Source organism: Lissotriton helveticus, chromosome 3_1 (assembly GCF_964261635.1).
Source record: "Lissotriton helveticus chromosome 3_1, aLisHel1.1, whole genome shotgun sequence".
Taxonomy (NCBI): Eukaryota; Metazoa; Chordata; class Amphibia; order Caudata; family Salamandridae; genus Lissotriton; species Lissotriton helveticus.
This window is the reverse complement of record NC_136061.1, coordinates 485,945,809-486,017,897: the sequence shown is the minus strand read 5'-3', so window position 1 is coordinate 486,017,897 and position 72,089 is coordinate 485,945,809.

Here is a 72,089-nt window from a genome sequence, read left to right as displayed (position 1 = left end):
AAACGGTGACATACCAATGCTGGATGTTGGTGTGCATCTCATCCAGCCGGGACTTGCTCTACCTCTGACCCATGTAGTCTGTGTAGGTGCGGACCTGTGTGCTGATGTAGTACTCCAATGTCTGAGGAGCAATCAGTTGTGTTGAATCCAAGCTCAGTAGTCTCAGATTTTTACACAATTAATGGTGAAGCCTCTCTGCTCGATTAGCAGATGTGTCAATCCAGTTCCCCTATGGACCCCATGCCCGCAAAGCAATACAATATCCTTGCTAAGATTCCCAAACACCATTTGTATCCTGTACCTCATATTGGCCACTAAACCGGATGCTGCAGACACCTGTTACTCCTGCCCATCTTGAGTAAAGGCTAGAACAGCCCATCGGGTTAAATGTGCGCACAATTAATGACTATTAATATGATACTAGATGGCTTAGCAGATGTGTGGGTGTAGGCTTGAAGAGCTGTTGATGATAGTTACACTGAGGGTGGGCCCGGTGTTGGTGTGAAAGGTGAAGTGCAGAAGTTTGACAATGTGGAGTGTGTCCTTGGTGTTGTATGTGACTCAGAGGGTGTACCTCGTAGAGTCTGGCAAATCATACTCCTGGAATCTTGTTCTGGTCCCTGCGGGTGTACCACTATCTGGCTGTGATGGCAATGTTGAAGTAGTGTGTTGAGGTTGTGGACAAACAGGTCACATGAATGAAGGCGATGTGTGGGGCTGTTGTGTTGATGAGTTGACATATAACAATGGGCTGGTGTTGGAATTAGCGTGTGTGCAGTATGAGGCACATGACCTCGTTGTACGGACATGCACTGTTACGTGGTGCAGCGTGGTGTTGGCAGTATGAGTCGCACACACAGCCTGCAAAGGTGTCATGTGTGCACCTAGGGGTTGCCTGATCACAGGTGGATGACTGTCTGGCCTACACTGTGGAGGGTGGCTGAAGCATGAGTCTGTTGTGTTACCTGCGTCATGGATGGCCCTGATGGTCCTGCATTGTGCACGTTGCATGCGCTGATGGTCCTGCCTTTTGCACGTAGTTGGTGCAACAATGGCATAGACAAGTTGTGGAATGCCTTAAGAATGGATGGCTGGAGGGACATCTTGGAGGCGTGTGTGTTACAGAATCAGGGCACTCGGTGTTGTGGTGTTGCTGGTGAGGCAGCAGCATGAATGACTGAACACATGACGGCAGAAGGGTTGACACAACATGAAAAACTAGTACACAAAGAGAAGGATTATTGCAAGGCACCCTGTAACATGTGTATGCAAAGGAAGGAGTGTGTGCTAACTCATGGGTCACTGCACAAAACTTGTTGGACACTCACAAATTATGATGGACACAGGATCAGGCACCAAAACGACAAGGGGGGCACAGGACACACAGCGTCATCTGGTGTTGTACGTCATGCACTATATAGACCATTAGCCATTTAAAAAACAGCATGCACATTGCCACATTACACATACGCACATATGTACAAACACTGTAAATAAAAACATAGATGACGCATGGAAACTGGCTGAAGATCTGCGGTGACACTAATGATGCACAACATACTGTGGGTAACACATTCACTACACAAAATCATCACGTTTGCTATGAGGCCATGCTGCTTTGCACAATGTACATGGTCCGTGGCATTGCTCTGATGAAGATAACAGACATGCAATGATGTTACCTGTAATGCTGTTCAACCAATAGCCACACGACTGCCAGGGACTGTCGGTACCTTTGGGCCTCAGAGTTGTGTGATGCTGAAATTGGTCCATCCCCCAATAGCCCCTTGGTCTGAGTATAAATTCAGACACAAAAGGGTGATCAGGTGAGGGAAGAGGAGGATGGGAACAGCAGGGAGTGAGATCAGAAACAAAGGTAAAGAAGCATAAGCATTCCACACTTCTTGTCACAGATTAACAGAATACCTCTGGACCTATACTGTAACATTTACACATGTGAAGTATGATCACAGCCACTGTATCCTAATTGTGAACACATATTTGGAAATAATACAAGATCAGAACATTGAACACGGACACATAAAAGGTAGCAGAGTTTGTGACCTAAATGAAGGGGGTGTAACAGGACAGCATCAATGCAATGAGATCCATGCGCTCATCTATAGATTCACAGTGTATGAATGAGGCTCAAACTTACAGTGAATATAATTTGTGGCAGTGCTACTCACACAAAGCCCACAATCTGTAGTCATCCCGGGGAATCAGTGACGGTCATGAAGGCAAATGACACATCACCCGCAAGAGCCCTAAGAAGCTCAACCAACAAGGAAGGGAATTATCTAAACACAAGGTAGCCCCGCAAGAGCCTGTCATTGGCTTGTCCAACTGTGCCTTACGATGCCTAACATGACAAGCAGGTCGCAACAAACTACAAAGAGAGAAATCATTTACAAATCTAATAAACCACCCCTACCGTGACCAGGATATGCAGCACAGCAGAAAAGGATCCTGGGATTGACGTCACCCGACTGGTGCCACAGAACCGTAAACATTATCCACAGCACAACGTTGTGATGTCATCAGTGCTACATACCTGCCATCATCGGAATAGAAAGTTAACATCAGTTTACAGAGAAGGCTTGCAAAGCAATGTTCTCCACCGGCACAGGGGTAGCGACATGACTGTGACATGACACACGGGCACAAGGGGCAATGCATCCCTACGAAAAGACTCACAGGACAGGTGACAGACCATGTGGGACATACACTGTCCCACAACTTCACAACATGGTTGTTTGCAGATCAAACTGTACTGGCACACAGGATAAGGAGTATGAGCCAGACACATCTTGCTGCACACAGTGAGGCTGCAATTCCACACAGAGCCTGTTGTTGAGATGTCCCACGCTATGTCAACCGGTGTCAGCCGCAATGTGTCTGGGGCTAGTATACACACATTGATGCATTCACCAGAGTCAAAATTTCACAACAGATGACTGTCAAGAAGGGTGACTGTTCTGTCATTGGAGTGGTGCAACATGCAATTTGATCAATGGGAATGGGAATGGGACATCTAGGTATGGTACAACAACATGCACAGAAACAGTTCACACACATTCGAAAACCATACCAACCCAATACAGCCTGTTTGGATTTCTTACCAGAACTGACATTTGCACATGTCTGTGCATGGCACACTGATTTGGCACACGTTGCAATCATCATGGGGAATAGCAGGAGGACTAAGATGACACGAACAGACAACAGGCTGAGCAACCTGTAAATAACATGCACACAAGGCTTTACATTGAGAATCAATATCCTACAGGCATGGTCATGTAAAATACACCAACAATGTAGTACACATGTACATTTCAGGATCACTCATTGTGCATATGTGTGTGGCCGAACATCAGCACTTGTGTGACACATCACAACATACATCAAAGTGACTTTCCATACAGTCAGCTGGACACACAGTTTGCAACGCATGCCACTCTATGCTACAAGCTTGCACAATAATTCACAGTGACTCACCATTACGAGAAGAACTTGCGTATGAGCTGACTCCGAATATCATCCTCCTCCTCCTCATCACTTTCATCATGGCCAAGGCTGGCATCCTCAACGGGGGGGATGTTCCAGCTTGTTACACTTACTGCCCCATCACACATGACAGGTGTCAACAGGTTGTCACACTGATTGAGGAAAGGGTCAGATGCCCTGTGCTATGTCACAGCCTGCTACACTTAGGCACTGCTCATGTAAGTATGCAATGACAAAAACCTGTTATACATCCTGGTTTCAACCAGACACAAACATTCGTGCCATGTGTGCGCCTCGTAACACTCTTGTAATGTTGCAATAGGTGAGCGTGTGCAACGCATCGTACCCCAGCCTTCACCACAGCGGGTGTAACGCACCGTACCCCGACCTGACGTGCGTGTGTGCGCCTCGTTTCACTACTACAATCGTGCCATATACGAGCAAACCGTACCCCAACCTGACGTGTGTGTGTGCGCCTCGTTTCACTACGTGCCATACCCGAGCGAACTGTACCCCGACCTGATGTGCGTGTGTGCGCCTCGATTCACTACTACAATCGTGCCATACGCGAGAGAACCGGACTCCGACCTGACGTGTGTGCGCCTCGTTTCACTACTACAATGGTGCCATACGTGAGCCTGAAGCGACCTCAGGGTAGATCCAGTTGAGTGAATCTCAGGGGCCCTGTCTGTGGGCCTCTGGTGAGTGGCCGGGAGCTGCTGTTTGAAAGCCGGGCGGGGGATTTTAAGTAAAGTCCCAGCTCAAGGGAGCAGCGGGGGGGCACACGTGATTGGTTCAATTATTTGTTTGGCTCACCTCTGGTGAAACTGTGGTGAGCCTCAGGTTTCCCATGATGATCCTGGGATCACACAGCTGTCCCCGCTCCAGCGTCAGCTTCCTCAGATCCACCGGGCCTTCCTCTCATACGAGGAGCGTCATCTGGCCATTTTAGAGTGGATTAATCAGGCAAGGGTTCCGGTGTGCTCGCTAGATGATCCCGCGGCTGTGCAGGAGGGGGTTAATTGGCCAGTCACAGGGGGCCACTGCGCACCGTTTGACATGCAGGGGGGGCCACAGAAAAGTCCGTTTATCTTTTGTGTTTTTTTGCCTGCTCCAGGCGATTAGCAGGGAGCCACCGCACGGCTCCACCAGGCTCTGTTTGTGCCGATTACAGGCCACTCAGCAGATTGTCAGTCGGGGTGTCAGGCTCTGCTTCTGGCCTCTTCGGGGCTGTGTTGAAATGCCTATAACCTCCCCTATGAACGACCTCAGAGTCTGAAGTTTAAAACACAGACTGCTAAGTGAGTCCAACCGAGGAGGGAAAGGAAGGGGACAGCAGGGAGGGAGATCTGAAATGACAAAGAACAAGTGTTTTAGAAAACCCTCCTGAGTGTGCGATCCTAACCCACCCACTTCTCTATGTCCCCTTAAATCAAAATGCCTCACAAAGGCCACACTCGTACCTGTAAAGAAAAATACAACTGATTGTTTCTTTTAGAAGACACGAAGTGAGGCGGTACCAGAAACTCTACCCAGCTGTAGAAAAAACAAACAGAGAGGCATCTCATGAAAGCCCTAACCTAATGAGGGCTATGCTATGCTTAAGGAGGACTACACACCTACCTAAATCATTGAATAAATACACTTCAATGGGTGAGAACAATCCCTCTGAAACGGTACCCCATCTGTGTCTCCTGAGTTGGGTAAATGATAAACAATGTTGTGGAAGGAAAATCAAAGGATATAACAACAGAAAGGGTTAAAGATTCTTAGCTCCATCGCTAAGTACTGACGGGTCTTTGTTATGGGTGTTAAGCACACACCCCTGACCTTTAACACCGTTAAAGCGTATCCAGGCTATTCACCGTGGTCTGCTACAAGGAAAGAGCAAACACGACGGTTTCCTGGAAAACTCCAAAGTTGATTGCACTCTAAATGAAAACTTGCTCCCTCTCATCCGAGAGGAAAACAACAGCTGAACAAGACGCCACGCCGAAGACGTGGCTCGTACCGGTCCAAAAGTTAATACAGAAAGTATATGGGCTCCGCGGGTAAGATCCGCTTTCTGACCGCATAACCATGAAAACCAACCGTCACCAAGGCACTGGAAGGAATTATCGGCGCCGCCTGATTCCACCGGTGTCCCTTTGTTTCCGCGATGCGCACGCACCGTGCGTCACTTACATGACGTCCCCTCAGCCTGATGGGATTTGTAGTTCTTTGTCCTACCGATGATTCAGGAGCGCGTTGGCCGGATCCCCGCACTCTTTGCCCTGCAGATCTTGACACGGGGTTATTTTGAGGCATCGGACTCAGGGGGAGCTCATATAAATTGGGAATAAGGGGGCCACAGGAGGTCCGTTTTCGTTGCCTGTTCCAGGTGAGCAGCAGGGAGCCACCGCACGGCTCATCCAGGCTCCGTTGTGCCGACTACAGACACCTCAGTGGTTTGTCCGTCGTGGCTCCTTTAAGGCATCGGCCTCAGGGGGGGCTCGTGCAAATTGGGACAAGAGGGCCACAGAAGATCCGTTTTTGATTGCCTACTCCATGTGAGTAGCAGGGAGCCACCGGATGACTTCACCGGGCCTAGTCGTGCCGACTACAGGCCCCTCAGTGGTTCATCCGTCGGGCCTCTTCCAGGCGACGGCAGACCACACACCACACCGTGGGACAGACTACGCACCACAGTGGGCCCATCCACCGGCAGCGGTCTCAGCAAGACCCCGGGGCATTCCAGTGGGTGTTATGTGCTAGCAACTGTATGATCTGGTGATAGATGCCCCTGTGTGGACTGACACATTAGAAGTTGTCTCACATTGAGGTATGTACCTTGGCACTCCCAACACTTGTTAAGAGTTGTTCATGTTTTGAATGTGTTCATATGACAAATTGTGTAGGTAACACTTATGTGTCTACATTATAGTTTTTCACAAGGTAGTGCACACCAAAAACATTAGCAATCTTTTGGATTAGCAGGCAGCTTTTGGAGGAGGCCAGTGTTCGTGATTGATGGTGTGCCTTGATCTACATAGACATTTCCACACAGTGTTCTGGAGTGCTTGAGAGTCCTTTGTTGTCAATTGCACAGACTAATGCGTGTCAAGCCATCAAACTACAAAGAGAGAAATCATTTACAAATCCAATAAACCACCCCTACCGTGACCAGGATATGCAGCACAGCAGAAAAGACTCCTGGGATTGACGTCACCCGACTGGTGCCACAGAAGTGTAAACATTATCCACAGCACAACGTTGTGACGTGATCAGTGCTACATACCTGCCATCATGGGAATAGAAAGTTAACATCAGTTTACAGAGAAGGCTTGCAAAGCAATGTTCTCCACCGGCACAGGGGTAGCGACATGACTGTGACATGACACACGGGCACAAGGGGCATGCATCCCTACCAACAGACTCACAGGACAGTTGACAGACCATGTGGGACATACACTGTCCCACAACTTCACAACATGGTTGTTTGCAGATCAAACTGTACTGGCACACAGAATAAGGAGGATGAGCCAGACACATCTTGCTGCACACAGTGAGGCTGCAATTCCACACAGAGCCTGTTGTTGAGATGTCCCACGCTATGTCAACCGGTGTCAGCCGCATTGTGTCTGGGGCTAGTATACACACATTAATGCATTCACCAGAGTCAAAAGTCCACAACAGATGACTGTCTAAAAAGGGTGACTGTTCTGTCATTGGAGTGGTGCAACATGCAATTTGATCAATGGGAATGGGACATGTAGGTATGGTTCAACAACATGCACAGAAACAGTTCACACACATTCGAAAACCATACCAACCCAATACAGCCTGTTTGGATTTCTTACCAGAACTGACATTTCCACATGTCTGTGCATGGCACGCTGATTTGGCACACGTTGCAATCATCATGGGGAATAGCAGGAGGACTAAGATGACACGAACAGACAAAAGCTAAGCAACCTGCAAATAACAGGCACACAAGGCTTTACATTGAGAATCAATATCCTACAGGCATGGTCATGGAAAATACACCAACAATGTAGTACACATGTACATTTCAGGATCACTCATTGTGCATATGTGTGTGGTTGAACATCAGCACTTGTGTGACACATCACAACATACATCAAAGTGACTTTCCATACAGTCAGCTGGACACACAGTTTGCAACACATGCCACTCTATGCTACAAGCTTGCACAATAATTCACAGTGACTCACCATTAAGAGAAGAACTAGCATATGAGCTGACTCCGGATATCATCCTCCTCCTCATCATCACTTTCATCGTGGCCAAGGCCGGCATCCTCAACGGGGGGATGTTCCAGCTCATCAGGAACCAGGATGAGTGGAACTGCCTCCTCAACTGCCATGTTGTGCAGCATGCAGCACACGATGAAGATGTTACACACCTTTTGTGGGGCGTATGGGAGAGATACACCGGTCTTATCAAGGCACCGGAATTGACTCTTCAGGAGTCCAAAAGTCCGCTCTATCATTCGCCTGGTCTGCCCGTGTGCATTGTTGTACCGCTGGTATGCAGCTGTTATGGGATTGCGGAGCGGTGTCATGAGCCACGGCATGTTGGGATATTCCGCGTCTCCTACAAGTAAACATCATGCAAAAAAGTGTGTAATGAGATGCCGTCATACATCAAACACAAATGAGACATACAGGACAAACAGAGTTTACCCACCAACAAGACATGCCCGCTCGTTGTGCAGCTGCAGCATCATCAGTGGTACCCTGCTACGCCTCATGATGAATGCATCATGGCACGATCCTGTAAAACGTGCACAAACATGGGAAATCAGCATGTTAGCAAGACACACAACCGGGGCATTTATTGACTGGTAATGTTTCCTGTCACGGAAGGCCTGCTCCTGAGCCTGTGGTGGCACCAAAGCCACATGTGTACCATCCATGGACCCAATGACATGTGGCATCCCTCCCAGGGCATAGAAGTCAACCTTGACATCTGTCAACTCTTGTGCAGTTGGAAATTTTATGAACTCATCAATGTGCTGCAACATAGCAGCTAACACATCACGTAGAACACGGCTGAACATGGTTTGGGACATCCCCCCAACACCAGCTATGGTAAACTGAAACGTACCTGTAGCAAAGAAATGTAGTGCTGCCATCACCTTTAGATTGGGTGTCAGCGCAGTCAGATACCTGTGTCGTGGTTGGAGATGTGATTCCAGCCTGACCGTCAAGTTCTGAATCAACTCTCAAGTGAATCGGTAACATCAGATGGATGCAGGAAAAGGCCTTGGTAGAGGCGGTGCCCTGCAGGACATATTTGGGAAGAATTGAGAACAACCGTCAGCCAACAACGATACCAATGTACATAGCACATGCAACACTGCAACTACACATCAAGTCACTATGGGGTCTGGCGTATGCAAAACATCCAGGACACGTATTGCATCTTGCTGGCACTCCAACATTTCATATCAGACAAATTGTAAATGAGGTGTGCATGTGTTAAAGCAACACCACAGCCATTGTCACGATGCAGTCATGTATGCCTGGGGATAAATGATGTATGATGTATGATACCATCAGACACAAAATCCTTTGAAAAGCACATGTGGCATGGTGTGCGTACATGGACAACCATGTTAATCACAACACAGACGCAGGAGAGATGCACCAACAGCATATGCAGTTAATGCAACACAAACAGCTATTGCAACTCTTACCATGACGCACACATGACATTGTCAGATAGTGTCATGCTAAGCGTCAAAATGTCAAGTGAGAAGGGGCCCCGGTCACTGGCATAATGAGACAGCTGCCCATAGTGATGACTGTGCCATCCCAGTGTTGATGTGCATGAGTGAATGCACATATTGATACCTAGGGGACAAGTGTTAAGGTGATATGTTACACTTACTGCCCCATCACAGATGACAGGTGTCAACAGGTCGTCACACTGATTGAGGAAAGGGTCAGATGCCCTGTGCTATGTCACAGCCTGCTACACCTCGGCACTGCTCATGTAAGTATGCAATGACAAAAACCTGTTATACATCCTGGTTTAAACCTTACACAAACATTGGTGCCATGTGTGTGCCTCGTAACACTATTGTAATGTTGCAGTAGGTGAGCGTGTGCAACGCACCGTACCCCAGCCTTCACCACAGCGGGTATAATGCACCGTACCCCGACCTGACGTGCGTGTGTGCACCTCGTTTCACTACTACAATCGTGCCATATGCGAGCAAACCGTACCCCGACCTGACGTGCGTGTGTGCGCCTCGTTTCACTACTACAATTGTGCCATACCCGAGCGAACCGTACCCCGACCTGATGTGCGTGTGTGCGCCTCGATTCAGTACTACAATTGTGCCATACGCGAGCGAACCGTACTCCGACCTGACGTGTGTGCGCCTCGTTTCACTACTACAATGGTGCCATACGTGAGCCTGAAGCGACCTCAGGGTAGATCCAGTTGAGTGGATCTCAGGGGCCCTGTCTGTGGGCCTCTGGTGAGTGGCCGGGAGCTGCTGTTTGAAAGCCGGGCGGGGGATTTTAAGTAAAGTCCCAGCTCAAGGGAGCAGCGGGGGGGCACACGTGATTGGTTCAATTATTTGTTTGGCTCACCTCTGGTGAAACTGTGGTGAGCCTCAGGTTTCCCATGACGATCCTGGGATCACACAGCTGTCCCCGCTCCAGCGTCAGCTTCCTCAGATCCACCGGGCCTTCCTCTCATACGAGGAGCGTCATCTGGCCATTTTAGAGTGGATTTATCAGGCAAGGGTTCCGGTGTGGGTTCCGGTGTGCTCGCTAGATGATCCCGCGGCTGTGCAGGAGGGGGTTAATTAGCCGGTCACAGGGGGCCACTGCGCACTGTTTGACATGCAGGGGGGGCCACAGAAAGGTCAGTTTATCTTTTGTGTTTTTTGCCTTCTCCAGGCGATTAGCAGGGAGCCACCGCACGGCTCCACCAGCCTCTGTTTGTGCCGATTACAGGCCAATATGCAGATTGTCAGTTGGGGTTCTTTTGAGGCGTCGGACTCAGGGGGAGCTCATACAAATTGGGAATAAGGGGGCCACAGGAGGTCCATTTTCGTTGCCTGTTCCAGGTGAGCAGCAGGGAGCCACCGCACGGCTCATCCAGGCTCCGTTGTGCCGACCACAGACACCTCGGTGGTTTGTCCATCGTGGCTCCTTTAAGGCATCGGCCTCAGGAGGGGCTCATGCAAATTAGGACAAGAGGGCCACAGAAGATCCATTTTTGATTGCCTACTCCAGGCGAGCAGCAGGGAGCCACTGGATGACTTCACCGGGCCTAGTCGTGCCGACTACAGGCCCCTCAGTGGTTCATCCGTCGGGGCTCTTCCAGGCGACGGCAGACCACACACCACACCGTGGGACAGACTACGCACCACAGTGGGCCCATCCACCGGCAGCGGTCTCAGCAAGATCCCGGGGCAGTCCAGTGGGTGTTATGTGCTAGCAACTGTATGATCTGGTGATAGATGCCCCTGTGTGGACTGACACATTAGAAGTCTCTCATTGAGGTATGTACCTTGGCACTCCCAACACTTGTTAAGAGTTGTTCATGTTTTGAATGTGTTCATATGACAAATTTTGTAGGTAACACTTATGTGTCTACATTATAGTTGTTTCACAAGGTAGTGCACACCAAAAAACATTTGCAATGTTTTGGATTAGCAGGCAGCTTTTGGAGGAGGCCAGTATTCGTGATTGATGGTGTGCCTTGATCTACATAGACATGTCCACACAGTGTTCTGGAGTGCTTGAGAGTCCTTTGTTGTCAATTGCACAGACTAATGCGTGTCAAGCCATCAATACCTCTGTTTGAGCATGTATATGGTACATGATCCATGCCATTTGTTTGTGACAGTGTTTCATTGAAAAGTGTGTCAGCTGTTTCAATGAATGTGTCTATGTTTTTGGTGTGCATTTCCTTGTGAGAGATCTTTCATGCAGGCACCTACGTGTTATGTTCACAAGATGGCAAATTTACACATGCAATGCATGTTGAATGTGTGAAGTATGGTGAGTCCCAAGATGCCAACAATTTGTGACATTAGTTTTCACCAAAATGTACTTACAGGGCTCAGAGTGTGGTGTCACCTTGGTGAGTGAGGTATGTTAGTTTGCCCTGAAGGGCAACACAACTTTTTATTGCTTTGTGAACTTGAGGTGGCATCACTTCATTGTATAGATCTGCTCTCCTGTAAACAAGCAGAAGCTACTCAGTGTGTCTCTCATTCAAGTTGTGGCCTGGTCTGTTCTTTGGATCCTTGTGTCCAAGTAGAATTGCGTCTATACCAAATGGGCAGTACTAGTGTCAATTCTGTGCTGAGCTATCTGGCTATTACTCATGATGTCTGCCATGATTTGCAGTGTGACCAAATTATTTTGTGCTCATATGTCAGATGTGTACAGGGACTGATGCACTCTTGTTTCTTCTCCTTGCCCACAGCATCATCAACCGACACAGGAGGAGACATCAGCACGGACCAGGAGGAGGGACCCAGCTGCAGTGCCACCAGCGCAGAGGAGTTGGAGGGAACTAGTGGCACGGAGGATGAGGGGAGTCAGACGACCGGACCTTTGGAATGGGACACCTCTTACCATGCGGACGACTCTGCTTCTGACTCCCAGGAGAAGGGGGAGTATGCGGCAACAGCAGCTACCATCACTATGTCCATCCCCACCTCCTCCAGACCCATCTCCACCCTCCCAGTTGCTCCGGTCCCTTCTGTCCATGCTGCCCCCCATGTCTCCCTCGTCCCTGGCACCGCAGCCTCTGCCCCTGTCTCCCCTGTTGTCCTCAGTGCCGAGTCTGTGGACCTACTCCAGCGGATTCATGTTGGTCAGACATCAATGCTGACTGTCCTCCACGCCCACACTACTATTCTGACACAGTTGTTGTCATTCATGGAGGGCATGTCAGCTGCGATGTCTGACCAACATCGGATACTAGCGTCCATGGACTGCTCACTGACGCCAGCAGTTTCACTCCTGCAGCGGTCAGTCCCCCCTCCTTCTGACCCATCACACCCCCTCTCCCATACCTGTACCAAGCACACGCCGATGCACAAGATCACGCACGCCAACACCCACAACCAGCACACCACCACCACCTAAGTGTAAGCGCAGATCTCCTGGCACACAATCTCAGAGGGATGCAGGCACACCCACAGGGCCAGGGGTTAGACGGCAGACACGCAGCAACAGAGACAGTACACCTGACTCACAGCCCTCTACCTCCACTCCCATTGTGTCCTCGGTTGCAGGTGGTGGTCTGGCGGAACTGGCAGCAGTGTGCAGCGCTGAATATATTTCCACCTTTGGCGCTGAACAAGCCACTGAGGAGGATTCCTCCCCCCCTGCACCCACAACACCTACCCTTCCCTCAACTGTCCCTGCGGTGCCAGACACTGACCCTGATGATGCCCCCCACCGGTCAACCCACCTTTAGCTCCAGAATTTGCAGGCAAGTTGGTGGTCGAAAACGTCCACAACGTCCCCCAAACAGACTTGAAAATGGACTGGCCATTGGCCTTGTTGGAGACAGGACTCTTTTTTAAATTACTTTTATTTTGGAGCTGAATAAAGCATTTTCTTTTTCAATCTAAACTATTGCATTTCAGGTACTTGCTTTAGGTGCTCTGTGCCTAGGAGTTGATGTCATGTTCATGTTTTGAGATTGTGAAATATGTATATTTTATGATGTTAATGAGGATGGACCATGGTACCTTTGTGCCATCACAAAGTAACAGCAATTAATCTTTGGTTGTGGGTGTTCAGTTTGCCAACAGCCATTGTCCCAAGGAGTGTCCATTCCTCAGTTATACGATGATAAGTTCACTACAGACAGTTGCATAACGGTTGTGCTGACATGTGTGCATATTCACTTTGTTGTTGAACGTTCACTCAACAATGGTCATGCCTGCTCACAGATGACTACTGATCATGACTGTATGCCATCCATGTGACTCACTGTACTTGTATTTAGAGTATGTAGAGATGCCTTCATGGACACATTCACCCTTTTCCCCAATATGCATATGTATAATCACAGCCTTACCCTTATGTTTGTAATGGTTCTGCAGGGTATTTGTGCACATGAATCACACTGTTGTGCATTGTATCTAAGGTCTTTCAACCATATTCCTTCCATGAGCAAGTACACATTGGGGGTCTGACCAGCACCTGGACATCCATATCAGCCCAGGGATGTACATGACAGTGTGTGTCCCTTTTGCTGTCTTTGTTTGTTGGGCTGTTACATGGCTATACACTATTGTGTCATGATGGTAGGGTGTGTAGGTTGCCTTCAACCTCCAGGGGTGGATATGCATGTGGAATGTGACATCACACCCACATGTGGTGTGTCACGCTGTGTGTGACAGATATCCATCATCCGTGTAGTGTGACACTGCTGTAAGTGATGTGTTGCTATGGCACTATCAGGCCTCTCACAGGTTAGGGTTGTAAACATAGCCCCATGTAGTTGTGGTATGATGATGACAATGCCCTCCCTATAACTGTGCCCTGCTGGGAGTCCTCTGCACCCACCCCTCTTATGTCTGGGTAATGTTGGGAGTCATATCCACCCACCCCTCCTATGTCTGGGCACTGCTGGGAGTCATATCCAGCCACCCCTCTTATGTCTGGGCACTGCTGTGAGTCATATACACCCACCCCTCCTATGTCTGGGCACTGCTGGGAGTCCTCTGCACCCACCCCTCCTATGTCTGGGCACTGCTGGGAGTCATATCCAGCCACCCCTCCCATGTCTGGGCACTGCTGGGAGTCATATCCACCCACCCCTCCTATGTCTGGGCACTGGTGTGAGTCGTCTTCACCCACCCCTCTTATGTCTGGGCAATGCTGGGAGTCATATCCACCCACCCCTCTTATGTCTGAGCAATGCTGGGAGTCATATCCAGCCGCCCCTCTCATGTCTGGGCACTGCTGGGAGTCCTCTACACCAGTGGTTCCCAAACTTTTGACTCCTGAGGACTCCCACTGAGTCACCACTGAAAGCCGGGGACCCCCAAGCAATTTGTATGATTTAAAGTTCAAACATTAAAACAGTAATTCAGAAAAAATAAACACGCGTGCACACAAAACAAATACTCAAATTACTAAGGATTTTAGGGGCATTTTTAGAAGCCCCTATCTCCATGGGAACATGACTTTTTTGCAACGTTCCCGTGGCGATAGAGGCTTTTCCTTATTTACAAGGCAGCGCTAAGCCACTTAACATGGCTTAACGCTGCCTTGTAAATAAGGTCCCCTGTCACACAATGCCTAGCGTGAAAGGGGTGGGCAGTGGGTGTTGCGGTGGGCGTTCCATTGATTTTGACGCTGTCCCCTATTTACAAGGGCAGCATAAATAGGAGGTAGTACAAAAATTAAGCCAAGGAAAACCAGGTCTTAACTTGGCAAAACAAGGAGAAATCCTTTATTTCTCCTCGTTTTGCTTTTTCAATATGTGCTGCTTTGGGCAGCATACATGGAAAAAGCAAAACGCCTTGAATGGTTTATGTTCAGGAAGGTGACCCTTCCTGCACATAAACAATCTTTTAAAAAAATGCAATTTTGTAACTTCCATGTGGGCTGCATTAAGCAGCACACATAGAAGTGACAAAACGGAATTCCAAGATTGAAGCGGGACCTTCCTGCACATAAACAATCTTCCACTGCATACACACACCCTTGCACTATGGTGCAAGGGTTTCCCGTTGTCGCTACACTGCTAAGTGTAGCGCCAGCACAGGGGGAAACGCAGGGCTGCACCATATTCTTGTAAATATGGTGCAGCCCCATGTTTCCGAAGTGGCGGAGCGTGTCGTTAAGCCAAGGAGGCTAACGGCACGCTCTTCCACTTCTGTTGTAAATATCCCCCTTAGTATTTTATATTCAAAGAATTTGCAAAAAACAAAACATTTTAATGGGAAAGTTGGTGCTGCATCTCCGTGACTAACTTTTAAATGGTTGGTGTTATTTCGCAGTACAAGGCGCCTGCTCCTGCTAGGGCCAGACTGGAAACCCAAAGCAGCCCTGGCAAATGTTTTCAGATCAGTCGCCATACGGTTCACACCAAGTGCAGTGAGAGAGCCTGACCACTACAAAGGGTGCTTTGGGAGGCTCTCCCTCCAAGAAATTTAGGAAACAATGGCGCAGTCTAAAACACATATATCATTATATATTAAATTGTATTGGCTTTTAACGTATAGTAAATGAAGACCCTACTATACACCAGGATACAACATTCTTTGTTGGGGTGCTTCAATGATTCCCTTATTATCATCCTTCAGCAGTGCCTCTCATCTCTCCATAGCACATCTGTCACATGTATTTCATTTTTTTTATAGTATCTCTCATACCATTGTAGGATGTCGGAGCACTTTACATTCCAAACATACAGAGACAATGAATCATACGTGTAAATCAGTGTATAGAAAATGTTACATAAGGCAAAGGGTACTACAATGTGTAGGATTCACGTCATTCATACTAGTAGGCATTTTTAAAGAGTGCTTGATCCGGAGAAGCGCAAACTTGGGATTCAGAACATCAGCCAGTGGTTAGCATTGACTTTAAAAAATAAAAATGTATTTCCGCCCATATAAACTTTTTATAGCAGCATCAGGATAATGAAAGACTGGAAAAAACATAAGTTACTAACTTGTACCATGCAGTTTGCAAGCAGCTCTTTGATGACAGTTTATAGGTCAGTGTGCTAGATTACGATTGTCACTTATGAACTGCAGAGTAACAAAAAAATCTGTGACAAAAGCAGCAACCCACTGACCAATGCACATAAAACACTGTTTTTTTCAAATGCATGGTACACGTTCTTTGCACCCTCTGTTCTGTGCTATGTTAGATAACTCAAAGCTACAACTGGACAAAACTCTCATCTCTCCAGCAGGTGCATTAATCACTGGCTTTATTTTGACACTTTTATTGTTGCTCTAAAACTGCTAATTAGCCAAGGAACTTTGGAGTGCTTTTAAAACTGCCTCTTGCGGACCCCCTGGGAATGTGTCACGGACCCCTGGGGGTCCGCGGCCCACAGTTTGGGAAACACTGCTCTACACCCACCCCTCCTATGTCTGGGCACTGCTGGGAGTCCTCTGCACCCACCCCTCCTATGTCTGGGCACTGCTGGAAGTCCTCTGCACCCACCCCTGTTATGTCTGGGCAGTGCTGGGAGTCATATCCACCCATCCCTCCTATGTCTGGGCACTGCTGGGAGTCATATCCAGCCACCCCTCTTATGTGTGGGCACTGCTGGAAGTCATATACACCCACCCCTCCTATGTCTGGCCTCTGCTGGGAGTCATATCCACCCACCCCTCTTATGTCTGGGCACTGAGGGAGTCCTCTGCACCCACCCCTCTTATGTCTGGCCTCTGCTGGGAGTCCTCTGCACCCACCCTTCCTATGTCTGGGCACTTCTGGGAGTCCTCTGCACCCACCCCTTCTATGTCTGGGCACTGCTGTGAGGCCTCTGCACCCACCCCTTCTATTTATGGGCACTGCTGTGAGTCATATCCAGCTACCCCTCTCATGTCTGGGCACTGCTGGGAGTCATATCCACCCACCCCTCCTATGTCTGGCCTCTGCTGGAGTCATATCCACCCACCCCTCTTATGTCTGGCCTCTGCTGGGAGTCATATCCACCCACCCCTCCTATGTCTGGGCACTGCTGGGAGTCCTCTGCACCCTTCAATAACAAAAGAGAGAGTGAGGGAAATTTTACATTTATCTATGTGAGTTGGGAACTCCTGGTCCCCGGAATTAGTTACAAAAACAATGGAGGAGTATCCACTCAGAAACAGAGAGAACAAAAGGGTTTCTCTGGATATGGGCTTATGTGCTCAATTCAGCACCATGTGCCTCAACCTGTTTTAGGATAATGCATATCCTTATAGAAGACCCCTCACTCACCAACCTGGTTGGTGACATGCTTCATCATCGGGGTCCCACCCCATAGGCCGAGTGCCTATAGGGTGTGCTGCGACACCTGATTACAGTGGAGCTGGTTAGTTTTTCTTTTATGTATTCAGGGCGATCAAACAAGTGAGTTTAAAAAGGGCCAACACTACTCAATACAAGTATTTATTCTTGAGTGCTTGAACCCTAGTTAAAAATATGTTACACCTATGCCTAATTAAGTAGACTTCGGTGTTAAGATTAGTGTTTGATAAAAATAGCTAAGTGTGCTATGTGAGGTGTGATAAATGCTATAGGTTAAAAAGGTCTACATGTTTCAACCATTGTATTTATTCATTGGTTTTCGTCAGGACCATGATATTGACCTGGGTGGTCCACACACGCTAAGGTGCGTCCTGCCCTAGTCCAAGTTGGAGTGCACAAATTGTGGACTCGTGTAAAATTAGTGCGTTTTCTTTGTTCAAAGAAAAAACCTGTAAAGAAACAGGAAAACAAAAAACAAAAAACAGGAAGGGGTCACATACAGGGGTTGACAATACATATGTACCACATTTAACATATATAGCCATATTGAGTCAATAGATGATGTTAAACCTAAGTTGTAAAACCGAGGGATCCATCTAGTTGTGCTACAGTGCTACAGTGCTTTTACTGGACTGTGACTGATAGCTACTCGAATGGTGCCAAAGAAGTGGTGTCGACCTAGTTTTGGCATCTGGGAATAGCTAGTGACAAGTAAGGGCGGCGTATTATGAGTGAGTGATCTTTATTGGTGTTCACGAAGTGAACGGCTGCCGAGATTCGTGAGCAGTCGTGACGTCGCTGTTGTGAATTGCGACTTATACAATGTTTTTTGCTTACGCTTCCTTGCGGTGTTGCCGCTTTCCAAGACGGCAAGAGTCCGTCTCCTGAAAGTCGATAGATAGCAAAAGAGAAAGAGAGAAAAGTGCCCGGTTTTAGTTTCCTGGCTGTAATTTGAGTATTAGCGTCGCCAGCGGGCTTTCGTTCGGAAATGAGAGGAAAAGATTGTTTCCTTATTCGTATCGGCCACACATTACTTACTTGCAGCTTCTGATCATCAGGCGGTAAACCTACTTGGTTCCGGCTGGCGGTGCCCCGAGAAGTAACCGGTGATGTCTGTGTCTACCGGTAAAGTAACGCTTGGAGCGCTTCCTGGTTGGGCGTGGCCTCGTCACGTGGTTTGATCACGTGGGTCGCTATTGACCAATCGGGGTATCACAGGAGGAGGAGCCCCCGAGTGATGTCACCGGTCTCAGAAAACCGAGGAAAAAATGTTTTGTTTACGTTACTATGGAGAACAATCGCGTTCACACTGGAAGCAGATTTTAAAGCATTTCGAAGGGAGTTGAAAATTTTAAAAGTTAGGACTTTATTTACATCAGAACAGGGGGCAGAATCAGAATTCGTAATCAGCCATGTTGGTTGTGTAGTTTTATAGTTTTTGCTGAGTCTTACAATGTTCATGAAAACATCATGATGTTACTTGTAATTTTAGGACAGGTTTTTACGTTATTACACTGTTCCATGGGATATTATCGTTCAAGCCTGACTTATGGGAGGACAATCTGTAGACCCATCTTTGCTCTTTTTCAAAAAGGCGTTGGGTCAGGTTCACTCCTGGCTTAACTTGCTCGATAATTGTCCATTCCAGATCATCTGGTGTATGGCCTTTTGAGAGAAAATGTTCAGTGAGTCTGGTGTTAGTCTTTTTACACCTAATAGTGCTTCTATGCTCGCCTATCCGTAGTTTAATCTTCCGGCTCGTCATGCCCACGTACCGTAGGTCACACGGGCATGTGAGCATGTAGACAACATTCTCACTGTTGCAGTTAGTCTGACCTTTAATAGTCCAGGTTTTGTTAGGTTCCAACTGCAATGTTTTGGTGTTCTTCGTGTAAGGGCAGACGCTGCAAGTCCCACATTTATAGTGACCTGTCACTCTTGGTAAGTCCCATAGAGTTGTTTGTGTCTCTCTTTCTGGGGATGTCTTTTTTGGTCTTGTATTGACCACTCTGCCCTTTATGCTCTGTGCTCTTTTGAAGGAGAACAAGGGTTTTTCCCACCTCAAATTGCCAGTGTTCAAAATACTCCAGTGTTTTCTTATTATTCGGGAGACATCATTGGAAATAGTGTTATAAGTAGTAACACATGTCAGGGGTATTTCTCCCACTGTTTTATTCATCTGTTCCAATAGACCTGAACGCGGTTGATTCCGCGCACGTTTTTGACTTTTTTGGAGAATCTTAGTCGGATATCCCCGCTTACGCAGTTTATTGGTGAGGTCCTGTGCTTGATTTTTATAATCTGCCAGTTCACTACAGTTCCTACGGATCCTCAGGTACTGGCCATATGGTAGGTTCTCACGTAAAGGTCTTGGGTGGAAGCTTTCGAATCGTAGCAGATTATTCTTGGCAGTTGGCTTGTGGTGGGTGACAGTTGTTAATTTCCCTTCTTTTTTCGTGATTGTTACATCAAGGAACACAAGTGTCTCAGGGTTTTTTTCGTAGGTAAAGCGTAGATGTTCATCACAGGTGTTGATCCAGTTAAAGAAGGAGGTTAGAGACTCCTCAGTACCTTTCCATATGGTCAGCACATCATCGATGTACCTGCGCCATATTAGAATGTTAGGGCTATAGGGGTTTGTTTGACCGAGGATGTATTTCTCTTCAAAATCATATACATACAATCCCGCTATGCTCGGAGCAAAAGAACTGCCCATAGATGTCCCACCTGTCTGTAAGAAGATCTGGTCTTCAAACTCAAAATAATTTCTTTTGAGAGCCAGTCTGGCACATTCCAAGACGAACTCTCTGGGGGTTCTGGACGTCCACTCTTCCTTTTCTAGAGCTCGTCTTAATACATCCAGTGTGGCATCCTGAGGGATACTGGTGTACAAGCTCTCAATGTCAAAGCTCACCAGTATGGTGTCATTCTCAACAGTGAGTTGATCCAGGATCTGTAGTAGACTTTTAGTATCTTGAAGGTATGTGCTTGTTTTTTGTACCATTTTTTTGAAAAATACATCGCAAAATTGTGAGAGGGGTTCCAGCACCGACCCTATGCCAGAGACAATAGGTCTGCCAGGTGGTGGTGTCTTGTTTTTATGTATCTTAGGCAGGGTATAGAAGTAGGGGATTTTCCTTTCACTCCCACATAGGAAATCTGCCTCTTGTTTGGATATGAAACCCTCTGATTCACCGTGTTCCACTAGCGATTTTATCTCGCTTTCCAGGTCTTCTGTTGGATCCACTGGTAGTCTGCGGTAACTGTTCTGATCTGCTAAGAGTCGGAGACATTCTTTTTGATAGGCTGTGCGATCTTGCACAACAATGCCTCCACCCTTATCTGCAGGTTTGATAACAATAGTGTCACAATCTCGCAAGTTGTCAAGGGCAATTCTTTCTTCTCTGGTCAGATTCATGAAGGCTTTTTTAGGATTGGTAATCTCAATCTCGTTGAAGACAGCCTGCTCAAACGTGGAGATTTCCACTGGAATCAGGTGTGGTGGTGGTACGAATGTGGACTTATTCCTAAGTCCTGTTTCATTAATGTCCAGGTTTTCTTCTGTGCTAGTTCTTTTTTCAAAAAAGCTTTCCATCGTAGTTTGCGAAAGAAAGATGACAGTTCGCAGTGCAGCCTGAACTTGTCAAGGTTTGCAGTGGGTACATACCCTAAGCCCTTGTTCAACACTGAATCCTCAGTCATGCTCAAGGGTCTGCTTGAGAGGTTTGTAACTAGGTTTTCCGATTGCTCGGTCCTGCTTGTTGGGGATTGTTCCTGTTCTTGTTCGCATTCGGATCTTCCGGTGCCCAATGCACTTGGCCCCCTTGATTTTGGGTTTTTCTCCTTCCCCGTCCTCTTCCGCCCCGGTATAAAAAAGGCGGTCTGTAGGCATTTGGTTGGAAAAAAGGTTGCTGGAACGGTGGTTGCCAACCGTACATTCCCATGTTCTGTGGATTGTAGTAAGGGTCAGCAAAACCTTGCATTGGTATTGGGTTAAAGGGTGGCCAGTTGCCCTGCCCTCTACCGCGTCCTCGCCCCCTTTGTTGTTTTGTGCTTCCTCCACTAGAGTTTACACTGGTGTTAGAGGCCTTGCTAGATGCATTGCTGGAGGCGTCTGAATTGTCCTCTCCTTTTGAGGGTGGCACATACTCTGGATCAGAGTATGGGTATGCTCTTGTCATTGAAAATCTTTTTAGATCTTTCTGAAACTTCTGCACTTTCTGTTGTGACAGATTGTCTTTATAATCCGTCATCTCCTTATTTAGTTCGTCCAGCTTGTTCTTAAAGCCTGTGATGGTAGCTTTCATATTTCCTTCCGCTAGCTGGATTTCCACCTGGATTTTTTCAGAGAGTCTTATGGCCGTTTTTAAGATTAAGACTATCCAGTCATGCGTGCAGTGCCACGCTATGGCTGCCCAATCTTTTCGAAATGCCTCGTCCTCAAGAAAGATACGGGGTGCATTGGAGACTAATAGCCCCTTAGGTGCCATATTATTGTTCAAGTATTGTTTTAGTATTGTTCCGTGTAGGATGGTTCTGATTCTGTTCTTCTTAAGTTCCGTTAGGTTTTCCCAATCTTTTGTTGTGGAGATGCTTTGTGCTATGTTCACATCCGCGAACATCGATAGATCACTCATGATTTCATCAATTTCAGCCGAGGTATAGGAAAGGCCTTGATTTTCGGCCATGTTTACAATGGATATTGCCTGTGTTGTGAAATGATATCTATTGTGTTTAATACTCTCGCAGCTGTGCGCTGCCTAAATCTTCAATAACAAAAGAGAGAGTGAGGGAAATTTTACATTTATCTATGTGAGTTGGGAACTCCTGGTCCCCGGAATTAGTTACAAAAACAATGGAGGAGTATCCACTCAGAAACAGAGAGAACAAAAGGGTTTCTCTGGATATGGGCTTATGTGCTCAATTCAGCACCATGTGCCTCAACCTGTTTTAGGATAATGCATATCCTTATAGAAGACCCCTCACTCACCAACCTGGTTGGTGACATGCTTCATCATCGGGGTCCCACCCCATAGGCCGAGTGCCTATAGGGTGTGCTGCGACACCTGATTACAGTGGAGCTGGTTAGTTTTTCTTTTATGTATTCAGGGCGATCAAACAAGTGAGTTTAAAAAGGGCCAACACTACTCACTACAAGTATTTATTCTTGAGTGCTTGAACCCTAGTTAAAAATATGTTACACCTATGCCTAATTAAGTAGACTTCGGTGTTAAGATTAGTGTTTGATAAAAATAGCTAAGTGTGCTATGTGAGGTGTGATAAATGCTATAGGTTAAAAAGGTCTACATGTTTCAACCATTGTATTTATTCATTGGTTTTCGTCAGGACCATGATATTGAACTGGGTGGTCCACACACGCTAAGGTGCGTCCTGCCCTAGTCCAAGTTGGAGTGCACAAATTGTGGACTCATGTAAAATTAGTGCGTTTTCTTTGTTCAAAGAAAAAACCTGTAAAGAAACAGGAAAACAAAAAACAAAAAACAGGAAGGGGTCACATACAGGGGTTGACAATACATATGCACCACATTTAACATATATAGCCATATTGAGTCAATAGATGATGTTAAACCTAAGTTGTAAAACAGAGGGATCCATCTAGTTGTGCTACAGTGCTACAGTGCTTTTACTGGACTGTGACTGATAGCTACTCGAATGGTGCCAAAGAAGTGGTGTCGACCTAGTTTTGGCATCTGGGAATAGCTAGTGACAAGTAAGGGCGGCGTATTATGAATGAGTGATCTTTATTGGTGTTCATGAAGTGAACGGCTGCCGAGATTCGTGAGCAGTCGTGACGTCGCTGTTGTGAATTGCGACTTATATAATGTTTTTTGCTTACGCTTCCTTGCGGTGTTGCCGCTTTCCAAGACGGCAAGAGTCCGTCTCCTGAAAGTCGATAGATAGCAAAAGAGAAAGAGAGAAAAGTGCCCGGTTTTAGTTTCCTGGCTGTAATTTGAGTATTAGCGTCGCCAGCGGGCTTTCGTTCGGAAATGAGAGGAAAAGATTGTTTCCTTATTCGTATCGGCCACACATTACTTACTTGCAGCTTCTGATCATCAGGCGGTAAACCTACTTGGTTCCGGCTGGCGGTGCCCCGAGGAGTAACCGGTGATGTCTGTGTCTACCGGTAAAGTAACGCTTGGAGCGCTTCCTGGTTGGGCGTGGCCTCGTCACGTGGTTTGATCACGTGGGTCGCTATTGACCAATCGGGGTATCACAGGAGGAGGAGCCCCCGAGTGATGTCACCGGTCTCAGAAAACCGAGGAAAAAATGTTTTGTTTACGTTACTATGGAGAACAATCGCGTTCACACTGGAAGCAGATTTTAAAGCATTTCGAAGGGAGTTGAAAATTTAAAAAGTTAGGACTTTATTTACATCAGAACAGGGGGCAGAATCAGAATTCGTAATCAGCCATGTTGGTTGTGTAGTTTTATAGTTTTTGCTGAGTCTTACAATGTTCATGAAAACATCATGATGTTACTTGTAATTTTAGGACAGGTTTTTACGTTATTACACTGTTCCATGGGATATTATCGTTCAAGCCTGACTTATGGGAGGACAATCTGTAGACCCATCTTTGCTCTTTTTCAAAAAGGCGTTGGGTCAGGTTCACTCCTGGCTTAACTTGCTCGATAATTGTCCATTCCAGATCATCTGGTGTATGGCCTTTTGAGAGAAAATGTTCAGTGAGTCTTGTGTTAGTCTTTTTACACCTAATAGTGCTTCTATGCTCGCCTATCCGTAGTTTAATCTTCCGGCTCATCATGCCCACGTACCGTAGGTCACACGGGCATGTGAGCATGTAGACAACATTCTCACTGTTGCAGTTAGTCTGACCTTTAATAGTTCAGGTTTTGTTAGGTTCCAACTGCAATGTTTTGGTGTTCTTCGTGTAAGGGCAGACGCTGCAAGTCCCACATTTATAGTGACCTGTCACTCTTGGTAAGTCCCATAGAGTTGTTTGTGTCTCTCTTTCTGGGGATGTCTTTTTTGGTCTTGTATTGACCACTCTGTCCTTTATGCTCTGTGCTCTTTTGAAGGAGAACAAGGGTTTTTCCCACCTCAAATTGCCAGTGTTCAAAATACTCCAGTGTTTTCTTATTATTCGGGAGACATCATTGGAAATAGTGTTATAAGTAGTAACACATGTCAGGGGTATTTCTCCCACTGTTTTATTCATCTGTTCCAATAGACCTGAACGCGGTTGATTCCGCGCACGTTTTTGACTTTTTTGGAGAATCTTAGTCGGATATCCCCGCTTACGCAGTTTATTGGTGAGGTCCTGTGCTTGATTTTTATAATCTGCCAGTTCACTACAGTTCCTACGGATCCTCAGGTACTGGCCATATGGTAGGTTCTCACGTAAAGGTCTTGGGTGGAAGCTTTCGAATCGTAGCAGATTATTCTTGGCAGTTGGCTTGTGGTGGGTGACAGTTGTTAATTTCCCTTCTTTTTTCGTGATTGTTACATCAAGGAACACAAGTGTCTCAGGGTTTTTTTCGTAGGTAAAGCGTAGATGTTCATCACAGGTGTTGATCCAGTTAAAGAAGGAGGTTAGAGACTCCTCAGTACCTTTCCATATGGTCAGCACATCATCGATGTACCTGCGCCATATTAGAATGTTAGGGCTATAGGGGTTTGTTTGACCGAGGATGTATTTCTCTTCAAAATCATATACATACAATCCCGCTATGCTCGGAGCAAAAGAACTGCCCATAGATGTCCCACCTGTCTGTAAGAAGATCTGGTCTTCAAACTCAAAATAATTTCTTTTGAGAGCCAGTCTGGCACATTCCAAGACAAACTCTCTGGGGGTTCTGGACGTCCACTCTTCCTTTTCTAGAGCTCGTCTTAATACATCCAGTGTGGCATCCTGAGGGATACTGGTGTACAAGCTCTCAATGTCAAAGCTCACCAGTATGGTGTCATTCTCAACAGTGAGTTGATCCAGGATCTGTAGTAGACTTTTAGTATCTTGAAGGTATGTGCTTGTTTTTTGTCCCATTTTTTTGAAAAATACATCGCAAAATTGTGAGAGAGGTTCCAGCACCGACCCTATGCCAGAGACAATAGGTCTGCCAGGTGGTGGTGTCTTGTTTTTATGTATCTTAGGCAGGGTATAGAAGTAGGGGATTTTCCTTTCACTCCCACATAGGAAATCTGCCTCTTGTTTGGATATGAAACCCTCTGATTCACCATGTTCCACTAGCGATTTTATCTCGCTTTCCAGGTCTTCTGTTGGATCCACTGGTAGTCTGCGGTAACTGTTCTGATCTGCTAAGAGTCGGAGACATTCTTTTTGATAGGCTGTGCGATCTTGCACAACAATGCCTCCGCCCTTATCTGCAGGTTTGATAACAATAGTGTCACAATCTCGCAAGTTGTCAAGGGCAATTCTTTCTTCTCTGGTCAAATTCATGAAGGTTTTTTTAGGATTGGTAATCTCAATCTCGTTGAAGACAGCCTGCTCAAACGTGGAGATTTCCACTGGAATCAGGTGTGGTGGTGGTACGAATGTGGACTTATTCCTAAGTCCTGTTTCATTAATGTCCAGGTTTTCTTCTGTGCTAGTTCTTTTTTCAAAAAAAGCTTTCCATCGTAGTTTGCGAAAGAAAGATGACAGTTCGCAGTGCGGCCTGAACTTGTCAAGGTTTGCAGTGGGTACATACCCTAAGCCCTTGTTCAACACTGAATCCTCAGTCATGCTCAAGGGTCTGCTTGAGAGGTTTGTAACTAGGTTTTCCGATTGCTCGGTCCTGCTTGTTGGGGATTGTTCCTGTTCTTGTTCGCATTCGGATCTTCCGGTGCCCAATGCACTTGGCCCCCTTGATTTTGGGTTTTTCTCCTTCCCCGTCCTCTTCCGCCCCGGTATAAAAAAGGCGGTCTGTAGGCATTTGGTTGGAAAAAAGGTTGCTGGAACGGTGGTTGCCAACCGTACATTCCCATGTTCTGTGGATTGTAGTAAGGGTCAGCAAAACCTTGCATTGGTATTGGGTTAAAGGGTGGCCAGTTGCCCTGCCCTCTACCGCGTCCTCGCCCCCTTTGTTGTTTTGTGCTTCCTCCACTAGAGTTTACACTGGTGTTAGAGGCATTGCTAGATGCATTGCTGGAGGCGTCTGAATTGTCCTCTCCTTTTGAGGGTGGCACATACTCTGGATCAGAGTATGGGTATGCTTTTGTCATTGAAAATCTTTTTAGATCTTTCTGAAACTTCTGCACTTTCTGTTGTGACAGATTGTCTTTATAAACCGTCATCTCCTTATTTAGTTCGTCCAGCTTCTTCTTAAAGCCTGTGATGGTAGCTTTCATATTTCCTTCCGCTAGCTGGATTTCCACCTGGATTTTTTCAGAGAGTCTTATGGCCGTTTTTAAGATTAAGACTATCCAGTCATGCGTGCAGTGCCACGCTATGGCTGCCCAATCTTTTCGAAATGCCTCGTCCTCAAGAAAGATACGGGGTGCATTGGAGACTAATAGCCCCTTAGGTGCCATATTATTGTTCAAGTATTGTTTTAGTATTGTTCCGTGTAGGATGGTTCTGATTCTGTTCTTCTTAAGTTCCGTTAGGTTTTCCCAATCTTTTGTTGTGGAGATGCTTTGTGCTATGTTCACATCCGCGAACATCGATAGATCACTCATGATTTCATCAATTTCAGACGAGGTATAGGAAAGGCCTTGATTTTCGGCCATGTTTACAATGGATATTGCCTGTGTTGTGAAATGATATCTATTGTGTTTAATACTCTCGCAGCTGTGCGCTGCCTAAATCTTCAATAACAAAAGAGAGAGTGAGGGAAATTTTACATTTATCTATGTGAGTTGGGAACTCCTGGTCCCCGGAATTAGTTACAAAAACAATGGAGGAGTATCCACTCAGAAACAGAGAGAACAAAAGGGTTTCTCTGGATATGGGCTTATGTGCTCAATTCAGCACCATGTGCCTCAACCTGTTTTAGGATAATGCATATCCTTATAGAAGACCCCTCACTCACCAACCTGGTTGGTGACATGCTTCATCATCGGGGTCCCACCCCATAGGCCGAGTGCCTATAGGGTGTGCTGCGACACCTGATTACAGTGGAGCTGGTTAGTTTTTCTTTTATGTATTCAGGGCGATCAAACAAGTGAGTTTAAAAAGGGCCAACACTACTCACTACAAGTATTTATTCTTGAGTGCTTGAACCCTAGTTAAAAATATGTTACACCTATGCCTAATTAAGTAGACTTCGGTGTTAAGATTAGTGTTTGATAAAAATAGCTAAGTGTGCTATGTGAGGTGTGATAAATGCTTTAGGTTAAAAAGGTCTACATGTTTCAACCATTGTATTTATTCATTGGTTTTCGTCAGGACCATGATATTGAACTGGGTGGTCCACACACGCTAAGGTGCGTCCTGCCCTAGTCCAAGTTGGAGTGCACAAATTGTGGACTCGTGTAAAATTAGTGCGTTTTCTTTGTTCAAAGAAAAAACCTGTAAAGAAACAGGAAAACAAAAAACAAAAAACAGGAAGGGGTCACATACAGGGGTTGACAATACATATGTACCACATTTAACATATATAGCCATATTGAGTCAATAGATGATGTTAAACCTAAGTTGTAAAACAGAGGGATCCATCTAGTTGTGCTACAGTGCTTTTACTGGACTGTGACTGATAGCTACTCGAATGGTGCCAAAGAAGTGGTGTCGACCTAGTTTTGGCATCTGGGAATAGCTAGTGACAAGTAAGGGCGGCGTATTATGAGTGAGTGATCTTTATTGGTGTTCACGAAGTGAACGGCTGCCGAGATTCGTGAGCAGTCGTGACGTCGCTGTTGTGAATTGCGACTTATATAATGTTTTTTGCTTACGCTTCCTTGCGGTGTTGCCGCTTCATGGGCACCAGCGCTTCCAAGACGGCAAGAGTCCGTCTCCTGAAAGTCGATAGATAGCAAAAGAGAAAGAGAGAAAAGTGCCCGGTTTTAGTTTCCTGGCTGTAATTTGAGTATTAGCGTCACCAGCGGGCTTTCGTTCGGAAATGAGAGGAAAAGATTGTTTCCTTATTCGTATCGGCCACACATTACTTACTTGCAGCTTCTGATCATCAGGCGGTAAACCTACTTGGTTCCGGCTGGCGGTGCCCCGAGGAGTAACCGGTGATGTCTGTGTCTACCGGTAAAGTAACGCTTGGAGCGCTTCCTGGTTGGGCGTGGCCTCGTCACGTGGTTTGATCACGTGGGTCGCTATTGACCAATCGGGGTATCACAGGAGGAGGAGCCCCCGAGTGATGTCACCGGTCTCAGAAAACCGAGGAAAAAATGTTTTGTTTACGTTACTATGGAGAACAATCGCGTTCACACTGGAAGCAGATTTTAAAGCATTTCGAAGGGAGTTGAAAATTTAAAAAGTTAGGACTTTATTTACATCAGAACAGGGGGCAGAATCAGAATTCGTAATCAGCCATGTTGGTTGTGTAGTTTTATAGTTTTTGCTGAGTCTTACAATGTTCATGAAAACATCATGATGTTACTTGTAATTTTAGGACAGGTTTTTACGTTATTACACTGTTCCATGGGATATTATCGTTCAAGCCTGACTTATGGGAGGACAATCTGTAGACCCATCTTTGCTCTTTTTCAAAAAGGCGTTGGGTCAGGTTCGCTCCTGGCTTAACTTGCTCGATAATTGTCCATTCCAGATCATCTGGTGTATGGCCTTTTGAGAGAAAATGTTCAGTGAGTCTGGTGTTAGTCTTTTTACACCTAATAGTGCTTCTATGCTCGCCTATCCGTAGTCTAATCTTCCGGCTCGTCATGCCCACGTACCGTAGGTCACACGGGCATGTGAGCATGTAGACAACATTCTCACTGTTGCAGTTAGTCTGACCTTTAATAGTCCAGGTTTTGTTAGGTTCCAACTGCAATGTTTTGGTGTTCTTCGTGTAAGGGCAGACGCTGCAAGTCCCACATTTATAGTGACCTGTCACTCTTGGTAAGTCCCATAGAGTTGTTTGTGTCTCTCTTTCTGGGGATGTCTTTTTTGGTCTTGTATTGACCACTCTGTCCTTTATGCTCTGTGCTCTTTTGAAGGAGAACAAGGGTTTTTCCCACCTCAAATTGCCAGTGTTCAAAATACTCCAGTGTTTTCTTATTATTCGGGAGACATCATTGGAAATAGTGTTATAAGTAGTAACACATGTCAGGGGTATTTCTCCCACTGTTTTATTCGTCTGTTCCAATAGACCTGAACGCGGTTGATTCCGCGCACGTTTTTGACTTTTTTGGAGAATCTTAGTCGGATATCCCCGCTTACGCAGTTTATTGGTGAGGTCCTGTGCTTGATTTTTATAATCTGCCAGTTCACTACAGTTCCTACGGATCCTCAGGTACTGGCCATATGGTAGGTTCTCACGTAAAGGTCTTGGGTGGAAGCTTTCGAATCGTAGCAGATTATTCTTGGCAGTTGGCTTGTGGTGGGTGACAGTTGTTAATTTCCCTTCTTTTTTCGTGATTGTTACATCAAGGAACACAAGTGTCTCAGGGTTTTTTTCGTAGGTAAAGCGTAGATGTTCATCACAGGTGTTGATCCAGTTAAAGAAGGAGGTTAGAGACTCCTCAGTACCTTTCCATATGGTCAGCACATCATCGATGTACCTGCGCCATATTAGAATGTTAGGGCTATAGGGGTTTGTTTGACCAAGGATGTATTTCTCTTCAAAATCATATACATACAATCCCGCTATGCTCGGAGCAAAAGAACTGCCCATAGATGTCCCACCTGTCTGTAAGAAGATCTGGTCTTCAAACTCAAAATAATTTCTTTTGAGAGCCAGTCTGGCACATTCCAAGACGAACTCTCTGGGGGTTCTGGATGTCCACTCTTCCTTTTCTAGAGCTCTATTGTCTCTGGCATAGGGTCGGTGCTGGAACCCCTCTCACAATTTTGCGATGTATTTTTCAAAAAAATGGTACAAAAAACAAGCACATACCTTCAAGATACTAAAAGTCTACTACAGATCCTGGATCAACTCACTGTTGAGAATGACACCATACTGGTGAGCTTTGACATTGAGAGCTTCTACACCAGTATCCCTCAGGATTCCACACTGGATGTATTAAGACGAGCTCTAGAAAAGGAAGAGTGGACGTCCAGAACCCCCAGAGAGTTCGTCTTGGAATGTGCCAGACTGGCTCTCAAAAGAAATTATTTTGAGTTTGAAGACCAGATCTTCTTACAGACAGGTGGGACATCTATGGGCAGTTCTTTTGCTCCGAGCATAGCGGGATTGTATGTATATGATTTTGAAGAGAAATACATCCTCGGTCAAACAAACCCCTATAGCCCTAACATTCTAATATGGCGCAGGTACATCGATGATGTGCTGACCATATGGAAAGGTACTGAGGAGTCTCTAACCTCCTTCTTTAACTGGATCAACACCTGTGATGAACATCTACGCTTTACCTACGAAAAAAACCCTGAGACACTTGTGTTCCTTGATGTAACAATCACGAAAAAAGAAGGGAAATTAACAACTGTCACCCACCACAAGCCAACTGCCAAGAATAATCTGCTACGATTCGAAAGCTTCCACCCAAGACCTTTACATGAGAAACTACCATATGGCCAGTACCTGAGGATCCGTAGGAACTGTAGTGAACTGGCAGATTATAAAAATCAAGCACAGGACCTCACCAATAAACTGCGTAAGCGGGGATATCCGACTAAGATTCTCCAAAAAAGTCAAAAACGTGCGCGGAATCAACCGCGTTCAGGTCTATTGGAACAGACGAATAAAACAGTGGGAGAAATACCCCTGACATGTGTCACTACTTATAACACTATTTCCAATGATGTCTCCCGAATAATAAGAAAACACTGGAGTATTTTGAACACTGGCAATTTGAGGTGGGAAAAACCCTTGTTCTCCTTCAAAAGAGCACAGAGCATAAAGGACAGAGTGGTCAATACAAGACCAAAAAAGACATCCCCAGAAAGAGAGACACAAACAACTCTATGGGACTTACCAAGAGTGACAGGTCACTATAAATGTGGGACTTGCAAGGTCTGCCCTTACACGAAGAACACCAAAACATTGCAGTTGGAACCTAACAAAACCTGGACTATTAAAGGTCAGACTAACTGCAACAGTGAGAATGTTGTCTACATGCTCACATGCCCGTGTGACCTACGGTACGTGGGCATGACGAGCCGGAAGATTAAACTACGGATAGGCGAGCATAGAAGCACTATTAGGTGTAAAAAGACTAACACCAGACTCACTGAACATTTTCTCTCAAAAGGCCATACACCAGATGATCTGGAATGGACAATTATCGAGCAAGTTAAGCCAGGAGCGAACCTGACCCAACGCCTTTTTGAAAAAGAGCAAAGATGGGTCTACAGATTGTCCTCCCATAAGTCAGGCTTGAACGATAATATCCCATGGAACAGTGTAATAACGTAAAAACCTGTCCTAAAATTACAAGTAACATCATGATGTTTTCATGAACATTGTAAGACTCAGCAAAAACTATAAAACTACACAACCAACATGGCTGATTACGAATTCTGATTCTGCCCCCTGTTCTGATGTAAATAAAGTCCTAACTTTTTAAATTTTCAACTCCCTTCGAAATGCTTTAAAATCTGCTTCCAGTGTGAACGCGATTGTTCTCCATAGTAACGTAAACAAAACATTTTTTCCTCGGTTTTCTGAGACCGGTGACATCACTCGGGGGCTCCTCCTCCTGGGATACCCCGATTGGTCAATAGCGACCCACGTGATCAAACCACGTGACGAGGCCACGCCCAACCAGGAAGCGCTCCAAGCGTTACTTTACCGGTAGACACAGACATCACCGGTTACTCCTCGGGGCACCGCCAGCCGGAACCAAGTAGGTTTACCGCCTGATGATCAGAAGCTGCAAGTAAGTAATGTGTGGCCGATACGAATAAGGAAACAATCTTTTCCTCTCATTTCCGAACGAAAGCCCGCTGGCGACGCTAATACTCAAATTACAGCCAGGAAACTAAAACCGGGCACTTTTCTCTCTTTCTCTTTTGCTATCTATCGACTTTCAGGAGACGGACTCTTGCCGTCTTGGAAGCGCTGGTGCCCATGAAGCGGCAACACCGCAAGGAAGCGTAAACAAAAAACATTATATAAGTCGCAATTCACAGTAGCGACGTCACGACTGCTCACGAATCTCGGCAGCCGTTCACTTCGTGAACACCAATAAAGATCACTCACTCATAATACGCCGCCCTTACTTGTCACTAGCTATTCCCAGATGCCAAAACTAGGTCGACACCACTTCTTTGGCACCATTCGAGTAGCTATCAGTCACAGTCCAGTAAAAGCACTGTAGCACTGTAGCACAACTAGATGGATCCCTCTGTTTTACAACTTAGGTTTAACATCATCTATTGACTCAATATGGCTATATATGTTAAATGTGGTACATATGTATTGTCAACCCCTGTATGTGACCCCTTCCTGTTTTTTGTTTTTTGTTTTCCTGTTTCTTTACAGGTTTTTTCTTTGAACAAAGAAAACGCACTAATTTTACACGAGTCCACAATTTGTGCACTCCAACTTGGACTAGGGCAGGACGCACCTTAGCGTGTGTGGACCACCCAGTTCAATATCATGGTCCTGACGAAAACCAATGAATAAATACAATGGTTGAAACATGTAGACCTTTTTAACCCATAGCATTTATCACACCTCACATAGCACACTTAGCTATTTGTATCAAACACTAATCTTAACACCGAAGTCTACTTAATTAGGCATAGGTGTAACATATTTTTAACTAGGGTTCAAGCACTCAAGAATAAATACTTGTAGTGAGTAGTGTTGGCCCTTTTTAAACTCACTTGTTTGATCACCCTGAATACATAAAAGAAAAACGAACCAGCTCCACTGTAATCAGGTGTCGCAGCACACCCTATAGGCACTCGGCCTATGGGGTGGGACCCCGATGATGAAGCATGTCACCAACCAGGTTGGTGAGTGAGGGGTCTTCTATAAGGATATGCATTATCCTAAAACAGGTTGAGGCACATGGTGCTGAATTGAGCACATAAGCCCATATCCAGAGAAACCCTTTTGTTCTCTCTGTTTCTGAGTGGATACTCCTCCATTGTTTTTGTAGTCCTCTGCACCCACCCCTCTTATGTCTGGGCAATGCTGGGAGTCATATCCACCCACCCCTCCTATGTCTGGGCACTGCTGGGAGTCCTCTGCACCCACCCCTCTTATGTCTGGGCACTGCTGGGAGTCCTATACACTCACCCCTCCTATGTCCGGGCACTGCTGGGAGTCCTTTGCACCCACCCCTCCTATGTCTGGGCACTGCTGGGAGTCATATCCAGCCACCCCTCTCATGTCTGGGCACTGCTGGGAGTCCTCTGCACCCACCCCTCCTATGTCTGGGCACTGCTGGGAGTCATATCCAGCCACCCCTCTCATGTCTGGGCACTGCTGGGAGTCATATCCACCCACCCCTCCTATGTCTGGCCTCTGCTGGGAGTCATATCCAGCCACCCCTCTTATGACTGGGCACTGCTGGGAGTCCTCTGCACCCACCCCTCCTATGTCTGGGCACTGATGGGAGTCCTCTGCACCTACCCCTCTTATGTCTGGGCAATGCTGAAAGTCATATCCACCCACCCCTCCTATGTCTGGCCTCTGCTGGCAGTCCTCTGCACCCACCCCTCTTATGTCTGGGCAATGCTGGAAGTCATATCCACCCACCCCTCCTATGTCTGGCCTCTGCTGGAGTCATATCCACCCACCCCTCTTATGTCTTGGCACTGCTGAGAGTCCTCTGCACCCACCCCTCTTATGTCTGGCATCTGCTGTGAGTCATATCCACCCACCCCTCCTATGTCTAGGCACTGCTGGGAGTCCTCTGCACCCACCCCTCTTATGTCTGGGCAATGCTGGGAGTCATATCCACCCACTCCTCCTATGTCTGGGCACTGCTGGGAGTCATATCCAGCCACCCCTCTTATGTCTGGGCACTGCTGGGAGTCATATACACCCACCCCTCCTATGTCCGGGCACTGCTGGGAGTCCTCTGCACCCACCCCTCCTATGTCTGGGCACTGCTGGGAGTCATATCCACCCACCCCTCCTATGTTTGGCCTCTGCTGGGAGTCATATCCAGCCACCCCTCTTATGTCTGGCCACTGCTGGGAGTCATATCCACCCACCTCTCCTATGTCTGGGCACTTCTGGGAGTCCTCTGCACCCACCCCTCCTATGTCTGGGCACTGATGGGAGTCCTCTGCACCCACCCCTCTTATGTCTGGGTAATGCTGGAAGTCATACCCACCCACCCCTCCTATGTCTGGGCACTGCTGAGAGTCATATCCAGCCACCCCTCTTACGTCTGGGCACTGCTGGGAGTCATATACACCCACCCCTCCTATGTCTGGGCACTGCTGTGAGTCATATCCAGCCACCCCTCTCATGTCTGGGCACTGCTGGGAGTCCTATCCACCCACACCTCCTATGTCTGGCCTCTGCTGGGAGTCATATCCACCCTCCCCTCCTATGTCTGGGCACTGCTGGGAGTCATATCCTGCTACACCTCTTATGTCTGGGCACTGCTGGGAGTCATATACACCCACCTCTCCTATGTCTGGGCACTGCTGTGAGTCCTCTGCACCCACCCCTTCTATGTCTGGGCACTGCTGGGAGTCATATCCAGCCACCCCTCTCATGTCTGGGCAGTGCTGGGAGTCATATCCAGCCTCCCCTCTCATGTCTGGGCAGTGCTGGGAGTCATATCCACCCACCCCTCCTATGTCTGGGCAGTGCTGGGAGTCCTCTGCACCCACCCCTCCTATGTCTGGGCCCTGCTGGGAGTCCTTTGCACCCACCCCTCCTATGTCTGGGCAATGCTGGGAGTCCGCTGCAACCACCCCTCTTATGTCTGGGCAATGCTGGGAGTCATATCCACCCACCTTTCTCATGTCTGGGCACTGCTGAGAGTCATATCCACCCACCCCTCCTATGTCTGACCTCTGCTGGGAGTCATATTCACCCACCCCTCTTATGTCTGGGCACTGCTGGGAGTCCTCTGCACCCACCCCTCCTATGTCTGGCCTCTGCTGGGAGTCCTATCCACCCACCCCTCTTATGTCTGGGCACTGCTGGGAGTCCTCTGCACCCACCACTCCTATGTCTGGCCTCTGCTGGGAGTCCTCTGCACCCACCCCTCTTATGTCTGGGCAATGCTGGGAGCCATATCCACCCACCCCTCTCATGTCTGGGCACTGCTGGGAGTCATATCCACCCACCCCTCTTATGTTTGGGCAATGCTGGGAGTCATATCCACCACACACTCAGATGTTACGCACCGTACCCCAACAATATTGACGTCTGTGTGGCTCGTATCACTATTGCACTGGTGCCATACGCGAGTGTGACGCACCTTACCCCTACATTAGTGACGTCTGTGCGGCTCTTATCACTACTGCAATGATGCTGTACGGGAGCGTGTGACGCACCGTACCCCAACATTAGTGACGTCTGTGCGGCTCTTATCACTATTGAAATGATGCTGTACGCGAGCGTGTGACGGACCGTACAAGTACACTTCTGTTATACTCACCGTATGCGCCATCGTCGATTTCTATGCACCAGGTCGTAGGCTTACAGGACTGGGATGACACGGCCGAGGAGGTTAATGGTGTGGCTGTCGCGTACCCGGGTGCGGTTCGGGCCGGACTCTGCTTTTACGGCTGTTTTCAACTCCCGTAGCAGAAGGGTCGTACGGAGTGTCGTCAACACGGATCGTACTTGCTGGGCCGGAAACTGATGGCTGTTTACGTACGGACGGCGAGTACTGCGTGACCCGGATATGAATCGTATGTATTTTTGTGTCGTATGGTGTTTGGTATGATTCGTATGTAGATATGCTTTGTGTTAGGATCGTACTTCATTGTACGCACAGGGACGTTATAGGTGTACGAATCGTACGGGAAAAACACTCCATACAGCGAATCGTGGGGGATTTTACCGGATCGGAATCTGCCCCTAAGTGTCCCAGATATTAGATTTCTTTGACATCAATTCTACATTTATCTAACCTGAGTGTGAGGCCCCCACTTTGCAATTTGGACAGCACATCTTTTAGTCTAGAGTCATGCTCTTGTGAATCCACACCATTAACTAATACGTCGTCTTGGTAGACTTTAACACCTTTGACAAAATATTTTCCATCACCCTTTGGAACACAGATGCCGCCGAAATGAGGCCAAAAGGCATTCTGAGAAATTAGTAAGTGCCAAACGGAGTGATGAATGTAGTTAGATCTTGGCTTGAGGGATGAAGTTTGACCTGGTGGTAGGCCGATGAGAGGTCCAATGTAGAAAAATGAGAGGCACCATCCAAAGAGGACAACATTTCAGTTATGTTGGGTAGCGGATAGCGGTCAACAACAACTGCTTTGTTGAGCTCTCTCAGCTCGATGCATAATCTTGCCTCACCATTGGCTTTTCGGGCCATAACTACTGGCGAAACCCATTCAGTGGCTTCAACCTCTCGTATAACACCATTCTTTAGTAGTTTATCTAACTCAGACTTCATTTTGTCTTTAACTAACAGAGGTACATTTCTAACTTTTGCCACCCTAGGCACAGAATCTCGCTTCAATTTAATCATGTGAGAATAATTTTTGAGACAACCTAGAGTATTATTAAACACTGCCGGAAATTTTGCAATCGACTTATTGTCGTCAGTGACAGAAGCTACGGAAGAAGGTTCTCTCAAGCAAACGGAAGGAGATTCATTTGGGTCAAGATACACGCCAAGATCACGTTGATGAGACCAACTGTTTAGAGAATCACCCTTCCTAGACACATATATTTTTCCTGCAGTCAATCTTCCTTTAAAGTCTATGGCACCTATAAAATACCCCAACAAACTGATCACTTCTCCACCATAGCCTCTTGGAACAATGTCCGGTTTAAACAGCTTTACTTTCCCAGACAATTTATTTCCATAAAACACTTTAGGAGCAAGAGTAATTTTTGCTCCTGAGTCGAACAACATTTCTACCGACTCATTATTGACCAGAACATGTTCGATGGGACCTTCTAATTTTTTGTCTTTGATCTGACAAACTGACGGATCATCTTCATCCTGGTCATAAATGGTGCAGAGTAGGAATATCGACGGAGAAATATCGTGATACATAAATATCTCCGCAGAAATATTGAGTGGAAGAAATATCGACAACAAAAATATAGTTTGACAGAATATTGACTGATAGGTAAGTAATATCGATAACAATAATATAGTTGTAATAAATATTGTTTACAAAAATATAGTTTACAAAAATATCGATTTATTAATAATGTTATGTATTTGAGTGTTTTTTAAGAGAATGGTTTGTCATTTTATTATATGTTTTGGAATTGTATTAGTTATTAATGTATTTTATGTTGAATTTTGTGTTATTAGTTCTGTAGCGGGTTGTGGGTTTATAGGGGAATAGGGTGGGAAGTAATTTAATTATATACAATTAACTGATTAATTAATGCGTTAATTTATTAATAATTGTTTAATCATTAGTTGTTAATTAATTTCAATTAGTCAATTAATAATTAATTATGTTAATTGTTTAATTAATTTTAGGTGTGTGTTGTGGAGTTTATATGTGTAAATGGTGTGAAGGGTGGTAAGTAATTCATTTTTTATTGATTAATTATTAAATACTTTTTACATTAATTACCATTAATTAATTAGTTATTATTAATTGTAAATGTGTAATTAATTATAGGTTTGTGTTGTGGTGTTTATAAGTGTATATGGTGTGAAAGCTGGTAATTGATTAATTAATTAATTATTTAAATAATAAATTAATTTTCATTAATTAATTAGTAAATATTAAATGTAATTGTGTAATTAATTTTAGGTGTGTGTGGTGGATATTATAGTGTTAAAAAATGTGTAATTAATAATTTTTTATTATCTTTGTTAATAATAATATATTTAAATGTATATATTAATTATGTTTATATTGGAAAATAAATTTAGTAAAAATTTTGATATTTTTTTTATTGTTTTGGGTTCCAGCGCTTTCCCTACTATTGCACTCACTGGAGTGGGAATAGTAATTTTTACCCGTGCGCTATCCAGTGCTTTCCCTACTGTTGCACTCTCTGGAGTGGGAATAGTAATGTTCACCCCTACGCTATCCAACGCTTTCCCTACTGTTGCACTCTCTGGAGTGGGAATAGTAATTTTTACCCCTACGCTATCCAACGCTTGCCCTACTGTTGCACCCTTTGGAGTGGGAATAGTAATTTTGACCCCTACGCTATCCAACGCTTTCCCTACTGTTGCACCCTCTAGAGTGGGAATAGTAATTTTTATCCCTACGCTATCCAGCGCTTTCCCTACTGTTGCACTCACTGTAGTGGGAATAGTAATTGTTACCCCTACACTATCCAACGCTTTCCCTACTGTTGCACTCTCTGGAGTGGGAATAGTAATTTTTACCCCTACGCTATCCAACGCTTTCCCTACTGTTGCACCCTTTTGAGTGGGAATAGTAATTTTTACCCCTACCCTATCCAACGCATTCCCTACTGTAGCACCCTCTGGAGTGGGAATAGTAATTTTTCCCCCTACGCTATCCAATGCTTTCCCTACTGTTGCACTCTTTGGAGTGGGAATAGTAATTTTTACCCCTACGCTATCCAGCGCTTTCCTTACTGTTGCACCCTTTGGAGTGGGAATAGTAATTTTGACCCCTACGCTATCCAACGCTTTCCCTACTGTTGCACCCTCTAGAGTGGGAATAGTAATTTTTATCCCTACGCTATCCAGCGCTTTCCCTACTGTTGCACTCACTGTAGTGGGAATAGTAATTGTTACCCCTACACTATCCAACGCTTTCCCTACTGTTGCACTCTCTGGAGTGGGAATAGTAATTTTTACCCCTACGCTATCCAACGCTTTCCCTACTGTTGCACCCTTTGGAGTGGGAATAGTAATTTTTACCCCTACCCTATCCAACGCATTCCCTACTGTAGCACCCTCTGGAGTGGGAATAGTAATTTTTCCCCCTACGCTATCCAATGCTTTCCCTACTGTTGCACTCTTTGGAGTGGGAATAGTAATTTTTACCCCTACGCTATCCAGCGCTTTCCTTACTGTTGCACCCTTTGGAGTGGGAATAGTAATTTTTACCCCTACGCTATCCAGCGCTTTCCCTACTGTTGCACTCACTGGAGTGGGAATAGTAATTTTTACCCCTACGCTATCCAACGCTTTCCCTACTGTTGCACTCTCTGGAGTGGGAATAGTAATTTTTACCCGTACATTATCCAACGCTTTCCCTACTGTTGCACCCTTTGGAGTGGGAATAGTAATTTTTACCCCTACGCTATCCAACGCTTTCCCTACTGTTGCACCCTCTGGAGTGGGAATAGTAATGTTTGCCCCTACGCTATCCAGCGCTTTCCCTACTGTTGCACTCACTGGAGTGGGAATAGTAATTTTTACCCCTTCGCTATCAAATGTTTTAACTACTAATGTTTTTATTTTGTTATTAAATGTATGTATTATTATTTTTTAATACTTTAATGTGTTAATTAAATATAGAATATTTGATTTTATACAAAATGTTTTATATATGTGTTTATTTCATTTTTATATAATTATTAAAGTTTATAAATTAAATAAAGATAATAAAATGTATTTAAGAAAATATATGTATATGTACACATTTATTTGTTATAAATAGTTAAAATATAAATGTACTTTAATTTATTTGGTTAATAATATTAATATTATTTAATTATTTAATTTAAGTCATATTATTTTTTAAAGTCGATATTTTTTACATCTATATTTTTTACATCTATAATTTTGAGTCGATATTATTGTACTTACCTGTTTAAGTATAGGGAGTCGATATTTTTGTAATCGATATTTTTACATCTATATTTTTGTTAACTATATTTTTGTTGTCGATATTTAAACATGGAACCGTCATAAATATCTACCTCCCTCACAAATTTTAGATTTTTGCTTGATCTGCAGCATCTTGAAAAATGTCCTTACCTCTTACAGATAGAACATACAGTTTTCCAACCAGGACAATCCTTAAAATTACCTACATGACCAGAGTTCCCACAATGGAAACATTTCCCGGTAAGTGTTTTATACGACTTTGAAGATTTGGACAATAAAGAAGAGCTTTGCTGATTTGCTTTGTGTGATTTGTCACCTGAAGAAGTCTTAACTTCTTTAACATCAATACTTTTGTGACTCTCTACATCTTTACGAATGGCGTCAACACAGGCTTTGGAATGTTCATGCATTTTCATTGTGGTGATCACCTCTTGAAGCGTAGGGTTATCCTTTTGCCAAAGACTGTCTTTTGCCTTATCCATAGAACAGCCTAGCATGAGTTGATCCCTTAGTCTTTCATCTAAACTTCCAGCAAAAGAGCATGTTGATGCCAGTTGACGTAGGGCTGTGACATATTGCTCAACAGACTCTTCACTTCTTTGCATTCTTTTCCCAAAGTGATAACGTTCTAAAATCATGCTCACTTTAGGAAGGTAATGCAGGTCAATTTTTTGATGCAAATTTCATATTCATTAAGAGAGCTAGATTCCCCATCAGAAAGATCAGGCAGGTGCTCAAAAACCTCCTGACCTTCTGAGCCTAGGCAATGTAGAAAAAGTGAGGACTTTCTCTCTGCACTTAGAGATGTACCACAAACCCTCGCATAGTTAGCAAATACCTTCTTCCACTTTAACCAGGGTATGGGAGGTTCATCAGGGGTGGAAAGGAAAAACGGGGGAGGAGTTACGTTTTGCATATTAACAGAAAAGAAAAAGATAATAAAAAAAAGGATGCCAGGTTATGATCACATATGAGTACAAAATTACATATAAGTAGAAGTTGTGTCAAAACCCGAGCTAACAGTTCAAGAAATGCATAAGTAAAATTAGTCAATGAGATTAGCAAGAAATACACATACTGTGCTGATCAGTTACGTAGTGTGGAAAATATGCCACAAGTGTTAAAGTGAAAACAATATCTGTGTACGCACCACAATTACACAACTAAAGTTGAACAATGAGATCAGCAAGAAGTAGAAGAGCTGTGCTGATCAGCGTTACATCACTTAGCAATCATGCTACATGAATAATACAAATGTATAAATGTATCACATTTACCAAATAGTGTGCTACTTACCAACAGAGATCATCGGCATTAATGTCAAGATAAGCTGTGCCAAACAACGCTAACAATATATTAGCTGTGCCGATAAGCGTAAATGTCAGGAAAATAATATTAAGCGTGATCAGCGTGAAGATAAGCTGTGCCAATCAGCGCTAGCAATATAGGGAACCTGCCTCGGAGAAGAAATAGTCTGAGGAGGCTGTGCAGGTCAGCGTTGAGGTGGTTGAACAGTAGAGGAAATAATATGCACTTACCACCTGATAGATGAACTCTATAGTTGTTGTATTATGTGCAGCGAAATGTGAAAACGACAACAGTAAATCACAGAACGAGGCGGCAGAGTTGTAAGACTCCGTGTTAAACCACGAAGAAAAACATCGTATGTTGATCCAAAATGGCGGCTGTAGCGTTCCTTATGATGTGAAAGGCACATAGTGGAGAGACGTAGGAGGAAGGGAATACTTGCGCTGAAGTCAGGCAGGATCAGGCTATGCCGTTTCTAGGCAACGCAGTAATTGGGAAAGGGGATCCGGAAAACTTTAGCAGGACCGCAAACAGTACAGCGCAGAAGCACTCAGCAGAGATACACACTCGCACGTCAACGTGGCTCAGCAGGGCTCTGGAAACTGCACAATAAAATCAAGCTGGGTGAGAGTGTGCAACTGCCAGCCAACGCAGTCTGGAAACTGCACCGCAGAGAAATCACTCGTACCTTGTACCTTGACAGGGAGGCACTGCAGAGCAATCTCTCATACCTTGTACCTTGACATGGAGAAAGAATACTCAGCAGAGCCCCGGATGGTGAAGAGCGCAGATAGAGAAGGAACCCAACCGGGACCGGATACTGCTCAGGGGAGAAGACACTCTGGCATCGTGTCGATCAGAGCCGAGCACTCGAAGAGAGGGACAGTGGGGCTCCACATGTAGCAACGCTCAGCCGAGACCTTGCGCAGGAACAGGAACAAAGCTGAAGAAGAGACCAACAGAAGCAGCAAGCCACAGGTAGGATATTTGAAAATATGGTTGAGTTGAGGTCTGTACAGGAGGGTTAGTTTCCCCTCGTCGCCAAAATGAGGTGTTGACCTCCGCAGAAGGATGAAACAGGAAGAAGTAGTCTTGTACAGAAGGTCTTTATTTAGGATCAATTCATCTAGACCTCATCCACCAACAGGCAAATGTAAACTGCTCATCTCTTTCAAACAGTAACATTCCTAGATTCTACCTAGGAATGCAGGTACGTAGTAACAACAAAGAGGTAGTAGAAGGACAAGCTAAAAATACATCATAAAGGGGATACCTAATAGAAGGACACAAGAATACCACACCTTGCTGTGTCCAGGAGCCATTAGTCCGCCCTACATTCATCAAATGACTTCATTTTATGTTCCGTAAAGGGATCCCTGAATGTCCGACAATCGCCAGGTCTCCTACTGCTGAAGGAAAGGGGTGACGGCACCAGGGAAAAGTATGGGTTGTGAACGATGGACATGTTTGTGGTGTAGTGAATACTTTCTTGAGTGCACCCTCCACTGTTTCTCTGCACTTACCTTACCTGCCACAGGAGTGTTCCGGGATGCGGGTTACGGGCTACGCTGCACCAACTCTTTCCTGATAGAGACTCAGTCTCCCAGGAGACCCTGCTTTTCAGTGTGCGTATAATACGCGCCAGCAGTACTGCAGACTTTGTTACCGCCACCATTTCTCTGTACTTAAAGTTGCCTGCCACAGGCGTCTTCCGGGTTCCAGGGTGCGCTGCACCAACTCTTGCCTGACAGAGACTCAGTCTCCCAGGAGACCCTGATTTCCAGTGTGCGTATAAAACGCACCGGCAGTCCCGCAGTGCAGGACGTGCCCAGCCCGCTCCTGGGCAAAGCCCGGGCCAAGGGCGGGCCCGTCCATGCCCGTCAGAGGCTGGGCCCCCCTCCAACGTGGTCTGTTTGCATACTTTACCAAGGGTTCATCTGTTGTCATGGTGAAGCGAAAGGCCAAAACATGGGACCAAGGAACAGAGGTTGTTAACACTTTGGATTCTTTCCTTTCAAGAGCAGCAGACGTGTTATTGAAGGAGATAGAAAGGGCGGAAGGACGGCTGCCTGGAGGAGAGGTGAGGTCATTAACTTTACAAGTACCCCATCTCAATGATGATTTGTCACCCAGAGTAGCTGCTAACTTCATTGCTCCAATTGCTGCTATGATAAGGGATCCCCAAATTCCATTTAGTGGCATGGGTAATCAAGAGTCACCCGAGGAACCACCGGTCAAAAAAAGAGGGTTGCAGGTTCCAAAGACTGGCTCAAATGACCACTGAGGGTGGGGCGGGAAAGGAACTTTCTCTAAAGACTATATCCAAACTTGTGAGTACTAACCAAGAACTGGAACAAACTGTTTCCTGCCATCTGCTACCTTTAATGGAGTGTCTAGAGTGAATCGAGGCTAGCCTAGCGTTGATTAACATGCAGGGGAGCATACTCCAAAGCACTTCTAGGCCCACAGAGGTTTTGAGGGTTGATAATTGTAAATGTAATTGTAAATATTCTTCTTCTGTTAACCCACAACCTGCGGCTAGGAATGAGTCCTCACTAGCCCTACACCAGTTCAAGGGCTGGGCTAATCCCCAAAAACTATTTGGGGGGACTGCATAGTAATTAATTTTAATAATTAACGTCTTGTGAAACATCTTTTGGATAAACTCCCCAATTCCCCCAGAGCGCCCATGCAAATGTATGCCTTACCATTGGGGTTCTTCTATGGACCTCAGGGCCCTAAGTTTACTGGGAGTGGGTTGGTTAATACACTTGGTCCGCCACTCCCTCCCGCTCCTTTAGTCATCCCTGAAAGATGGAATCACATAGCGGCTATTCGATTGGCCAATAAATTTGCGGCCCTGGAGGGGCCTGAAACTTGTAATTGACTGGAGGACTGTGAGGAGTCCTAGCATATACTGCATAGTCAGGATCAGCAGGGTGGAGATTCTTTAATAGTTAACAATCCAATGGTTCTGTGAAAAGATACAGAATAATGACGATTGGTCCAAGTTTATTGAACGATACAATTTAGTCTGCTTGCAAGAAGCATGGGAAGCGGATGTTGTCCATATTGATGGATTCCGTGCGATTCAAACTCCTGCTACTCCTGCACGGTCAGGCAGAGCGGGGGGAGATTATTGACCTTGATTAGAAATACATAACTCGTAAAAATTTACTTGACCGATGTGCATTCCTCATATTACCATATTATAGTGTGGGCCCTGCTGTAGAGGATATGCTCCTAATTAACTTCTACGATAATAACTTTAAGTGTAACATGTCCAAGGTAATTGACTCACTAGAGTGTGCAATTGACAGAGCAATAACTACTCATCATAATCCCCTGAATATAGTTTGGAAGGGCGATTTTAACGCTAATAGCTGCCCCAGGATAGCAACACCGCTATGCAGGTTGATTGATGAAGTAGGTGTAGTACCTTGATAAAAACGTTTGGGGACACCATCTATGGTACCACAATAGATTACTTGTTGGTCGCGCTACCTGTAAAGATATTTTTAAATCAGATACAAACACTCATCACAGATTTTAGTGACCATGCTGCACTTATTTTCCAAATTCATTGGAGCAGTCCTTTTAACCTGTCTGATAGAAGAATTCCAATGCCAACAATAGCAAGAAGGAACTGAATCGTCCTTAAATGGGCAAAGATAGATACAGATGTATTATTACTAAATATAATTGGGAGCACCCATCAGGAAATGATTCTGCTTAGATTTGTATAGTGAACTACCGAATATAGTGAAGGCATTTGTTTAATTGCTTAAGGTTGTGGAAAGCAACTTACGATCACGGAATAAGAAGCTACAACCCATGGTTCCACGTTGGATTGATATTGCTTGCACCAAGGCTCTTCAAAATTTTCATAAAGCCTTAAAAGAAAATCCAAGAGATAAAGAACGGGTCACCTATCTCAGTACCCAATATAGCGAATGTAGGCGAGGTAGACTTAAAACCTTAAAGGAGGAGGCTTGGGGCAACCTACAACTTGCTGCACTTTTAAAAGACTCTAAGGAATTTTGGGCTATAGTAAACACCCAATTTCTGAACCAAGACACAGGACCTTCTTTAGATGTCCATGTGGGAGAGGATGACTGGGTGGATCATAATAGAGATATTTTGGGTCAGCCCCAGATAGGGAACATTTTACTGATGATGTTTTAGCTAATGATGTGTGCACTCCTATTATCTTTTCTGTGGCAGAGGTAAAATGTGGTCTGATGCAATGTAGTAGCTCCAAAGCCCCAGGCCCGGATGGGGCCCCAGTCGACTTCTTTTTAGATAATCCGGATCGCTGGATCCCATTCTTAACTAACGTCTTTAATGCTATTGCTACAGTGGGCCCCCCTGCCTCATGGAAAAAGACCATTATTGTGCCAATTCATAAGAAAAGGGATAAGTCATTGCCCAAAAACCACAGACCTATTTCACTTCTGGATGAAACATTGAAATTAATGGGCCCTCTAATATTAAACAGACTAGAGGATTGGACTACTGACAAAAATATACTAATACCGGTGCGATATGGTTTTTAAAAAGGAATGGGGACTTTGGATCTGTGTCTAAATTTGAATTTATTTACAGCTAAATATACCCAAATTAAAGAAGGAAATATTTTTATGGCGTTTATGGATCTCTCTGCAGCTTTCGACTCTGTCTCACCTAGCACATCATGGATCATCTTGAAAGACATGGGGTGGATGAAACTATAATATCTTTCATTAGTCAAATATATTCTCAGTCTTCCGCATGTGTTAGATTTGGTAGTCAGGGGGAATGTACTGGATCTTTCCCTATTCTTAGGGGTGTCAGGCAGGTGTGTGTGTTAGCCCCCTTTCTGTTTTCACTCTATACCAACGGTGCTGAATCAGCAGTGGATCACTCTGTAATTGATGTCCCCATGGTAAATAACAAACGAATTCCCAATTTGCTATATGCCGATGATGCTCTATTAATTGCCAGGACTGGTATTGCTCTGCAAAAGCTAATTATTAACTATGTGTCCTTTATGGCTTCTTTGGTTCTCCAGGTTAATGAGCCAAAAACATAAATTTTTAGCTGTGGGGAAACAGCCTAAAAGAACACCCTCTTTTCATATTGCAGCGCGGAGAGTGGAATTTACCAAGACTTTTATTATTTGGGTGTACTTTTTAATAGTTTGGGAATATGGCCAAATGTGATAGTGAATAGATTTAACACACTTAAAAAGAGTATTAAGGCCAAATGTTCCTTCATGAAAAAAATTGGGCACTAAGCCATTGGCACCAATTAAAAATATTTACTCTGCTAAAGCCATTTCATCAGCCACATATGGAGCAGGGATTTGCGGAATAACAAAGGCTGATGTATTACAACGAAAAGAAGATGGCTTTTGTAAGAAATTATTATCCCTTCATAAACGTTGTACGAATTATATTATGCATCAAGAGCTGAATGTCCCAAATATATCAGATTTATTATCCCTTGCCCCGGTTTTACTATGGCATTCAATCTGGCGGAGGGATACGGTGGGATTAACCCAAAATATTATTAGTGATTGGCTTGCCTCTGAACAGGTTTATAAGGCACCATGGCTTAAATAAGTAAAAGAAACATTGTCAACATTGGGCTTTGAATCCCTATATAATGATCCATTCAACTGCCAGAAAATTCCCAAAGTTGAAATTAAATCTCGCTCCAAAATGTAAAGGTAAAACAAAAAACATGCACTTAACTGTACTAAAACCATGGTAGAAATAAACTCTGGGACTTCCCCCACCCCTGACAAAGCAAATTCATACCTGCTTATTGTGGCTAACACACGTCTCCGATATGTATTGGTGCAAATTTAGATTAAATCTTAACCCGTGCATGCTGGGTTTTCCTGCTGGAGTTTATTCAATTAACAAAGTGCCCGTTAGTCATTGTGATGGTATTGAAGAACCGCAATAACCCACTTACTGGGTCTCCGCTGCGGGGGAACCGCCCAAATCTTCCATACCCTTCATATGTAGTAAAAGGAGACCCAGGAGCCTTTGTCTGCAGAAGGAACCCAGATTTATTCAATAGCCCGGGCTATAGAACAGAGTCCCAAGCTAGTCAGAGACAAGACAGAGGAGGCTGCTACTTCACTCTGTAGCTTACAAGCCTTTTATACTTTTTCATCCCAGTCTGTTGGCTGTTAGTTCATTGTTTAATCAGGGCAGTGTTTGTAGTTGATAACCAGATCCAGACGACGTTTGTAGATGGCGACCTGGTCAAGGCTTGGTACACAAATCATTGTTCACTCTGCTTGATCAAGGCTTAGTCTTTTCAGGTTATTGTTCAATTGCCTTGATCAAAGCCCGGTCTTTCAAGTCATTGCTTAATCACCCTGATGAAGGTCCAGCAGTCAGACCATTGTCCAGATAACCTGATCACGGTGTCAAGGATGTTTACCAGGCTGGGAGCAGGAGATGAAAAATAAATTATTTACTCAGGGTGGGAGTGTCTTGTGGCTCTTAGTTGAACTGCAAAGATCAGGGGGGTTGGGTGTGTGACAGTTCCTGGGCAGAAATGCAGGCTGTAAGATGGTTTTTGTCGTGTCAGTTGGAATTTCCTCAGGCATCAGCAAAAATGACCAGGTGGGTCGTGTGGAAGTGTTTGACACGAGATAGCAATGAAAAAGCAATGGAGTCCCGGTACAAATGATGCCGATCAGAAGAACATTTTTCCTCAGTATCTCCCTTCAGTCCAATCTTCATTTCATATTTTTTTGTAAATATATAAATATATCTATCTATCTAAATATATATATATATATATATGAACGCAAAAAGTATATTCGTCCCTTATTTCAGAAATACAGCTTTGCACAATGTCGCCCAGCTCTATCTTTTCTCCAAACGCACGCTAACCCTTATGTAAGTTTTTCTCTTGCATGCCATCTAAGTTTGGTTTTAGTAAATCGAAGATTGATCGGCACATAGTTTGCATTTTAGCTAATGTTGGCACATTATTTTATATTCTGGATGAAATTAGTATGTTTTAATAGTTTTTCGCCTCAGTTTTTAGATGGTTTCTATCTGAATGTATATACTTATATGTGGTGGAACTTGAATATATACCTAAACTTGTATTTTATGATCTATCTTACTTTTATGATCTTAGGGCCATATGTATGAAGCAAATTCGCATTCGCAAACGCCGAAATTCGCATGCATGCAAATTTGCAAAATGGTATGTATAAAGGAAAATCTGGTGCAAAATAAGGAATCCAAAAATTTGCAATTCCTTATTTTGCAATTGCATTTAAGGAATCGCAAATTTTGCGATTCCTTAAATGCAATGTATGAAGCAAAAAAAATTGCAAATTGTCCCTTAGGAATCGCAAATTACCACCAACTTCAAGTTGGTGGTAATTTGCGAATTCCTTGAGAAATGCCAATTTTTTCATTTTTCAAAGTGCCATGTGACGCGCATACATGCCCTTAGGGCATGTATGTGCACCACCTGTGCACCCATGCTTATTTCAGGGGTGCAACAGGGTGTCCTTTGGACACCCCTGCACCCTTGAAATTATTCTCAATTTGCGATTTTCAAATTGCGAATTGCAAAATTGAGAATACCTTCCCATTCATTCCTACGGGCCTCCTGGCCCATAGAAATGAATGGGAAAGTATTCCTTAATTGCGATTTGCAATTTGCTAATCGCAATTAAGGAATACTAAGAATTCGCAAAAAAAATGCGAATATGTACATATGGCGATTCTGAAATAGCGATTTCTTAAAAATCATTTCAGAATCGCAAATGGGTACCTTGATACATATGTCCCTTATTGCCTAAGGTCGAATAAAGTTAATTTAATTGAATTGAGTGCCACCCTGTCCTATTTGTCAAGCACTGTCTTAGTGGAAGTAGCAATGTATGCGCTGCGTAGCCGAGTATGTTTGGGCAGCAAAGCCAAGTCCCACGAGGGCTGCCAAGCCACTGCGTGGTCCATGTGGAGCCAGTGTGTTGGAAATGGCCCTTTTTGCAGGGTTATCCCAAACTTTTTGCTTCTTCCTCCTATTTTTTCCTGACCTGCTGTTGTCGGTTTTACGACTCTGGGCACTTTACCACTGCTGGTCAGTGCTAAAGTGCAAATGCTTTCTGTGTAAATTGTGTAATGGATTGGTGTTTCCACGATTGGATATTTGATTTACTTGTTAGTCCCTAGTAAAGTGCTCTGAGTGTGCCAGGGCCCGTAAATCAAATGCTACTAGGCTAGTGGGCCTGTGGCACTGATTGTGCCACCCACGTGAGTAGCCTTAAAAAGGTAACTCAGACCTGCCATTGCAGAGTCTGCGCGCAGTTGGTAACTGCCATGTCGACTTGGCCAGTGCACACACTTGCCAGTCCCGAACCTTGCCTTTTCTTTAATGTCAGGCACCCCTAAGGTAGGCCCAAGGTACCCCTTTTGGCAGGGTGCAGTCTATGTGAAAGGTAGGACATGCCCTGGTTCGTGTGGCATGTCCTGAGAGTGAATTACAGCCAATTTCGTTTTTCACTATTGCTAGGCTACCTGTTCCCCATAGGACAGAATTGGAAGTTTGTTTATAACATCTTATAGACAAAACTGTCCCGGGGAATTAGGTAAGAAAATACAATTTAGTATGCCTGGACTCAGAATCTAACGATGCATCTTTTAGTAAAGGTGATTTTTACATTCTGTGTTTGAAAATACCACTTTTAGGAAGTAGGTATTTTCTTGCTCAGTCATCCCGTGTGCCTCTGCTAGAATGTGGATTGCCTGTCTGGATTTTGGACGACAGATGGCTAAGAAGAAAGAGTGACTCCCAATAGTCTAGGTAGGTCAGGAAAGGGCTGAATAGACCTGGGCTGCGATGGGGGAAGAGGGAGGAGATTTCCTTGCACCTAAAAGGGCCCGGTCTGCCTCTGACAATGCCGTCTCCACCCCCTGCCAGGAAATCACACCAGAGAAGGCAGAACTGGTCTGGCTGGGCACAGACACCCTCCGCCTAGAGGATCAAAGGATTTTTGGATACAAATACTGGTGCCCAGACCCCTGAACTTTAGAACTCTTTTGGATCAAGAAGACTGCCAGGAAGAAGAGCTGGAGAAGCTGTGAGGAAGGACTACCACTTTGCTGTGTGCTTTGCTGTGTTGGCCTACAGTGGCTGCGTCTGTCTTGGTCAGTGAAAGGACTGGACTGAACTTTCTGCAATCTACTTTTGTGAGTTCTCCAAGGGCTTGAGGTAGACCTTGCCCCCTGTTCAAGAAGTCTCAGGAACAGCAAAGACTTCAAGCTCGTCTGCCCTCAGCACTGGGGACTGTGTGTTTTGTGCTGCGACAGAAGAAAAACAACTCAACAATGTCTACGACGCCGCTGCCGACTCCGTGTCCTGAAGCCACCATAGAGGGCAGTGGCACAACGCTGCATCTCACCGAGGTCTCAACGATGATGCCTGCTGATGCCGCCACCGAGCCACTGCCCACACCGCGACCTGTGGGCACCGCACTCCGCACCGCCATCGCTTCATGATGATGCCGAGGCACCACAAAGGGCACCACCGCAACGCCGCGACCCTGGTCTCACCGTTGAGGCCATCTGACGTCGCCACCGAGCGGTTGCTCGCACTGCTTCACGACGACGCCTAGGTATCCCCGACAATGCCGCTCCACGCTGGAATCGACATGCTGCTTGCACCGTAGTTCGAGGGCACCACTCCTAAAGTTACAGGACGCACCGCTCTCATCCCACACCGCAGCCTTGGCCTACTGATGCCGGTGCCATCGACTCCAGTTCGTCAGCCGACAACAGCGCTTCAGCAATGACGACTCCGCTGCTGCTTGCACCATGACCTGCTAGCACTGTGACGAGCACCGCCTTCATCTCGCACCTCAAACCTGGTCTCACCGACGACTCCATCTGATGCCGCCACTGAACCACTGCTCGCACCGCGATCTGAGAGCAGCACCCAGCGCCGGCAGACGCCAGCGCTCCTGACTCCAAGAGTGCGGAGATCGACCTGCAAAGCATGTGACTTCGAGGGCTCCGACGACTCCTGCACCGAACTCCGGAACCAACACCTGCGGACGCCGTGTTCTCGGAAGCTCAACGAGAGGTCGCTGAAGCTCTACATTTCTAAAAGGTACTGTTTGCGGGTGTTCATGACGCCGTAGCTGGCCCGCGATGCTGCAGTTAGCCAGAACTGTTTGGAAATGTTTGGTCACGACGCAGTGATATCCCCGGACGGAGCTATCGACATCAAGGAACTGTTTTTAAAGCGTATTTTGGTAACAGTGGATTTTTAAGTACTGTATTGTCAATGTTTATCATTTTTGGTCTTTTCTTAAGTATATACAAACATTGGATATTTTTCTAAACTTGTGTGGTGTCCTTTTGTAGTGCTTACGCTGTATTACTGTTGGTTATGTGCAAATGCTTTACACACTGCTTCTGAGATAAGCCTGACTGCTCGTGCCAAGCTACCAAGGCGGTGAGCAGGGGTTATTTTAGGAGTGTAACTCCTTTATTCTGACTAGAGTGGTGGTTTCTGCCTGGCTTTGACACATGCCCTAGCCTGCCAAAAATCTCATTTCTAACATAGTGCTTCTCACTTTCCCGGACCTGCCATTCAGAGATGCAGTGCAGATGGGTTGCCCAGTAACATTCAAGAAGACTGGGGCACCATAGGCCACCCATATCTTGTGGCAGCATCAGCAAAGCATTAGCTACCCGAAGACGCTTTCTGTTCCACATGAATGCCCATATGTCACGTTGCAATTTCAGTATATCATCTGTGGGCCCGCCGTAGGCAAGGTCTGAAAGGGAAATGGGACCCATGGAAGCACATTCATTTTTATGATTTTAGAGCGGCACGGATAAGGATGATGGCTTGGGTCTGGGAAAGGAACGTAGGGGAAATATTGAGGCCCGGGTATTTCATGACCTCTTGCGACCACTGGAAGGGTGCTAGGTGTTGTAGAGCCAGTAGGTCCTGTTTAGGAATAGTCAAATTAAGAGCAGACAATTTAGCCATATTAATCCTAAAGCCCGAGACTGCCTCGTAGGCGTGAAAACAAGCAACTACGGCTGGAAGAGAGACATTGGGTTGAGAGAGCATAAGCAGTAGATCATCAGCAACCATACTGATATTATTTGACGGACTCTGAAGCGAATACCTTTCACTGATTTCATGCGAAGGATCATAATGGCAAAAGGCTCGAACTCTAGATCAAATTAAAGGGGTGATAGTGGGCACCCCTGACGAATGCACCGAAGAATGGGGACAGGTCCCGTAATTTGCTCATTGACACAAACAGTAGCCATGGGTATGTATGAGGGCATTATCTTGGAAATCATACCTGGGCACCACCCTATTTTGCCTAACTCTGGCTGGAGGAAAGACCAGTTCACTCTATCAAAGGCCTTCTCTGCATCTAGTGAGACCAGGCATACTAGGATATCATTATAGTGCGCCTTTTCCAACAAATGTGATATGTGGTGAACATTGCACTCTGGCACCCGAATGAATAAGACCCAGGAGATAAAGTTGAAGTCCAGTGGTTAGTATTTTGGTAAAAAGCTTGGCATCTGTATTGAAAAAGGCTATGGAGTGATATGATGAGCAATAGGTTAGATCCTTACCTGACATGGGTATGAGAGAATTCTGTAGTAGCCATCGTAGGCGTGAGGCCCATGTCTTGTGTGAAAGAGTTAAATTACTGCAGTAGGTGTCCTGTAGTTGAAGTAAAAAGAGCTGATAAAAGCAGACTGGGAGGCCATCAGGCCCTGGTGTTTTTCCCAGGGGCAGAACCCAAACTGCACCGCTCAGCTCCTCAAGAGTGATTGTTTCATCAAGGAGGTCTGTGTGGCAGGAGTGTAGAGGCTCCCACTTATAAGCATCTAGATAAGTCTTAGTCAGCTTGGGAGGAGGGTCTGCCTGGTCATATAACATTTGATAATAATCATGGAAGGCCTTAAGTTTGTCCTGCTCTGCAATTGCCTATCCCGTATCACCCATCCACAGCCTTGCAATGTGTGCTTTGATTTGCTCTTGGCAAAGCCTGCAAGCTAAAAGTGTGTCCACCTGCAAGAAAGTGCCCACTTATTGCATGGTTGTCCCCACTTTTTGCCAAACTGCTGATGTACTTTGACTGAGTGAACCCTGGGTTCCTGCCAAACAGGTACCCGGTGCCTATGTTCGATCCCGAAAACTGCATTAAGACAAAACTCAATTGGCACTCTTTGGCCACGTGTCAGTCCCTTGTAAATGGTACCAAGGGCACTGTGGCGAGGGAAGGCCTCTAAGGGCTGCAGCACTTATTGTGCCACCCTTAGAGGCCCTGTACCTTTACACACACACTGCCATTGCAGGCTGCGTGTTTTGGTGCAGAAGAAAGTGAAGAGTCGCTATGGCACACACCCCTGTGTAAAGAAAAAGTGATGATGGACGGAGTGCTGAAACTTTTGAGACACTCACCCCCAGTCACAGATCTGGGTTGAATCCATCATCGTTCTTTAGCTCACTTCATCACCCCAGTTAAGACCCAGTCATACGTAAATCAGTCTTGACCCTGTACCTTATGGGAACAGTCCAACCCGAACTGCCAAGCCAGGTCTTCCCTAAACCGGAAATAAGCATCCTGGGACTGGTTTCGGGTTAACTCCCCTCATCCAAAGTGGGGTGGCAAAGTGAACTAAAGAACAACAATTGATTTGTCAATCCTCTCCTCGTGTTTACACATCCCTGTGTGCCATGCCTGCAACCCTTTGCTCTGGCATAGGTCAGCCACCACTCTAGCTGGGTGCACTCTACCAGTGGTGAGGGGACAGGTGCATGAACCCTGTACCTCTACAGTGTCCATGCAAATTCTTAGACATTGTAAGTGCAGTAATGCTATTACGAGTATATGGTGCTTGGAGTTTGTCATTATGAAATCCACAGCCCCATAAGAGCTTTACTGAAAACTGGGAAGTTTGGTATCAAACTTCTCAGCACTATAATCCCACACTGATGCCAGTGTGGGATTTAATGGAAAATGCACTCAGAGGACATCTTAGGGATGCCCCCTGAAAAACGACCTAAATCTAGTGTCCTGGCTGAGTGGCTGCTCGCCAGCTGCCACCACCAGACATTTTTCTGGCCCCCTGGGTCGAGAACCTGCTGCTCTTGGGGTCCTGAAACAATGCACACCCTTTGACGAGGTGCTAAGCCTCCTCCCCCAGGATGGGCAGGGTCCGCGATGGGGAAGCTTCAAAGGCTTGCTGCCTATGTGAGCTACCCTGCCATTTGATGCTTTCAGCAACTGGCCCCCACCAGTTCTGACCCCCACTTTGGGCATGAGATTAGTTGGGAAAACAAAGTGAGGAAGGGAGGTGTGCCCACCTTTGCGAACTCCACCCCTCTGGTGGGGGAGGCGAGGTGAAGCACAGCACTCAGTCCCTGCCATCTTGCAGATGGGGGGACCCAGCCAACCAGAGAGAGGCATATGCCCCCCTGCCACTGGAGAGTGCCATAATAGGGGATGTACCCACCCCAAGGATGGGACCTAGTGGTCCCGACCTTTACTTTCCTGTAACACCCCTAAATCTAGTATTGAGGGGCAACCCGAATCTTACCTCCTCAGACAAGAACTGACCAGAAGAAGAGAAGAAGGACCGAAGAAACAGGGCTGATCTAAGAAGAGGAGGATGCTCACTGACTTGGCCTAAGCCCTACCGGCCTGTCCGCACCTCAAACCTGCTCCAGTGAAATCCTTGTGTTTCCTGCAGCCAGCATCCCTCAAGAACCCGAAGGACCTGCCCTGCCTTCCAAACCCCAGACTTTGTCTCCAGTGAGCACCGGATTTGCTCACCAACAGACTACACTACTCTGCCCACTACGGCCACGGCTCGAGTTCGAGTGGCCCAACACCACAAGGAGTTCTCCCTGGCAATCCTGACTTGAGATCTGGTGATCTCTGACCTGCCTCAAAACCCCAATTGACGCCTGAAGCCCCTTTCTGAAGGATCCCCCTGACCACGACCGAGGTTGGAAAGAAAATCCGATGCCTAAAGACACCCCTGCACCTGACGTCCCATGGCCTTGGGTGGCCGAACCGACGCTGTCCCAGCATCTCCAGGCCTCCCAACTTAACTCTCCTATCGGTGGTCACCTCCAAAAGATCTTCGCCCCCGAGCCAGCAGTCTTTGTTGCAATTGGAGAATCCCCAATAGGGCACCTGACGCCAATACACCCTGCACCTAGCCGCACCCGGGCCGCTGTGGGTGCACTATGGGTGCTAACTCAGATCCCCCTTTGCCCTGAGCCTAAAACCAGGAGCTTTGCTCCCACAACCTTGTGGCCTGCTTGTGTGCATTCACCAATAGGAGGCCCCTTATCCCCCATTGGATAACATTGGGCCTCAGCACTCTGCACCCGGCTGCCCTAGTGCCGCTGGTGGACTTTAAGAGTACATTCTTGACTCTGGGGAACCCTGGTTCTAACGCCAGAAAAATAACTCCTAAAACCAAGTACTTACCTTGAAACCGATAACCCCATTTCCTCCCTTAGGACTGCATTGACTACTTTCTTGTGAAAATTGTTTTTGTGGAGTTTGTTTTGTATGAGAACTTGAAAAACTACAAACATCTAAAAACTGCTTTACTTACCTTTTCTCTAGGAAATGTCCCAGTGTAATATCTAGGCATATCACACTGAGTAGAAAAAATAATCCATAACGTAATCTGATAAGTAATCAAAAGCAATCTAACAGTAATTTTTCTCTGTATTCAAAGTATTTACAAACCTGTAACAAAGTCATTTTCATTCAGCTCGCTTGCATTGTTCAACCTGCGTTCAAAAGTACCATTTACAATTACCTGTGCCAGGCTTGCTTGGTTCCAGAAAATAAATATAACAAAATAATATTTTGATACAATCAAATTGATCAGAGTTCAGTCTTTGAGTATGTGACTTCATTTCTTGCCTGAGTTTGTTCAATAAATGTTTAACACTACCCTCTGATAAAGCATTACTGCTTGCCCACACTACCACAATTAGAGAGTAAGGTGCTATTTACTTTTACCTCGACCTACTTTTGGGGTTCCACTGGACTCTGTGCACACTATACCTCATTTTGGTATAGGATATTCAGAGTCAGCTTCCTACACCTCCTGGTTGCCTCCCCCATAAAAGTTTTGTTGCGATACCAGGAGGGCGCTTTCGGCCTTGCCCGTTCTGTGCGCCCGTAGCTGGCCAAACGACACAGCAAGCTGCCGTTTAGTTCGGCGAAAGGGGGTGGCTTTGTCCTGTAGGTCCAACACTTTAATTTCCGCAGTCAAGTTTGAATCAACCAGTCTAGTCTCCTGTCCCCGTGCTATGGCAATTTATGTGATTGTACCCCGGATATTGCCTCTGAACCTGTCTAAAGTGTGTGGAGTGGGGGTGTGGCAAAGTGTTAAGTGTGAAATAGTCGGTGATCCCCTTATATATCTCAGCTACATTAACTGGGTCGCAGAAGAGACATGTAGTAGGCACCAGCACGGTGGGATTGAAGTACCACGCATCATCATTGGGCAACTCATCACATTAACTGGCTCTCGTAACAGGTGTTGGGGGAAACACTGTAGACAGCCGAGCCCAGAGCGAGCTAAGCCAACCTCCAAAATTAGCTTGCTGGCTGCAAGCAGCACAGATGTGCGTTCTCATATAAGAACTTTGCTTACACCATAGTGTTAATTAGCAGCACTCTGTCACTTGCAGATGAGGCACTATAAATGCGTGAAAATGCATTTCAGTGCGGGGATGTGGACCACCACACTGAAATACATTTCTAATGCCTGGTTCATGGTACTTTGCACGCCTGCCTGCCTGCCCCCTTCCAACATCAGCATTGCTCCTGGAGACTCTACAGGAGACAGACACCACCGGATGTATGACATTACAACGCATGCTTTTACCACGCATGCCTTTACATCGCAGTTTTTACTACGCATGCTGTTACAACGCATAGCGCTAAGGGGTGCTGGATAGTGAATAGTTTAATTTACTATTCCAACTCCAGTCCCCGTGGATAGTAGGGAAGGTGTTGGATAGTAAATTAAATCTATTCTCTATCCTAGAGCGCCCCCCAGCGCAATGCGTTGTAATGACATGCGTTGTAATAGTTGCGTCATAAAGGCACTGCGTGGTAAAAGTTGCGTTGTAAAGTATGTTCCCCCGACACCACCCAATTGCAGAAACAAAGGGGTTTGAAGCATGCTTTAAAAGGATTTGTTTGCATTGTTTATTTCCAAGCATCGCAGGTAAGAAACAAGATCCACAGCAACAAACCCAGCCCCCTTATTAGTGAAAACCCTGCCAGCCCACCGGTAGCGCCAGTCCTGGCTTGCCTGCTAATCTGTGAATGAGAACGTGCTTGCTCAGGTCTACAGAGAAGAAGCCAGAAACAAGCAGCCAACAATTACCAACATATGGGCTATCAGTTTCTGGCATGGCGTTTACAGAACAGTCAAGCTCTAATTATCAGTGAATTATTGGAACTTAAGACCTTAAATCTCTTCCCTTAGTCTTCAAATCGGCAAAAGACCAAGCGTTTTTTCTAATGACTGAGAGAGTATTTTTGAAAGGCAGATATGCCCACGATCTGACAAGCCTCTCTTTCTAGGCATCTACAAAAGGGGCTTCAGGATGCTGTTTATGTTCAATACACATTTGTATTTTTCATACTTTTAGGAAGGCTGTCTGATAGACCATTAGATTCCATCTTCCCTCCCTCCTTTTTTTAGAAAAAGTTTATAAAGATCTTCGATAACAATCCCTTTGTAAAAGTATCAAACTTGGCTCAGATATATAGACAATTTGTTTTAATCCTGTTTGCGTTACACCTTTGTGTTTTATATCGTCATGCATTGTCCTATAAAGGTTGGCAAATTCTGGAGCCATTGATTTGTTTGTAAAAACATTTTATGGGTATGAAGTATTTTGTGTAATAGCAACTGTAGTTCACTGTATAATGATTTTTGTGGAGGGACAATGTATGTCTTTCTATTAAATCTACTTCAATTACCAAAGTTCTTAAAGGTTTCTCCCATACCAGATTTGGTGTGACATCTGATTTATTAGAAAGGTTTAGGTGCTTTAAAATACCTAAATGATCAATTAGAACCGATGCGCACTCTCTTTCTCTTTTGTTTTCCAAGGCAATTTTTTTTCTTTGTAAAGAATTGCTATGTATATCACACTGTGAATATAATTTTGCACCACTAGATGGCAGTAAAGTTACACATAATTTTGTTGAAAGACACGCTCTTCAAAATGTGTTTTAGAATAAATTATTTGAATTCTCTCATATTATATATCTGCTGTAACTACGGAACAGGGCACTGCCATTGGGTCAAAAACCTGGACGAGGAAAGTTTTCTATGGGGACATGCCTATGTTTAATTGAACTATGGCAGTACTTAACACATGCTTTTATTTAAATATGTATTTTGATGTTTTACCAAAATTCACATAGACCACACCAAAGCCTAGGGACATTGCGCAGTAGTGGAAGAGAGCCTGCTTAGTACCTTATTTTACACGCTGGTAATGGATTTTGTTAAGATATTTGTACAACTCACGCTGCCTGTTGCTTTTGACAAACCCGTTTATGTGCAATGTTTTAAAGTTATAGTGAAATTTTAAACTGAAGAAGTGTCAGCGAGTCTGCAAAGAGTTATAGAATATTGCAACGGCCCCTGGGGGTGTGTGAAGGTCGCAGACCAGTTTTTCCCCCGTAGAACTTTATGCAAGGCCAGCAGGCCAGGGTGGGGATAAGCTAAGCTAGGGGAAGGCGCGGGTTTAGGTAGGGCATAAAGGTGTCAGGAGAGGAGTATCCGGCCTCTTCCTTAAATCAAAATTGTGGAAGCTGGGCCTACCTTGCGGTCTCAGCAGCGGTGGGCGGAAACAGATGGCGATACCGGACAATGAAGTGCTCTGGGTGCTTTGATCACCCTGGGTGTGGCAGGGAGGGCTGACCTCCTCAGGCCTGGTGTGCTGGACCAGGCCTGGGTTGGGATGCGGCACACCACGCGTTTCGGGTGGCTTCACTTCCTGAGCCACTACTGTCTGCGAAGCGCTCTACAGGAAAAGCTATGCAGGGTGGGAGAAAGAGCCCCCCGGCTCACCTACAGCCTCCTGCAGAGACATGTCAGTTGCCTGAGAGCAGGGAGGAGTGGCTGAGTGAAGCGGAGGCCTTGCGATCGCGCACCCTGTGGGAAGATAAGCAGCACCCCCATGGGGAGAAAGGCCAGTGGACCTTTCAGCTAGGCACCCCCCTCCCCGGGAGGCAGTTAGGGAAACATCCTTTACAACGCAACTTTTACCACGCAGTGCCTTTACGACGCAACTTTTACAACGCAAACCATTACAGCGCATTGCGCTGGGGGGCGCTCTAGGATAGGGAATGTATTTAATATACTATCCAACACCTTCCCTACTATCCACGGGGACTGGAGTTGGAATAGTAAATTAAATAAATCACTATCCAGCGCCTAAAAGCACTATGCGTTGTAATGGTATGCGAAGTAAAAACCGCGTTGTAAAGGCATGCGATGTAAAAGTATGCGTTGTAACGTCATACATCCGGCAGTTAGGACAGACAGCTGGGCCCCCTTGGGCCAGGTACTGAAAAAGAGCAAGTAGGCCACGCCTAGGCCCAGGGAGAGAGGGCCTGGGGAGAGGAGGCACTTGCACAGGGCCTGGACTAAGGGGTGACTGTCACAGAAGGGGGCAGGGGGGAATGTGTCCCATGGCAACTCCCAGACTAACAGGTGGCAAATTGTGAATTTGGAGGCACGTATTCGGGAGCAGCACCACCTTATTCAGGAAACTGAAGGACATTGGGCCCGGATGTGTGAGGCCAGGGAGAGGGTGGCTGCCCTTGACCTTGGGACCTGGGACTTACAGGATGCTGACACCCAGGTAGAGGACTGGAGTACAGTAGGCCACAAGACATGGGAGCAGTGGGTGTAGGTTCCCGAGGACCTAGAACATGAGGGAGTCAGGGCGGGAGCAAGCAAGGTACAAGGGCCCGGTGGTCTGAGGGACCCCCCCAGGTTGGAGCAGCCTAGTGTGAGATGGAGGCACAAGACTGGCAGCAGAGGCCGTGAGAAAGGTGGCCTGCCCTTAGTTGCAGGATCGCACACAAAGAGTTGCGATGGATGATCGTACAGTTACACATGGTGTGTCAGTGCAATGGCAGAAGCATGTGGTGCAGGAGCCTGTGTGTGATGAACCTGTGGGTGATGCTGACCTGTCTCTTGACTATGGGTTTGACCGTGATGAATGGGAAGAAGGGGAGTTGCGAGAGGAGGAAGATAAACGGAGAGGGAGGTCTGGGAAGGCGGAGAGGGCAACCAGCGATGTTGGTATCTCACAGGTGTCACATGCGGGCATGGGGAGTGCCACGCCTTCCAGACTTCCCGGCAGCAGAGGACGGCACTAAGAGAAGGCCGTGGGTGGCGAAGTGTTGCCAGGTAAAAGCGATTGGTGGACAGCATGGGATATTGGGGATGGTGGACACGGAGTAAGCATTGCAGGTCGGAGGGAATGGGAATGGGAGATGGTGTGTTGGATGACTCACGGGCCGCACTAACAGATGCAGTGGCGGTTCCAGGGGTACTGGAAAAAGGGGGGAGTAGCAAACAGGTAGTGGGTGACGGGGTCCAAATGGATGGTACCTTGGGGACTAACAGGAAGGAGGAGACCGAGAAAGACAAACATAGGAAGCGGATGCCATATATGGGGGGAACAACCTTTATAACGCAACTTTTAGCACGCAGTGCTATTACAACGCAGACTTCAAAACGAAAACCATTACAACGCATTACACTGGGGGGCGCTCTAGGATAGGGAATAGTTTTAATTTACTATCCAACACCTTTCCTAGTGTCCACGGGGACTGGTGTTGGAATAGTAAATTAAACTATTCACTATCCAACACCCCCCAGTGTAATGCGTTGGAATGGAATGCGTTTTAAAACTTGCGTTGTTACAGCATGCGTGGTAAAAGCATGCGTTGTAACAACGTACATCCCATATATGGGTTTGGTGATGCCTTTGGGGTCCCACTTGTCGGAAAAAACACAACTAGGATTTGGAAACATGAATATGTTGATCTTTTCAAACTCTTACATCTGGAGATTCAGGCCCAGGAGGGGTTCAAGGAGGAAGAGTGGAAGTTGACTAGGAGACCAAGGACGGCCCATGAACATGGAAAATTAGACCTCAGCCTTTTTGATTTATGCCAGCATCTATTGTGAGCGTCATTTAGACAGGGCGATAGCCTTGCTGAAGTATATGGACTTCATTCGCAAGGCGCATTTTGGGGGTAGTGCCTTGCGGAGCTATGAGGAACAGTTTAGGGCCAGGGTCAGTCAGAATCTGGACAAGCCATGGGGGCAGGTGGTTTCAGAGCTGTGGGTGCAGTGAATGTCGTCCACTCAATCCTTGGCCTCGACACATACAGCCAGTGGACTACTGGTGACACATCGGTCTTTCCAGCCCCGTCCCACTCCACAGGGAGCGGGATTCATGCAGAAGTCAATGGGCCCCACAACTGGGGCATGTTGGAACTTTAACAAAGGGTTTCGTTCACGACACCCTTGTAAGTTCAAACATGAGTGTTCCAAGTGCAGAGGACGTCATCCCATCACCCAATGTTTACCCTGGCCAGCCCTGTGGAGCAGTGGAAGGCCTCTAGAGGCCGGGGGCAATCTGGGGCTAAGGGCCCCTACCCCAGTTAAAGTGGAGGCCTTGTTACCATGGTTCTCTGTTTGCCCTGACAGGGAGGTAGCCTTGCGTTTGAAGTCGGGTTTTATGGAAGGATTTTTGGTGGGACTCCAGGGTCAGGGGTGGCGCAGGTGGGCAGACAATTTGAGGTCAGTGAAGGAACTTCCGCAGTTGGTAGCAGCAAAGCTGGCCAAACACGACACAACAGGTAGGATGGTGGTTCTATTCTCTGAGTGGCCCTTGGAGGATTTGATTGTTTCCCCTTTGGGAGTGGTGCCCAACAAGGAGCCTAGGGAGTTCAGGATGATTCACCACCTCTCATGGCTGGAGGGTGGGTCTGTCAATGACTTAATTGCTGAGGAGGATACCAGAGTGTTGTATGCCTCGGTGGAGAACACCATACGGCTGGTTCAGAGGTGTGTACGGGGGGCCGAAATGGCAAAGTGTGATGATAAGTCTGCTTTTCGTTTGCTGCCCATTCATCCTGTGGATTTCTTATTGCTTGGTATGCAATTTGGGGGTGCCATCTATGTGGATAAATCGGTTGTGCCATTTCATGTGCCTTGTTCGAGCTTTTCAGTATTTTTCTGTAGTGGGTTTTCAGCGGAAGCAGTGGACATCGGGAGGTGTCTCATTACCTTGATGATTTCTTGTTTGTTGGGACACAATCATCTGGTGACTGTGTCCGGTCATTGCTCTACTTTGAAGCCATAGCACAGGATTTTGCGGTGTCTTTGGCTCCCGAGAAAATGGAAGAGCCCGGTGCTGTGCTGATTTTCCTGGGCATTCAGCTGGATTCAGTGCAGTGGGTGACATGTCTGCCAAGAGAGAAAGTGGATGAGATTCAGGTTTTTCTGTTGCATGTAATCGGTGAGTGAAAGATTGAGTTAAGAATGGTGCAGAAGTTGTTGGGTTTCCTAAACTTTGGGTGTAGAGTGGTGAGAGCAGGCAGGACTTTTTGCAGGTGTCTCTGCATGTCCATGTCGGGGGCAGTGTTGCCACAGCACAGGGTGTGAATATACTTGGGTGTTCGAGCAGACCAGTGTGTTTGGCAGACTTTCCTGGAGGAGTTCAATGGTGTGCCCTCGGATTTTCTGGAGGAGAAAAGAGTGTGGCAGGTGCAGATATTCTCGGATGCTGCCGGGCTTTGGGGTTCGGGCTATTCTGGTATGGTAGATGGTGTGCAGAGAAGTGGCCGGCACATTGGTTGAGTCAAGGACGCAGCATTGCATTTTTGGAGTTCTTTCCACTGTTGGTAGCCCTGGCTGTTTGGGGTGATGAGCTGAAAACAGGACAGTTCTTTTCCATGTTGACAATATGTCTGTGGTGGACTTAATGAACAGGCAGCGAGCAAGGGATTTGAGGGTGTAACGTCTGTTGAGGAGGTTCATGTTGATGTGCATGCGGCTTAATGTGGTGTTTAGTGAGAAGCATGTTCTGAGGGCCTGCAACGATATTGTGGATGTTTTGTCTCGCTCACAGTGGCATCGCTTTCGCTGTTTGGCACCAGGAGGGGAGGAGAGGAAGACAGAAGTGCCGGTGGACACCTGGTCCCGGGGGGAGTGAGAGTTGTTGGACTATCGAGAAGTCATTGGCTGAATCCACCAGGAGAAGTTACAGGCTGGCATGGAGTGAATTTGGGGAGTTTTTGGGCCAGTCTATGGAACTGATGCACCTTGAATGACAGGTCATTGAACAGGGAGTTTTAAGTCTTGTTTTATCCTTCATTGATAAAGGTTTGTCTCATGCCACTATTGCGGGCAAGTTGGCAGAGATTTCGTTCTATGGTAAGCTATTTTGGGTTTTGACCCTGGCAAGGACAAGGTTCTGGGAAAAGTCTTAAAGGGGTGGGGCAGGGAGCGGGTCTGGGGAGGTCGGTGTTGGGAGAAGCTATCATGTTCAAATTGTTGCAGGAGTTGTTGGCGGTTCTGCCTCTGTGTTGTTATGAGCAGATTGAAGTTTCAGTGTTTCGATTTTGTATGAGCTGGATGTTTTTGGGGGCATTTCGGGTTTCTGAACTTTTGGGTTCTGCTCGCCAAGGGGTAGTGGTTCTTGTATGAAGAAGTATGTTTGGATCAAGGGAGATTGGGCACTTAGCTGCGATGGTCTAAAAAGGATCAGGCAGGCAGGGGGAAATGGACCTGGCTGCGTGAGGGTGAGTGTAGTGCAGTATGCCCGGTCCAGGAATGGCGTGCTTTTCTGTTATTGCCTTGGAGATGTTTATCAGGCGTATTTTATCATGTGGATGGTAGCAGGGTCACTGCTTTTCAATTGTTGGTGGTGTTGTGGATGGCTTTGAGCAGGCTTGGTAAAGACCCTGCTAGTGTTGGCACGCATTCCTTCTGGATTGGGATGGTGACAGTGGCGGCACACTTAGGCTGGTCTTGGGGACGGATTCGATAGATTGGCAGGTGTAAGTCAAGGTGCTGCGAGTGCTATGTGTGAAAATAGTATGGTTTTTGTCCTAGGGAGGGACTGGGGGGGGGGATGTTTTGCCTGAGCTAATTGTCTCTTTCTTCTACTGCAGGGTGTGTGAGTGGGCCAGGAACCAAGACGGTTACCTGGATCGTGGGACATTCCTTTGTACACTGGGCAGCCAAGTATGCAGACCAACAGGTCTATAGTTGGAACCTGGGCTTGAGGAGCAGCCTCCATAAAGTTGTTTTGGTGGGGTAAAGGGTTAATGCGATGGGGGGCATTATTGCCTTGGCTGACGAAGTTGGTTCCGCAGTGAGGCTGCACCAGATATGCTCTTGATTCATGATGTGGTGCGATTGTCTGGATTGACTTTGCTTCACTATATGCAAAGGGAATTGGAGGCGATCAAACTGTATTTTTCTGCAACATGTGTGGTTTGGACTCAGCTTGTGGCACGCAGGGCCTTGAGAGGAGCTGTGAAGCATGCTACAATTGATAAGGCCTGGAGAAAGTTGAATAGGGCAATAAATGTTTTCTGCCGCACTCATGACTTCAAGGTAATTGCACATGAGGGGCTAAAAGAGGAAGATGGTGTGTACCTTGCGCATTTGGGGAACGCTTTTACATGATGGAATTGTGGAACGTGTTGATTTGGAGCCGCAGGTCCTTTTGCTAAGAGGCGAAAGGTGCACAGGGTTCTCTGTGCTGGTGGGCAGGTAACCACCCTACGGGGGTTCCCTGGTTGGCAGTATTTAAGGGAGGTGGTGAGTCACATTCGGGACTATCCACCCCTCAGTGGGGAGGAAGAGTGCACAGGGGACTGATGGCCGTGCACGGGATGTAACGAGCAAGGGAAGGCTCTTCAAGTGAGGATGTTTGGTGGGCAAGTGAAAGAAAGATTTGGTATATGGAATGAGGCCAGCAAGTGAGAAGGGGAAGAGTGAAACAAATGATATCGTCTTATTAGGGAAGTGGAAGCGGGTGACTGGTGAATGGTGCAGGGAGAATGGAACTGTCTGGGTTATGTCAAGATTCATAGTTTGGAATTTATTGTTAATGTTAATAAAGTTAATTATTATGTGAGCAACCTTGTCCTAATAAATGACCTTCTACACTATCACAACATCATGGAGTGTGGTTATTGCACAATGCTTGTAACATCTCTTGCATGGCGGTTAGTAAAGCAAGTGGAGTCTGAGGGAGAGGGGTGTGAATCTCAAATTTCCCATCTTAAAAACAGTATGCACAGCTTGGAAGGTTGAGATGACCAAGGTATGGCATGGACTATTCCCACGAGGAACAGGGTCAGTACTGATTGGCATTACATGGGTGTAAGAAAGTGGATTTCAGTTGTAGTAATCCCCCCACTTTTTGCCAGACTAGTGATGCACTTTGACTTGATGTGCCCTGGGTCCCTGCAAATTAGGTTCCCCGGGCCTGTGTTTTTTCCTCAAACCTAACCCAATTGGCATCTGTGGCCACAGGTCAGCCCCTGGTAAATGGTACCACAGGTACCCAGTGCACTGTGACCAGGGAAGACCTCTAAGGGCTGCAGCACTTATTGTGCCACCCTTAGAGGCCCTGTACCTTTACACACACGCACTGCCTTTGCAGGCTGTGTGTTTTGGTGTGGAACAAAATGAAGAGTCGACATGGCACACATCCCTGTGTGCCATGCTTCCAACCCACTGACCTGGCATCGATCATTCACCCTTCTAGATGAGTGCCCTATACTCGTCGTGAGGGTACAGGTGCACGAGGCTTGTACCCCTATAGTGGCTAAGTCCATTCTTAGACATTGTAAGTGCAGTGCTGCCATTAAGAGTATATGGTGCTGGGAGCTTGTCATAAGATCTCCACAGAACCACAATGGCTACACTGAAAACGGAGAAGTTTGGTATCAAACGTCTGAGCACATTAAACCCACACTGATGCCAGTGTGGGATTTAATGCACACAGAGGGCATCTTAGAGATGTCCCCATAAAAACGACCAGCCTCTGGTGGGTTACCTGACTGGTGCACACCAGCCTGCCACCACAAGACATGTTTCTGTTCCCCTAGGTTGGGAGCCTTCGCTCCCTGAGCCCAAAAACAAAGCCTTTCCTGGGCGGAGGTGTTCACACCTCCCCCAGGCCAGGAAGAGCCTCCTGTGGCAAGGGATCTTCAAAGGCCTGGCAGCCTTTGTAATGCGACCCCCAGCCTCTCTTGCTAGCAGGAGCAGGCCCCCTTTAAAATTGTATTGATTAACAAAAACGATTTTACTTACCTGTTTGCAGGCGATGTCCCAGTGTAGTATCCACGTATACTGCACTGTGTAAGAAAAGTAATTGCAAAAGTAAGTTACCTCTGAACACTATTTTCTTCCATAGGATAACATTGACTGTTTTTCTTGGAAAAGTTTAGAAGTGTGGAGTTTGAAAACCTAAAGAAATTCTTTAAAATTACACTGTTTAAGAAAAACGATGTTACTTACCTGTTTGTAGGAAATGTCCCATAGTAGTATCCAGGCGTACTACCCTGAGTAAGACAATTAATCCAAAAAGTAACTTACCTGCTATTTTACTGAAAATCTCATTCAAGTCTATGTACTGTTTTTACAGATCATTGCATTTCTCTGAAACAATACTGTAGGTCAAATCAAAGTTCCTTTACTATTGTAATCCAAACTGTTTACAAACTGCATTACTACTGTAAATTATGTACTGCTTACCTGTGCCAGGCTTGCTTGGTTCTAGAAAAACAAATAACTAAAAAAATATTTTTATACAAAAACAATTGGTCTGAAGTTTAGTCTTTGAGTGTGTGAATTCATTTGCTGGCCGAGTGTGTACAACAAATGCTTAACACTGTCCTCTGATACTGCCTTGCTGCTCGACCACACTACCACAAATAGAGCATAAGGTTCTATCTAATTTTACCTCTGCCTACCTTTGTGGTTCCACTGGACTCACTTTGGTATAGTATATACAGAGCCAGCTTCCTACAATGGGTCTCTCTCTAATGTGGCACAGTGGGTGAAAAACAATGTTTTGGATGCTACCTTGAGGAATTAAAAGTGGTTAGACTATTGGCATGCATTTGTCCCATCACCTTCAGTAGAAAGCCTTAAATTTGAGTCTGGAGCAGTTTTCTAAGCCTCCTACTGCCAATATTTGTGAATTCCAAAAAATAGTAAATTTGCACCCATTCAAGTACTTCTGTGGGGGCAGGAGGTGCAGAATTACTGCTTTAATGATAAACCGGTCACTATGTATATACATAATTAACAAGTTGGAATTTCTTAGTTAAATGAGGACGAAGGGAAAAACCAACAAAGACATAGCAGACCCGACTCACTGCCCCCTGTCCCCAGATCCATCTCTCAAGCCAGGAATGCTTCTATTTGGAGAGTGCAACACCCCAAACAGCCCCCCCCCCCTTGAAGCTGCACCCCTAACCTTTTCGATGTATTCCTATAATGGAGTAATAACATTAACTGCTATATGACAGATACTATGCCCACTGTGGAAAAGGTACAGTGTACAGTTTGACCTTCAGGTGTCCATATTTGGCCTAAGGCTTCCTCTGTAATATCGAATGTCCGCTTTGTTTTCAAGGGGCATACTCCATGGAAATGGGAAATCCCTTTTCTAGGGCATGTGCTCCCATGATAGATGCACACAAACAGCAAATAGGCTCCTTGGGATGTGCTCGGTGTTGGCTTTCCATGAGGAGGCAAATATTTAGTGTCCCACACCCCCTGAAGAAAGGATCATGAGAGCTGCTCCATGAACTGAAAAGGTAGTCTGAGAGTTGCGTAATTTAAATAGGTAACATGTTCGTGCCTCGCCTGCCCAAACCACTCTCTGCCCACTGTAATGGTCCATACTTGCTGCTCCAATTAAGCAGCATCGTTCTACAGTTGTGACCTATTTGTCAATCTGGTGGCGCATGCTGAGTGCATTACCTAGTGGTACAAAAGGGGGTGGTGGTGATGGACGGAGCATCTGAACCAATCAAACACTCACACCCAGTCAACAGATCTGGGTTTAATCCATCACCGTTCTTTAGCCCACTCTGCCACCCCAGTTCAGACATGGCCATATGCAAATCAGTCTGACCCTGTGCCTCATGGACACAATCCAGCCCGAACTGCAAAGCCATGCCTTCCCTGGACCGGAAACAAGCTTCCGAGGACCGGTTTCTGGCATTTCCTAGGCAGTTGCCTCTGATTATGACCTTGAATGTGTTCCATTCAATCAGGCGAGATGTGGCCGTGCCCGCGTTGAGGTCAAAGTATTCTACTATGCAGTTGTCTAGAGAGGCCCTGAATTGGGGGTCCTCAAGAGCCAGCACTTGTAGATGCCAGGTGGGTATAGGCGGTAGGCCATAGTCCCATCGCATGCTTAGATATTGTGGGTTATGATCAGAGTACGTCCTGACACGATAGTCGGTGTGAACAACATGTCAGCTGTGGTAACCATGTGGTCGATTCAGATGAGCAGGTCATGGGCGTAGGAGTAGTACAAGTAAACTCTTCTATGTCCATTGCATTGCTGCCAAATGTCTTTTAGGTGCCAGTTTTGTAGTCAATTTGCTTTTGCCTGGGCATAGGAGGTGGAAGTGGTGCACGGAAGGGGCGAAAGGACTGGTCTAAATTTACATTGAGTACGCTTTTGAAATCCCCCCTCCCAGCAACCACCGGAGACACAGTGTGTGTGAGCACACTGGTCAGTGTTAGCAGAAATTTGGTTTGGTCTGAGTTGGGTGAAAAAACCACTTCAAGTAAGATTTGGCAGCCTGCCAGCCAGCCATCCACAAACACAAAGAGACCCTCTGGGTTGACTACTGTAGTGTCAGCTAAGAATGGCACCACAGCTTTAATCCACACCAGGACTCTCCTGGCAAATGTAGAGATTAATTGGTGGAGTACATTTGTCCTCTCCATCGCCTCTGTAGTCGTGCAGCTTCAACCTTTGTGATATGTGATTCTTGTAAGACTATGATGGGCATCTGCCAGTGGCACATGTATGAACATACCGCACAAAAATGGGATGTGGAATGCATCCATCGGATGTTCCATGTTAGTTTGTTAGTATCTGTTAACAAGGTTCTACTGTGTGGCTGGGTTCCACCCCCAGTTGTGATACCGGGGTTGGGTCTGTGATGGTGTAGGTGGGTCAGGCAGATGCAAGCTTCAACTGTAAACCATTGGAACACAACAAGTAAAATTGTTAAATACCATCGAGAGCAGAGATGCAACAGCATCCTACCCAAACATGTGGACTGCTTGTGCCAGTAAAGGGGTTCTGGCTGGAGGGCGTGAGGTTGCACGTACGATTTATTTGTGCAATGAGTCCCCATTGCGATCATGCTTGTATGCTCCTGTGTCACCCACTCTATGTGTTAGAGCATGTTCTGTGCGTTGTGACCGTGGAGCAGCAGGCCCCCTGGGGCACGCGAGTCGCATGAGCCCAGCCAGAGGAGCGAGCTGCGTCAACATGGCAGTGTGTACTATCCCTAGTGCTGGGGCTCTCCGTACTGTGTAGTGGCCTCCGCACCCGCCTGTGTAGGGGGAATGCTGTGCTGTTTGGCAGGGGCTTCCACCCCCTGGGAGGAAGCCCTCTTGGCTCCTATGCGGAATCAGCGGCCTTGAGTGTTATAAGCGCATCAGGAAGTAGCACCTTGGAGATCGGTGGAATAAGTGCAGTATGTGGGAGAGAGGCCATGGGGGGGGGACTCAGAAGCAGGGTTCTCCAGCCGCTGGCTCGCTAGCCATCAGGCCTTCCATTGGAGCTAGGAGGCCAAATAGTATTGCTCGAAATTTGGTATTCCCAAATCACTTTGGTCAGTGGGGAGATAGAGCTTAGCTAGCGCACCTCGTCTCCGGGTGCCATGCCATACAAAGTTGCCGGTTGTGCTTCAAGGGAGTGAAAGGTAAAGGGGTATGTTGGTGAAGTAGTATAGAAGTTATGGCAGCACTACCATTTTGGTGAAGGCTATGCGTCCCACCACTGACAGTGGCAGGGTCTGCCAAAATATCCTTTGTGAGCGCAGGGAAGTGACTGCTCGGCCAAGGTTACCATCCAGGAGGTCCGTGCTGGGTCATAATAAATGCGTATTCCCAAGTATAAGAATGGGAGAGGCTGCCATGGTAGTGGGAGCCCATTTGATCCGAAGAATGGGGTTATTCATTTTGTTCCAGGTGTAGTAATTGCAGGACCAAGGGGGCTAGCCTGTGGGCTAAGATTTTGACAAGTATTTTATAGCTGGTGTTGAAGAGTGCCAGTGGCCTGCAGGACGTCAGCTCTTCCAGTTCTCTGCTGGGCTTAGATAGCGATATGAGCAGTGCCTCTTTTAGTAAGGAATGTCAGTCCAGAAGAAGTGGGCATGGCACTCTGTCTGGACCTGTAGCTTGGCCGGGAATAGGAGCGAGTTCTGTATGGCAGCACCACGCAATTGGCATTTTACTGCCAGGTAGGTGTGTTTCTGGTGCTGGACTGACAGCGTGTATTCTGTGAACACCATTACTTTGGAATTGTCTACTCTGAGGTAGTCCTGTCTCCGGGCCTCCCACAGAACGCCATCCTTATCTCTTTAATGCAGGAGTCGGGTGACCAGTGGTCTGGGAGGGGGTCATGGAGAGAGGAGTTCGACTTACTGGCACCCTGAGTGCATGTTCAATGGTGAAGAAAGAAGAGAGTACTTTGTTTGGAGTGTTTATATTGTATTGTATTGCATTGAGGTCCTGACAATTCTATCAAAAACATGGTGTGTCACGTTTAAATTTTCTATTCTTGACTAATGGGTCTGAGTATTACTGTTATAGATTATCTTATTTTCGTACTAGAGAATTCCATGGCTTCAACTAATGGCTTTTTTGACACTTTTAAGATGGCTGCCGGTCTCGCGGATCTAAAGAGCCCTTCTAAACCCCCGTATTTTTAAACAGTTTCTAGGATGTTGAAGGGGACTCGAGTTTAAGCTATCGCTCGTTTCCGTATCTTACTGCCAGATATTTCTCTTGCTAATAGTACAACAGACAATTAAATAATTATCGAAGATCACTTGATATTTAGATTTTCGGTATTACTAGTTTTTAATTATTTTTTATTTTTTTTAGCACTGATTGTGGATATATTCTTATGGCTCCATTACAATTTGAGTCGATACAATTCATTTATAAAATAATACTTTGGAGTGCTGTATAGGAT